The 71864-nt window shown below is 45.7% G+C and overlaps 3 protein-coding genes across 3 annotated transcripts in view; 2 read left to right on the forward strand and 1 right to left on the reverse strand.

Annotated features, from left to right (window-relative positions):
- The first annotated feature begins 19663 nt into the window (after positions 1–19663).
- LOC148144666 (uncharacterized) lies at positions 19664–59202 on the forward strand. The gene is made up of 2 exons (XM_087975009.1): positions 19664–20393; positions 58301–59202. The coding sequence occupies exons 1-2, from the start codon at positions 19683–19685 to the stop codon at positions 58925–58927; spliced, it is 1338 nt and encodes a 445-aa protein (XP_087831135.1). The 5' UTR covers positions 19664–19682; the 3' UTR covers positions 58928–59202.
- LOC148144667 (uncharacterized) lies at positions 32239–49709 on the reverse strand. The gene is made up of 4 exons (XM_087975008.1): positions 49386–49709; positions 47263–48420; position 47028; positions 32239–33118 (listed from the first exon to the last, which is right to left on the reverse strand). The coding sequence occupies exons 2-4, from the start codon at positions 48060–48062 to the stop codon at positions 32558–32560; spliced, it is 1362 nt and encodes a 453-aa protein (XP_087831134.1). The 5' UTR covers positions 48063–48420; positions 49386–49709; the 3' UTR covers positions 32239–32557.
- A 9500-nt stretch (positions 59203–68702) lies between the features above and the next one.
- LOC148144668 (uncharacterized) overlaps positions 68703–71864 on the forward strand; it is a 6402-nt gene continuing 3240 nt past the window's right edge. The window contains exon 1 of the mRNA XM_087975031.1: positions 68703–68869. The gene's annotated coding sequence lies outside the window, so the exon portion shown is untranslated. The remainder of the gene's footprint in view (positions 68870–71864) is intronic.

Below are 71864 nucleotides of genomic sequence, written 5' to 3' on the forward strand. Positions count from 1 at the left end.
CAACATTTAAGAGACATTTGGATGGATATATGAATAGGAAGGGGTTGGAGGGATATGCTGGCAGGTGGGACGAGATTGGTTTGGGATATCTGGTCAGCATGGACGGGTTGGACCGAAGGGTCTGTTTCCATGCTGTACACCTCTATGTACTTATCCAAATGTCTTTTAAACACTGTAACTGTACCTGCATCCATCACCTCCTCTGGACATTAATACCACATGAGAACTATTCTCTGTCTTAAAATAAAAAGGTGCCCCTCATGTCTTTTTAAAATATTTCTCCTCTCATCTTCAAAGTTTGCTCCCTAACCTTGAAACACCCATCCCAGGGAAAGAATACCTGCTGTTCCCATCTTTGATACCCCTGAAGATTTTATAATCCTCTCTAAGGTCATCTCTCAACCTCCGATGCTGCAGTGAAAAAAATCCCACCCTGTCCACCTAGATGCCGGTATATTTATATCCAGTTATGAACTGTTCAATGCTGGTGCCGACTGAAAGACCAAATGACCTATTCCTGATCCAAATTCTCTCACCCTGTGTCCAGGACAGCAAGAGACCATATGACAAAGGTGCAGAAATTAGGCCATTCAGCCCATCAGATCGACTCCACCATTCAATGACAACTGATACGTTTCTCAACCCCATTTTGAAATTTTGATTTTGGAAAGGCAGATCAGGGCACGATCTGCAAAGTTAATGGGGAGTGTTGTTGACCAAAGATACCTTGGAGTGCCGGTTCATAGTTTCTTGAAAGTGGAGTCACAGGTAGACAGGATTGGGAAGGAGGTGTTTGGTATGCTTGCCTTTATAGGACAGTGTCTTTCAATACAGATTTTGGGAGGTCATGTTGCCCCTGTACTGGACATTGATTCAGCCACTTTTGGAATACTGCGTTCAGTTCTGGTTACCCTGCTACAGGAAAAGTGTTGTGAACCTTTGACAGGGTTTGGCAAAGATTTACAAGGTTGGAGGTTTGAGCTATAGGGAGAGGCTGAATAGGCCGGGGCTGTTTTCCCTGGAGCATTGAAGGCTGAGGGGTGACTTTATAGAAGTTCATATGGAACATGGATAGGGTGAATAGCCAAAAACATTTCCACATAGTAGGGAAGTCCAAAACTAGAGGGCATAGATTTGAGGTGAGAGGGGAAAGATTTAAATGGAACCATATGGACAACTTTCTCACACAGAGAGTGATGCAAGCATGGAATGAGATGCCAGAGGACGTGGTGGAGGCTGGTATAATTACAGCATTTTAAATGGCATCTGGTAACAGGGTGAATTGAGAGGGATATAGGCTAAGTGCTGACAAATGTGACTATGTTAATTTGGGATATCTGGTCAGCACAGACAATTTGGACTGAAGGAAAGCAGAAGTATTGTTGTGAAGACTGGACTTTCAGAGCAGCTTCCAAAGATATTTTGTCCTTACTGGGAGTAGAGCTACAATGAAATCTTTCATTTGAGAGACGGCAACTGAGTAAGTGAGGATATCCAGGATTTTGACGGAATGTGGGAATTTGTTGCAATGTGGGGTTGAAGTGTTTGAAGTAAAGTGTCCTGAGTGGGAAGCCTAGTGAAGGGTTTCGGTGGGTTTTTGTTTTAAACTGCTCATTTCTTTCAGCCCCCAACAATGTACTTCCAATGTTGTGCAGCAGAAGGAGCGGTGAATCAGTAACTGGTATCATCAGAAGCCTTACGGTTTTCAGTACTGCAGGTATTGCATTGTTGCATCAGCATTGTAAAGGTTACTGGCAGCAGTGGGAGGTGTGGGCTGTATTCACTGGAAGCGATGAAGCAGTTTGATAACACACATATGAGAGGGCAGGGTGGGACTTGTCTTTCAATTTGCAGAAGTTGGGAGGTTCTGGGCAAACACAACTGCAGTAAATCATAGAAGCCCTACAGTGTGGAAGGAGGCCATTCAACCCATCAAGTCCACACTGACCCATCGAACAGCTTCCCACCCAGAGTCACCCTATCTCGTCGTTTCTGCTGGTGGGTTAGACTAGATAACAAGATTAGGGGTAGGTTTCAGGCAGAGGAGGAGGGACTACGTTTCCTGGAGAGTGGTGAATCTATGGAATTCTTTGCCCAAGGAAGCAATAGAAACAAGCATATTCAAGACACAGTTCGATGGGATTTTGGATGGTAGGTGAATTTAGGGTAGTCAGGATAATGCAGGTAAGAGGAGCTGAGATGATGGATAGATCAGCCATGATCTTAAAGAATGCCGGAGTAGGCTCGATGGGCAAAATGGCCTCTTTCTGCACTGCAGGGATTTTATGATTGCTTCATATGGTGTATATCTGATATTCACTGTTGTACAAGCTGCATGGCTATGATTTTTCACCTTCTAATATACTAATGGAATTACATCCTGTATTTCTTGTATTCATTTTTATTTAACAGGTCAGCAGGAAATCTTTCAGCAACTTTACTGGCTTTCTTTCCTAAAGCAGCCTTGACATTTCATTTTCATATCCTTGATTCAGCTCCATTTCCAGCACCTTTGTGGGAAGGTTGTTCCAGGTCATTGTCACCTAAATGAAGTTTTCCTCTTTATATACTTAATGCTATCTGGCTGAATGAGGGTTTTCAGGTTTCTGTGTCATGGATAATATATGATCAGCAGGTATCTGGCAATCTAAGGAATTGTCACCGATGTTATGTTCATTTGACTGTACTGACCGTGACTTATTTCGTGATTTTATTTGCAGGGAGACATGGGGAAAGAAATCTGAAACCAAAAGATACATCACCTTCTGACAGAGCCACTTCATTCATTGGGACTTGAATATCAGCAGCCATTCCAGTCGAGAAGAAATGTTTGCTTCTGTCTGCTTGGACACTGGTGTGGCAGGAAGAATACTGATACACCCGAATGAGGGAGATTCAGTGCGGTGACCGTGAAAAGTACAGGACTTCACACCATTTACTCAGCTTGGAGGATCAAAGAGACCGTTCACTTGCTCTCTGTGTGGGAAGGGCTTCACCCACTCCTCCCACCTGCAGAGACATCAGTGAGTTCACCTCCCATCGCAGGGGGATTGAAGGAGCTTCGGCCGAGTGCCATTATCGACTGCATTAATAACCCAGTTCTGGGGACTCCCGGGTTTGAATCTCACCATAGCAGATGGCGGATTTGGAGTTCAGTCAGAAACCTGGAGTTCAGAATCTCATTATGAAACCATTTTCGGGGAACAAACACCCCAATCTGATTCACTCATGCTTTAGGGGAGGAACCTGCCATTGTGGGAAAGGATTCGCTCAGTCGTCCCAGCTGCATCCTTTCCCTGGTCTGGCCTATATGTGACTCTAGACCACAGCAGTGTGGTTGATTCTTGACAGTCCATCTGCAAATGCGCGGGGGGAATCTTACTTGCATACAGGCTATGGGTTACAATTGCTGAGTGAAGCAATACTTCCTCCAGGCTAAGACTGCACCAAGGTTCGAATTACAAAGAGACAACTCAGCTGACCAATAGAGAAGAAAGTGGGATGCAGGAGAGAGTGTGTGTGTGTGTGTGTGTGTTTCAATAAAAAGCTACTTTTTGTGCACCTTTTTGCTGGGACGATCTGAAACTGCAACAAAGTTGGGTCCCAACAAAAGTTACCTGAACTTACCGTCGGACTCAGACGTTGAAGGCTATGAGATCCAACAGGTTTTTCTTTTAAAACTGCTAATTTCTTTCAATCTCCGGCGCGAGGTTTCCAATGTCTTATATCAGAAGGAGCAGACAATGTGTAGCTCGTATTATTAGAATTGTACATTTTTCAGGACTGATGGTTCATTGTTTCCTCAACATTGTAAAGTTTACTGGCAGCAATGGGAGGGGTGGGCTGTTTTCACTGGAAACAAAGTTAAAATCCAGTTACAGTCCAACAGGTTTATTTAGCTTTCGGAGTGTTGCTCCTTCGTCAGGTAACTGTACAGCAGAATCATAAGACACAGAATTTGTAGCAAAATGATATATTGAACAAACTTCGACTGTTTTTAAGTGTTTCATCTTTAGAATGGGTTGCAGGTTTCAGTACATTAGTTTGTAAATCCCAAAACTTCTTTTAAGTCACAGTCTCGAGATAAATTAAGGTTTTACAAAGAGGTGCCATCTCAGCTCAGACAATGCATGAAAGATGTGAGGTTCGAGTCTGTCTTGAGTCAGACTGATTCTGTTTCCAAAGTAGGACTTTATAAAATATTACATGGATTGACTGTCTGCAGATTGTGCACTTTTTGAGCAAAATAGAAGGTATCTACAAACATAATTCTGCAAATGCAAATTCAGCCCGTGGTCTTATCTATGTGTGCATGCATGAGAGTGAGTGAGTGTGTGCATATGCGTGAGTCTGGCTGAGAGAGTGTGTGTTTTCGTGTGTGCATGCTTGGTAAAGTGAGAGTGTGCAGGAGTATAAGTCTGTGAGAGGATGTGTGTGTGGGTGAGTACATGTGTGTGCATTGGAGAGAGCGCGTATATCTGAGAGAGTGTCTGCCTTAGTATGTGAGAATGTATGGCTGTGTGTGAGAGTCAGAGAGGCAGAATGTGTACAGTGTAGTGGGGTCACCTGTAATGTAACATGAACCGAAGGTCCTGGTGGAGGCCATCCTCATGGGTTCCAAACTTGGCTATCAGTCTCTGCTCGGCCACGAGAAATGATTGAGCAGTTACACAATAGACACGGGAGAGGGCAGGGTGAGACTTGTCTTTCGATTTGCAAAAGGTGGAAGGTTCTGGATGATGTGAGGAGGACCTTCGGCTCAGAGGTGGAGCTGGAGGCCGGGCTGCAGACACACTGGGAAGGCAAGGCGGAAAGTTAATCAGATGTTTTTTTATTCCGGGAGATGGTCTTTCCCTCCGTAGAGAGACTTCCGATGGATTCATTGGACAGGGTCAGGAGGGTGTGAGCCCGGGTCAGGCAGGTAAAGGGGATCTGAGAGAGGGCTGCAGGGGGAGAAGCTAACTGTGGGGTGGTGGGAGTAAGAACAACGTTACGGAGTAGGAGGTAAGGGACAGAATAGTGATGGGGATTGCCTTCGTTCTCTGCAGTTGGCAGCAGGAGCACAGATGGCATCAGAATCTGGTGCCAGGATTCAGGAACCGATGCGTTCAGGGCTGGAGAAGTGGGAAAGGGAGGTGCAATGGGTGTGGCCCAACGATGTCAGCAGGAGACAGCCTCTGCTGAGGGCGCATGAGAAGTTAAAAGCTGCAAAGACAAAGCAGAACCTCAAAGCACTGGGTGGGATGGTGGCTTAGTGGTTTGCAATGCTGCTTAATAACGCCAGGAGTCTGGGTTTGATTCCACCCTTGGGTGACTGTCTGTGTGAAGTTTGGCATGTTCTCCCCCTTGTGTCTGTGTTGGTTATCTCTGGGTGTTCTGGCTTCCTCCCACAGTCCAAAGATCTGCACTTTAGGGTGGATCAGCTGTGCTAAAGTGTGCAGGTGAGCTTGCATCTTTTAGGATGACCATGCTAGTTTCGCGTCCTTCATTTGTAAATCCCAGAACTTTTTAAAATTTACATTCTCAAGATAGCTTTTAACAGTAGGTGTCATCTCAGCTCAGATAATGCATTGAAGGTGAGACATTAAAGTCTGCCTGTGTCCCAATGTTAGGTCAGACTGATTCTACTTCTAAAGTGGGAGCTACAGAATCTTACATGGATTTATGCAGTTTTTGAGTAATTCAGAATAGAATGGACTTCTGCAAGGAAGTGCACAAACAACTGACCAGGAACACGACAGGCAACTACCAGCTGATCTGACCAAAGAGCACAAACGTGAACTGACAGCATTCATCCAGACTTCTGATCCAATCCTTCCAGAAGCTCAGCACCCACAGACTAGTTGAATCCGTGGACATGTCAGTACTCTACACCAGCATTCCTCATGATGATGGCATCACGGTAACAGCCTCAGTACTCAATACCAACAACTGCCAATCTCTGAGCACTGTCCTACAACTCATCCACTTCATCCTTGACCACAACATTTTCACCTTTGGCAACCAGTTCTTCATCCAGACACATGGAACAGCCATGGGGACCAAATGTGCACCCCAGTATGCCAACATTTTCACGCAGAGGTTCGAACAAGGCTTCTTTTCTGCACAGGACCTCCAACCAACACTATACATCAGATATATTGATGACATTTCTTCCTGTGGACCCATGGTGAGGAGTCACTGAAACAACGATACTGTGATATTAACAAGTTTCATCCCACTATCACATTCACCACACTCTTTAGTATCTGTCTCATTTTTGAACACATGCAGCTCCATCAAGGATGGATTTCTCAGCACTTCTCTGTACCGCAAACCCATGGATAACCTGACAGTGCTATACTTCTCTCGTGTAACATATTAAAACATCCACCCCCTCTGGACAAGCCCTTCGCATACATCGGATCTGTTCAGGTGAGGAGGAACATGACAGACACATGGAAGTATACAAGCATGCTCTCATAAGAACGGGGTACAATGTTCAACTCATCAACTGCCAGTTCCAATGTGTCACAGCAAGAAACTGTAATGACTTCCTTTGGGAGACAGACACGAGCTGCAACCAAAACTGTATCCTTTGTTGTCCAGTACTTCTCAGGAGCCGAAACACTACGCCATGTTCTTCACAGCCTGCAACACATTATTGATGAGGATGAGCACCTCACCAAGACCTTCCCCACGCCTCCACTTCCCGCCTTCAAACAACCGCCAAACTTTAAACAGATAATTGTTCTCAGAAAACTGCCTGGCCTTCAGGACAACACGATACAACTCTGTCACGGCAGATGATGAAAGACGTATCAGAATGTTGACACGATTACCACTATTACACGTGGGGACACCACCCACCATGAGTGCAGCAGGTACTCATGTGACTCAGCCAACATTGTTTATCTCATACGCTGCAGGCAATGATGCCCTGAGTCTTGGTATATTGGTGAGACTGAGCAGAGGCTACAGCAACAGATGAATGGACACTGTACAACAATCAGCAGCCAGGAGTGTTCCCTCCCAGTCGGGGAACAGTACAGCGGTCTGGGACATTCAGCCTTGGACCTTCGGGTGACTATCCTTCAAGGTAGACTTCAGGATAGGCAACAACGGAAAGTGGCTGGGCAGAGGCTGATAGCCAAGTTCAATACCCTTTGAGACGGCCTCAACCGGGACCTTGGGTTCATGTCACGCTACACTATACATTCTCTCTCTCTCTCATACACACACGCGCGCGCGCGCACGCATTCACACACACCCTCTCGCAGACTTATACTCCATTATACACTCTCTCACACACACATGATCACTTGGTTTCTCCTGCACACACACACACACACACACACATATAAAAGTTTGTGGGTTGAATTTGTACTTGCAGAATCGCATTTTATTTTGCTCACAAACTCATACACATAAGATTCTGTAATACAACGATAGAAATAGAATCCGTCTGACCTAACATTGGGACACAGACAAACTTTAACTTAACACCTTCAATGCATTATCTGATTGAGATGACACGTATTGTTAAAAGCTAGCTTGACAACGTAACTTTTGAAAAGTTCTGGGATTTCCACGTGAAGGAATCAAAACTAACATGGTCATTTTAAAAAATGGTAGAGGTAAGCTAAAGTTGTTTAATATTCCATCCTATGACACTGCAATCCTGTTGCTATAAAGTCTGTGTGTTATGATTCTGCTCCACAACCAACCGAAGAAGGAGCAGCGCTTCGAAAACTAGTGATTCCAAATAAACCTGTCGGGCTATAACCTGGCATTGTGTGATTTTTAACTTTGAAAATCTGTCAGTAACGCCAACATCTCCATACTACGCATGCTACTCGGTGTCAGCAATGCATTGCGCATGTTCCAAGGTGTCAGCAAAATATTACGCATGCTCACGCATCAAGCGGAAACAGTCCGTGACCTTGTTTTGATGGACCAATGAGAAGCAAGGAAGGACCGGATGTAGATTGGTCCTCCTGCCAATCACAGCAAACCCATCGTCTGGATGCGGAAGTAGGACCATGTGCTTCTGAAGTTGCTGCTGCTGCTCCTCTCTCTCTGAATGAAGATTGAGCTTCACCCCAACTGCAACTTCCTTCCTCTCTCCAACATCTGTGAGTACAGCACACTTTTTTCTCACCCCCTTTTCCGTTCCGGGGTTGAACTGTTGACTTGCAGGAACTGAAGGGAAACGGAGTGAATCCAGGGAGGGGACAGACTCTGGGAAAGTTAGTCCAGGTCTTTTTTTTAATGGCAAATACAGGAGAATTGACATTTCAGGCTCGAGCCTTTAATCAGCAATGATGTGTGGATGAACAAAGGGGCCTCTGCGTCCTTCTAATCCAGTCAATGCAAGTTGTCAGACAGGTGCAGCAAGTAATGAGCAAGGCAAGTGGTATATTAGCAAGAGGAATTGAGTTCAGAAGTGGGGACGCCTTCCTGCAGTTTGGGCGTAATTGAATATATCCAAGGCTGAGGTCATCTGATTTTTGAACAACAAAGAAGTGATGGTTATAGGGGAGGCAAGACCAGTACAGGTCAGTTACAGAAACAGACCCTTCAGTCCAACTAGTCCATGCTGACTATGTTCTCAAACTAAACTGGACCCACCTGCCTGTGTTTAACCTATATCCCTCTGAACCTTTTATATTGGAGTCATAGAGATGTACAGCACAGAAACAGACCATTCGGTCCAATTTTTCCATGCCTATCAGTTATCCTAATCTAGTCTGTTTGCCAGCCCTGGGCCCATATCCCTTGAACCCCTTCTATTATAGACCAATCCAAATGCCTTTTAAATTCTGTAATTATACCAGTCTCCACCACTTCCTCTGGCTGGTCACTTCATATACCCACTACTGGTCTCACCAATGTCCTGTAGAGCTGCACATCACCTACCTCCCAACTCCTTTACTCAGTGCTGTAACCGATAAAGGAAAGCATACCAAATGCTGCCTTCACTATCATATCTACCTGGGACTTGACCTTCAAGGAACTATGAACCTGCACTCCAAGGTCTCTTTATTCAGCAACACTCCCCAGGACCTTATACACTTTTTATGCTAAGTCCTGCTTTGATTTGCTTTTCCAAAATCCAGGGCGGCACGGTGGCACAGTGGTTAGCACTGCTGCCTCACAGCGCCAGAGACCCGGGTTCAGTTCCCGCCTCAGGCGACTGACTGTGTGGAGTTTGTACGTTCTCCCCGTGTCTGTGTGTGTTTCCTCCGGGTGCTCCGGTTTCCTCCCACAGTCCAAAGATGTGCAGGTCAGGTGAATTGGCCATGCTAAATTGCCCGTAGTATTAGGTAAGGGGTACATGTAGGGGTATGGGTGGGTTGCGCTTCGGCGGGGCAGTGTGGACTTGTTGGGCCGAAGGGCCTGTTTCTACACTGTAAGTAATCTAATCTAATCTAATCTACTCTGTGAAAAGGCTCCCCTTCGGGCTCTTTTATGTCTTTCCCCGTTCGCCCAAAACCTTTAGTTCTGCACTCCCCCACCCCAGGGAGAAGACTTTGTCTATTTACCCTATCCATGCCTCTCATGACTTTATAAACCTCTAAGGTCATCCCTCAGCCTCCGACGCTCCAGGGAAAACAGCCGCAGCCTATTCAGCCTTTCCCGAGAGCTATGTTTTTCAAATTTGGCAACATGCTGGTAAATCTTTTCTGAACCCTTTCAAGTTTCACACCATCCTTCTGATGGGCAGGAGACCAGAGTTGCACCCAAATTCCAAATGTGGTCTCACCAATGTTCTGTAGAGCTGCACATCACCTACCTCCCAACGCCTTTACTCAGTGCTGTAACCGATAAAGGAAAGCATACCAAATGCTGCCTTCACTATCATATCTACCTGGGACTTGACCTTCAAGGAACTATGAACCTGCACTCCAAGGTCTCTTTATTCAGCAACACTCCCCAGGACCTTATACACTTTTTATGCTAAGTCCTGCTTTGATTTGCTTTTCCAAAATCCAGCGCTTCAAATTTATTTAAGTTAAACTTCATCATTCATATACTAATCCAAATGTCTTTTAAATGTTCTAAATGTATCTGCATCCACCCCTTTGTCTGGAAATTCATTCCACACACAAACCACTCTCTGGGGGGAAGAAAATGGCAACCCTCATATCCTTTTAAAATCTTTCTCCTCTCTCTCTTTCAAAATTTGCTCCGTAATCTTGAACCCCCAGCTTAGAGAGAGGATTTTGGCCGTTCACCTCATCTAAACCCCTCACGATGTTATAATCCTCCTCTGCTCCAGTGAAAAAATTTCCAGCTTATTAACCTGAATGTAGGTATATTCATGGCAGATCAGGCAGCATCCGAGGAGTTACCTGACCTGCTGTGCTTTTCCAGCACCACTCTAGTCTAGACTCTGGTTTCCAGCATCTGCAGTCCTTGTTTTTACCTTTTACGTTGGTATACTCAGATCTACTTATGATCTGTTCAATGCTGGTGCAAGTTCGACAGGCTAAATGGCCTATTCCTGCTCCCAATTTGCACACTCCTAGTCCAGAACAGCAAGAGACCATAAAACACAGGAGCAGAAATTAGGCCTCTCAACCCATCAGGGCTGCTGTACTCTTAAGTTCTGGCTGATAAGTTTCTCAATCCCATTCTCCCACTTTCTCCCTGTAACCCTCGATCCCCTTGATACTCAAGAACCTATCTATCTCCATCTTAAATCTACTCAGTGATCTGGCCTCCACAGCCTTCTGTAGCAATGAATTCCACATATTCACCACTCACCGGCTGAAAATGTTTCGCCTTATCTTTGTTCTAAAAGATATTCCTTTTACTCTGATGCTGTGCTCTCGGGTCCTAGACTCTCCTACCATTAGGAACATCTTCCCCATGTGCACTTTGTCCAGGCCATTCAGAATTCTGTCTGTTTCAATTAGATCTCCACCTCCCCCGAGTGTGGGCCTGTTAATCAGCATGAACCACACCCTTCAGGATGAGTTACAGCAGGAATTAGGTTCAGCAAAGTCAGAACGGGGGGAGTGTGTGTGGGATGGAGATTCTCAGCTTTTAGGGGATGAGAGAGGAAATAAAGTTCAATACAAATTAGAATTGATCAGATGGGCTGATGGGCGGAGGAATGGCAACATGAGTTTAATTTAGATAAATGTGAGGTGTTACATTTTGTAAGGCAAATCAGAGCATGACTTACATAGTTAATGGGGAGTGTTGCTAAACAGTGTCCTTGCAGGTTCATAATTCCTTGAAAGTGGAATTGCAGGGAGACAGGATAGTGAAGAAGGCATTTGGTACGCTTTCCTTTATTGGTCAGAGCATTGAGTACAGGGGTTGGGAGGTCATGTAAGGCCACTTTTGGAAAACTGTGTGCAATTCCCGTTGCCCTCATCTGGAAGAACGTTGTGAAACTTAAAAGGGTTCAGAAAAGATTTACAAAGATGTAGACAGAGTTGGAGGGTTTGAGCGATAGGAAGATGCTGAATACTCCAGGGATAATTTCCCTGTAGCATTAGAGGCTGATGGGTGACCTTACAGAAGTTTATAAGGGGTATAGATAGGTTGGATAGACAAAATCCTTTCCCCATGGTAGGCAACTTCAAACCTAGAGGGCATAGGATTCGCGTGTTGGACATAAAGAGTAAAGTTGTTAATTCTTACTTTAAATATTTACCTCAAACTTTTACATATTACTGCATGGGGTGAATCATTTCTGTGATTCTGGTTTAATTTATCAGAGGGGGTTACTCTGTGTCGTAATAGCACTGCAACGTAACAAAAGTGAATGAATTGACTGCACACATTGAAGAGAATAATTATGATCTGAGACTCCTTACAGAGACATAGCTTCAGGATGACAAGGATTGGATCCTAAATATTGAGGGGAGATGAGGCATTCAAGTCGAATGGGAAGCTAGGTAAAGGTAGCGGGTTGACGCTGCTAATCAAAGCACTGATCACAGGGTAGTCTGGTGTCAGCTCGGATTTCAGGTCCTGGTTTCTTTGTCCTCTATTGATCTCCCTGTTCCCACACAGTTGTTGTCCGTTCACAGCTCTGCTTCATTTCTGCTGAAGCTTTAACCTCCTTTGACACCTTCCGGAACAATAAAAGTCAATCAAAGTCCAACCCACAATCTCCCAGCCTGTCAACCATCCAGACACAGAGTATCATACCAGAAAATATAACAAAACAGGCGAAAAGTTAGAATTAAATAGGTGCTTGTGTCTGTTCATTGGCAAGTAAACTAGAAATAGGGGTCTGCCAGGATTCTTATAGTGCCCTAATTGAAGAATTGTCTCTCCCTTACATCTAAGTATTAGTACCCAGCTATGTTTTATAACAATGTTTACATCAACAGAAATAAAGCATCTGTTATGCAATAGACATAGAGATATACAGTATGGAACTAGACTTTTACTCTCTCTCTCGTGTGTGCGCACGTGCACACACACACACCGAGGTCTATGGGGTGAATTTGTATTTGCAGATACCATCTATTTTGCTCAAAAAATGCAGTCTGCAGGCAGACAATACATGGAATATTTTGTAAATTCCACTTTGGAAATAGAACCAGTCTTACTCAAAAACTGGGATACAGACAGACTCTGGCCTCACACCTTTAATGCATTGTCTGAGCTGAGTTGTCATCTTTTCTTATAAAACCTTAAGTTATCTCGAGTAGGTGTCTTATAAGAAGTTCTGGGGTTTACATATTAATGACACCAGCAACTCATTCTAAAGATGAAAGACTTTACAATCCAGGTTTCTTCAATGTATCATTTCAGTGGCATGACTCTGTAATGTTTTGCTGTAAACTCCGTGTCTTATGATCTTATACTCCACAACCACCTGATGAAGGAGCAGTGCTCTGAAAGCTACTGCTTCCAAATAAACCTGTTGGACTGGCGTCATGTGATTTTTATCTTTGCCCAGGTTAGGGTGGATTGGCCCTGCTAAATTACCCATGGTGCTCAGGGTTTTACAGGTGTGGGAGAATTGTTAGAAGCGATTTGATTCCACCTTCTCATGACTGTCTGTGTGAACTTTGGGATGTTCTCCCCCTTCTGTCTGCGCGGGTTACCTCTGGGTGCTCTGGTTTCCTTCCATAGTCCAAGGATCTGCAGTTTCGGATGGATCGGCTATGCTAAAGTGTCCAGGAATGTGCAGGTTAGAGTGGGTTAGCCATGGGGAACTGCAGAGCTGTAGGGTAAGTGGATGAGTCAGTGTGAATTTGATAGGTGAAATGGCCTGCAGGGATTATATAATTCTTCTCCTTTAGCCATATGTGGATTGAGAAATGACTGCTGTGGGAGGAGTAGGTTCCAGTTCATGGGACACTGCCCCAGTCCTGGGGAAGGTGGGAATTGTGCTGTCTCTCTCCCCACCCACCGCCCCCATCCATTCTCTCTCACCCTGCAAGTCTCTGCCCCCCATTTTCTCTCTCTCCCCCTCATTCTCTTCCTCCACCCTTTGACCCCCGAGTCTTTCCTTTCAGCCCCCACCACCCTCTGTTCCCCCCAGTCTCTCAATGGCCCCCACACTCTGTCACCCTGTCCATTCTGTCTCTCTTCCAACTCCCACTGAACGTTCTCATGCCTCAAGCTCTCTTTGATCGCTGTATCAAGCTCTTAGAAGAGAGAGAGAGAGAATGGTTGGTGATGAAACTGCCTGGGAGATCGGGGTGCACAAGAAATGGCTGATCTTTCAAACTGAGAATAGCTAAAATAATATATTCTGAAACAGCATTAAAGTTTGAACGCATGTTCAATTTTATATTAAGACAAAGCTGCAGCCATCTTTCTAAAACTTGCTTTGAACTATGTGCAGTTGAGGACAGGCTGTTCGGGGTGAATGAGGCTTTTGCTCGAAATGTCAGTTTTCCCGAAATGTCAATTTTCCTGCTCCTCGGATGTTGCCTGATCTGCTGTGCTTTTCCAGCACCACATTCTTGACTCTAATCTCCAGCATCTGCAGTACTCACTTTCGCCTGTTAGGGGTGAATGGCCGAACCCTAGTCTTGAAAAATTGGTTCTGTTAGAAGGTGTAGAGGTGTATTCTACCTTCAAGAGAGTTGAAAAGCGAGCAGAACCACCTGACATAGCACCAAACGTTCTGAACAAGGTAACAATTTAACATTTGGTCGAACAGCTCAGTAGCTGGGTTGCCTGGAGACAAAAACATACTCAATTTTGGCCAATCGATTTAAATCTTGCCCCAAAATACTGAATTCCAATCAAGTTTGAATTTAGTATTTTGAGAATATTGGTTAGCACTGCTGCCTCACACCACCAGGGTCGATTCCAGCCTTGGGTGACTGACTGTGTGGAGTTTGCACATTCTCCCCGTGTCTGCATGGGTTTAGTCTGGGTGCTCCAGTTTCCTCCCACAGTCCAAAGATGTGCAGGTCAGGTGAAGTGACTATGCTATATTGCCCATAGTGTTCGGTGCATTCGTCAGAGGGAAATGGGTCTGGGTGGGTTACTCTTCGGAGGGTCGGTGTGGACTGGTTGGGCCGAAGGGCCTGGTTCAGCACTGTAGGGAATTTAATCCAATCTAATATTAACACCAATGAAACGATTTGATGCTTTGGAGTACAAAATCAAAACAAAAAGTTCAACAGTTACAGGAGAACTGCCAAAAGACCAACAAATGTAGGCTGCGAGTGAGAACTCTGAGAGTACCTGTCCAGAGAAGGAGTCTGCACAGAGAAAAAACATCGACACTGACCTGGAGAGCAAATCTACAGAGGAAGGTCCAAAGAGAAGATTTAACAGCAGGCTGGGTTTGAAGTTTGAATCTTTCGGTAAATCTTAATCAGGGGTTTTTATTGGACTGGTATCATATAGGGGAAGGTAGAAGATAGGTTAGAGACAGGAGTTGTAAATAGTTGTTAATTAATTATTCTCCGTTAGACTTTAATAAATAAAGTTGTTAATTTTTACTTTAAATACTGACCTTTGGGAATAGTTTCTTGGTTCTTGAATTTTCAGATTACTGCATGGGTTAAACCTTCTCTATGTTGCTGGTTTAAATTAGGTAGGGGAGGTTGCACACAATGTTTTAAAATTTGAGGGCTTTCGTCCGAGATTTGAACTGGTTGAGACAGATTTGAATAGATTTGGCGGTACGAAAAATCCCAGCAGATTTAAACACTTGCAAGTTAGTGTCCTAGATCATTAAATAAAACTTTAAATAGTGACTTTTAGAAACAGTTCCTTACCTCTTGAATTTTCACATTACCACATGGGGTAAATCTTTTTTGGGTTTAAATTAGTTGGGGGGGCGGGTGGTGCAGTCCGTGTCATAACAGTTCTGACTATGTAGAAACAGTAGTGGAGCGTGGAAACAAACTGTTTGTTCCGTGCCAATCATATATCCTAAATTAATCTCGGCCCATTTGCCAGCTCTTGGCCCATATCCCTCCAAACCTTCCTGTTCATATACCCATCCAGATGCCTTTTGAATATTGTAATTATACCAGCCTCCACCACTTCCTCTGGGAGCTCATTCAATCCACGCACCACCCGCTGCGTAAAATAGTTGCCCTTTAGGTCCCTTTTAGTCCTTTCCCCTCTCACTCTCATATAAATCAATTGCTGCTTTTTCTGAACAGGCTCAGTGGCTGGCATTGCTGCCTTATAGCGCTAGGCACCCGGGTTTGATCCCAGTCTCGGGCAACTGTCTGAGTGGAGTTTGCACCTTCTCCCCATGTCTGCGTGGGATTCCTTTGGGTGCTCCTGTTTCTCCCCACAATCCAAAGATGTGCAGGTTTGGAGAGGGCACTTGTGGGGAATTAACTTTCACACTTTTTTTCTACTCCTTCGGTCCCTTTTAAATCTTTCCCCTCTCACCTTCAACCTATGCCCTCTAGTTTGGGAGTCCCCTACCCTGAGGAAAAGATGAGTAGTTAAATAAAATGCAAAAGGAATAAAATGTGGAGCCGCAGGATAAATATAAAATGTCGCTCCAGCCTTTCTTGTCTCCGAGTGTCATTTGGGCACAAAACCTGTCGGTAACACCAGCAACGTCACAGAGCATCTTGCGCATGCTCCTCGGTGACAACACACTACGCATGTTCGCCGGTGTCAGCAAAACCTGTGCGTGCTCCTGGCTGTCCGCGGAAACTGCGCGTGATCTTCTTTTGTTGGGCCAATAGGAAGCCGTGGAGGACTGGAAGGAGCGTGGTCCTCCTACTAATCAGAGACGCCCCTATTGTGTGTCTCTCTCAATCTCAATTTATGGAGGGGAGAGATTCTGGAAAAGTTGGGCCAGGTCTGTGTCTCAGTTGGCAAACTCATGGAAAATGCAGTACCACGATGTGAAGTGATAGCATTCCCTGTGGGGGGTGGGGAGGGAAAGCAGAAAGGAGATGCATTGTTTAAATGGTGATATATTGGGATGTGGAGAAAGTGAGGACTACAAATGTTGGAGATCAGAGTCAAAAAGTATGTTGCTCGAAAAGCACAGCAGATGAGGCAGCATCCGATGAGCAGGAGAGTCAGCGTTACAGGCACGAGCCCATCATCAGGAATGTGTATAAAGGGGCCTCAGCGTCCTTCCATACCAGTCAATGCCAGTTGTCAGGTAGGTGCAGCAAGCAATGAGCAAAGCAGGTGTTATCTTAGCAAGAGGAATTGAGATCAGAAGTGGGGATGTCTTCCTGCAGTTATGGGATCATTGAATATATTCAAGGCTGAGTTCATCTGATTTTGGAACAACAAAGAAGTGGACGTTTATGGGGGAAGGCAAGAAAATGGTTTTCAGACCATTGCAGAACAATTACCGAGTCAAACAGCACAGAAACAGTCCCTTCAGTCCAACTACTCCATGCTATGTTCTGAAACTAATCTAATCTCATCTGCCAGTGTTTGGCCTATATCCCTCAGTCACAAAGCTGGTCCTTTTTACTAAAAGCTGGTCCTTTTACTAAAAGCTGGTCCTTCTTCTCAAGGATGCTGTGTCCTTGGTTTTTCTTTCAGAGGGGTGGTAAAAAAACCCGGGCTCCGAAGTGACTGGTTTAGTACAGAGATGAAAAACAGTATTGGGAGGCATTTTTGGTTATATGTGAACAGATGAGACTTGAGGCCAAAGCTTTTGTTTTAGAAGTGACCTGTACAATGAAAGGGGAGTGGTCAGTCCTGAAAGCTGAAGTCTTGTTTGGGTGAGTTAAGCAGTGGACTATGTGGAGAAAGGCTGCTAATACTGTCTCCTTCTGCCCTTCTAACTTCAACTGTAAGCCTCTGTTTCAGTTTTACTTTGTTTAAGGGGTTTGTTTTTTTTTGGTACTGTTGTGTACCAGCATTGCGAAGAGTGTTAAGAGTGTCTCCACAGCTTGTACTGTACTTAGTAAAGTTTGGTTGTTCACAGAAGTTGGCGTATTGCAGTGTAAGAAGCTCAAGCAAAAGAACTCAACAAAGGAACCTAAGGGATAAGTCTTTCATGCAGAAAGTGGCATGTTTAAGGAAAGAGCTGTCAGAGGAAGTGGTGGGTGCTGGTACAATTATGACATTAAAAGGCATCTGGATGGGTATACGATTAGGAAGGGTTTAGTCGATATGGGCCAAATGCTGGCAAATTGGCTGAGATTAGGTTAGGTTATCTCGTTGGCACGCATGAATTAGACCGAAGGGTCTGTTTCTGTGCTACATATCTCTATCACTCTGGCTTGCCACTAACATTTGCCACATCTATATGTACAGTTTCTCTCTGGTGTCAGTGTCAATGCCTTGATATCTCATTCTTAACTGGACTGGCAGTGCTTGGAATATAATGCGGCAAAATGAGGGCAATTCACATAAAACATCCCCCTATGCACCGATAGTGGGAGCATGGGGATTCCAACCGGGGTTTACAGATGCCACTTTTAAACTCTGGAGATCCAGGGGTATCTCATGTTTAGGGGATCTATTTAAAGATGAGGTCCTGATGTCTTTTGAACAGCTGCGTCAGAAATTCGGATTACCTAATGGAGACCTCTTTCGATACTTCCAAATTCGAGATTATATACAGAAGAAGACCACGTTATCAGATAGTCTTTATAAATCAGATAGAGAATGTAGTGTCCTACGACCAGTGGGGGATATTCCATCAGTACTATTTATCATTTACTACATGATAAAGTATCGGGAGATATGTATAATCTGCTTAAAACCTGAGATCAGGATTTGGGACTAGAAATCTCTATAGAAACGTGGAATGATATTTGGGAAAATGCTAGAAGAATTACTATCTGTAACAGAACCCAGGCTATCCAGCTGAAGATACTTCATAGGGCCCATATAGCACCGGTTCGATTGGCAAAATTTAAGGCAGGAGCATCTCCAATGTGTCCTAAATGCAAAATAGAAGTGGACACTCATGTACATTGCCTATGGACCTGTCATAAGATCCGTAGATATTGGACTAAAGCAGCAAGTACCCTGACAGAAACTTTAGGAACGGAAATTAAAGTGGACCCTGTATCTCTCCTCTTGGGCTTTTCGAACCTTCCCTCCCTGGACACGCACGGGAAGACACTATTTTCTATTCTTTCTTTCGTGCAAGGAAAAATATTTTGGTGAACTGGGCGGCTGAGGGCCACCCTGGACTTTCAAATTGGCACAGATTAATTATGGAATGTATTCCCCTTGACTTTTCCTTACAAATATGGTGCACCGAAAGACCGAATTATTTTATAAAATATGGCAGCCCTTCTTGAATGACATAAATACAGATATTTCGGCTATCCTAACAAGGGCTTTTATTTCATTGAGATTACAAACCTGGCTGGTCCGGGGCCCCTCGGGGGAGGAATCCCGCACGAATACGGGTTTTATTATATCTGATGTTAACACATTCCGAGCATGTGACTTAAATATACACTCTGGTTAGTTGTAGGTTAGATTAGTAGATAGTTGAGTTTTGTTTGTTTTTTTTCTTTTTCGGTTTTTTTCTGTTTTTTGTTAAATTTTGGCTATTGTATATTTGAGTTAATTGTATATCAATGTTTATATCTGAGAGTTTTGTTTATTTTTGTAAACTTGTTAAAATGTTAAATTTCTAATAAAAAATCTATTAAAAAAAACTGGATTGGCAGTGATGACTTTTGTAATCTTTTCTTACAGACTATCTGAAGACAGAAGTTTCAAGTTAACAGATAAAGGGCTTATGTCCAAAATGTTGATTCTCCTGCTTCTCTGATGCTGCTTGCTGTGCTGCGCTTTTCCAGCGATGCAGTTTTTGACTCTGACTCTCCAGCGTCTCCAGTCCTCACTTTCACATCAATATCTGACAGTTACTCAATCCATCAGGACCGCAACAATTTTCAACTATGATTCTGTGAGAAAGAGCAAAGCGTTCTTTTTGGTCCCTGTTTGAGTACGGGGGACTGGTTGAAAGACACTACTGTTGCAGCGCACTGAGTGTGGAACCTGAAACAACTCTACTGCCTGGAAAGAAGAATTCATGGCAGGGTTGTACACGTGTGTGTGCAGCTGAAGCTTCGGCCATGGAGAAACCTGAGGAAACACGCCCTGTTGAGAAACCATGGAATTGTGGCGACTGCGGGAAGGGCTTCCATGTCCTACCTGTCCTGGCGGCTCATCAGTGCAATCACACTGGGAAGAGGCCGTTCTCCTGCCCCGAGCGGGCAAAGGGCTTTACTTGCGCTTGTGTCCTGCTGCCCCACCAGCATATACACACTGGTGAGAGGAAGTTTTACTGCTCCATGTGCGGGAAAGGATTCACTTGGGTGGACAACCTCCAGACCCACCAGCGAATCCATGCAGGGGAGAGGCTCTTCAGTTGCCACGAGTGCGGGAAAGCCTTCAGCAATTCCTCCAACCTGCTGACGCACCGGCGAGTCCACACGGGGGAGAAGCCATACAGCTGCCCCGAATGCGGGAAGGCCTTCAGCGATTCCTCCAACCTGCTGAGGCACCGGCGGGTCCACACGGGGGTGAGGCCCTTCAGCTGCCCAGAGTGCGGGAAGGCCTTCAGTAATTCCTCCTCCCTGCTGGTCCATCAGCGGGTCCACACGGGGGAGAGGCCCTTCAGCTGCCCAGAATGCGGGAAGGCCTTCAGTCAATCCTCCAACCTGCTGGCCCATCAGCGGGTCCACAGGGGGGAGAGGCCCTTCAGCTGCCCAGAGTGTGGGAAGGCCTTCAGTAAGTCCTCCAACCTGCTGGCCCATCAGCAGGTCCACACAGGGGAGAGGCCCTTCAGCTGCCCAGAGTGTGGGAAGGGCTTCAGTAAATCCTCGGACTTGCTGAGACACCGGCAAATCCACACGGAGGAGAGGCCCTTCGCCTGCTCTGAGTGTGGTAAGGCCTTCAGCAATTCCTCTGACCTGTTGTCCCACCAGCGGGTCCACACCAGGGAAAAGCCATTCAGCTGCCCTGAGTGTGGGAAGGGGTTCACCCGCTCCTCCAAACTGCTGGCCCATCAATGGGTCCACACCGGGGGGAGGCCGTTTGCCTGCCCCGACTGCGGGCGGAGGTTCACATTGTCCTGCAACTTGCGGAGGCACCAGTGCATCCAACAATCAGATTCCACCAGTGACACTGCAGTGGGTCACCCCCAGGGCTGAACCTCCCGCCCATTCTGACAGTGGGTGCAGTGAGCTTTTGTGTTTTGTGCTGGACTCACCCCCACCAAGCCCACCTACGTGGCTCAGGGGTGGCATGGTGACTCTGTGGTTAGTACCACTGCCTCACGATGCTGACCTGGGTTCAATTCCACCCTTGGGGAGACAGTCTGTGTGTAGCTTTCACATTGCACGCCCCACATCTGTATGGGTTACCTCTGAGTGCTCTGGTTTCCTTCCCCTGGTCTAAAGGTGTGCAGGTTAGGATGAATTGGCCCATCTAAATTGTCCCATAGTGTTCAGGGATGTGTAGGTGTGGTGCATTAGTTGGGGTAAATGTAGAGGAATAGGGATAGGGGAATGGCTGGGTTACTCTGCGGAGGGTCAGTGTGGACTTGTTGGGCGAAAGGACCTGTTTCCATACTGTAGGGAATCTAATCTTTAAAAAAAAAATTCCTCCAAGCAATCTTGATAAAATATGCCGAGTTGGACAAAGTATCCCATCAAGTTTGAGACAAACCCAGAGTTGAAGAAGTCAGAAGTGACATGACACCATGTTACAGTGCAACAAGTTTATTTGAAATCACAAGCTTTAGGAGCATTGCTCTTTCATGAGTGCTGCTCCTTCATCACTTCATCTGGTGCCGTGTGACTTCTGACCTTGTCACCCCAATTCAACACCAGCACCTCCGCATCAGAGTTGACGAATGAGATTGGATTTTATTCGGCCTGATTGTGAGATGTTCCATTTGGAAACTCAAAACTGTCTGACCAACAAAGAGATGCAAATCATAGAGTCCGACAGCAGGAGACAGGCCCTTCGGCCCAACATGGTCCACACCGACCAAACTGTCCATCAACACTAAGCCCATTTCCCTGCAGTTGGCCCATTTCCTACCATACCTTTCCTATCCACGTATTTGCCCAAATGCCTTTTAAATGTTGTTAATGTACCCACCTCAACCACTTCCGCTGGCATCTCATTCCATATGTGTACCACCATCCCTTTTATTCCCTTTTATTCTTTTTCCTCTAACCTTAAACTGACGCCCTCTAGCCCTCACTTCCCCAACCCCGTGCATTCATCCTCTCACGATCTCTTCACTTCTCTAAGGGCCTCTCTCAGACTCTTAATGCTCCAAATAAAAATATCTTAGCTTGTCCAACCTCTCCCTTTTACACAGACCCTTGAATCCTGGTAACATCCTTGTATATGTCTTCAGCACGCTTCCAAGTTGAATAACATATTTGTTATAGACACTGCCCTGTCTACCTATTTTGTTGGAAATATCGGACCTAATCCAAACTGGATAATCTGGTTGATGGGGCAGGAAACCACTTCCTTTCTTGAGAGACAAGTCTCCTGGAGAGAACTGGCTGGCTGACTGATCTACTGACCCTCAGTGTCCCACTGCCCTCAGTTATCTGGAGGGGTGTCCACACATTTGCCTAAGGTGGTGCTTGAAACCTTTATCATCTTTGGGATGGATCCCCATTCATTCCGTGCTATGGAGTCATGCAGCCTGGAAACAGACCCTTCAGACCAACCAGTCCATGATCCCCAACTAAACTAGTGCCACCCATCTGCTCCTGGCCTGTATCCAGTATGTTAATACTTTTGTTCATTTGTTCACCGTGAGAGTTGGATAAATAAATTGCTGATTGTTGATTTTAGTGTTGGGGGATTTATTCTTATCACTAGAGCAGGTTACACCACTTTTCATGCTAATTTTACAGATTATTGGGTGACACGTTCCTCTGGGTGTTTCTGTTTGAGATAGGTGTGGCTGTCAGCCTTTGCTTTATAAAAGTATTGACGTAATGTAGTGCTGAATGCAATGGAGTCAACATGAATCCCAGCCTCTCACTGTGGTTGTGGGTGAATCGTCTTAATTTGGCTCTTAACTCAGAAACTGCACACAATTAACTGCTGAAACAATGATTAACACTTTATTGTATGTAGCAACCATAAATAAAACTCCTCAAGTTTTCATTGGAGAAAAGAAGGTTTAGGGTGACTTGATAGAGGTGTACAAGATGATTAGAGGTTTAGATAGGGTTGACCATGAGAACCTTTTTCCACGTATGGAGTCAGCTATTACAAGGGGGCATAGCTTTAAATTAAGGGGTGGTCGGTATAGGACAGATGTTAGGGGTAGATTCTTTGCTCAGTGAGTAGTGAGTTCATGGAATGCGCTGTCAGTAGCAGTGGTGGACTCTCCCTCTTTATGGGCATTTAAGCGGGCATTGGATAGGCATATGGAGGATAGTGGGTTAATGTAGGTTAGGTGGGCTTGGATCGGCACAACATCGAGGGCCAAAGGGCCTGTACTGCGCTGTATTCTTCTATGTAACCAAGTTCAACCTCACTCACAACTTGGCTATCACCCAATTGATGGCAGAATTTAACTGAGTTTCCCCCAACAGTATCTGTCTCTGGAAGTGTCCAGGGATTCAGTGCAGCATTCTTCTTCCAAGTACTGCTGCTACATCATTCTGGTTGAATTCTGGTGGAGATTCCTCGCTTTCAAATCTGTGGTGTGATGCTTCTTTAGATTCTAACACCACCTCCCCATACTTCTGGAGATCTCCGGTCTGTAACTTACCTTCTTATCCTCGAGGTTTAGTGGTTTGTTTGATACAGCCTTTCCTGCAAAAAACCCCTTTCCGTCAGAGCCTTCCTTCCACAGACAAACTTAATTGTCCTTTTATCATGAGCTTATTAAACACTTCGCTCATCTGTCCCAGGAAACAGCTTGTTGTTTTGCGTCCTTCTTCCCAGGGATGGTTAACTACCAGAAATTAGGTCATTCAGCCTATTGAGTCTGCTCCACTATTCAATCGTGGCTGATAACGTTTCTCAACCCAATTCTCCCTGTAACCCTTGATATTTAAGAATGATTGAGTCTGCTCCACCATTCAATGGGCTGAATGGCCTAATTTCTGCCTCCTGATGTAGCAGTTTCTCAGTGGCCCTTTTGTTTCTTGGTCCAGAAAGAGTTCCTGCTGATTCAGGGAGTTGGAAAGTTCTGCAGTTTACAGGACAACACCACATTCCCCTCTGCCTCCTCCTGAGATACTGGCAATTCCCAAGATCCCTTGGTATCCCTGAAAACAATCGAGGTGTCTGGAAATCTCTGCTGCTACTCTGGAACAAAAGGATTATGGGGAGAAAATTCAGAAATCTGATGTGCAAAGGGACCATGGAGTTCTACTCCAGGATTCTCTCAAGGTAAACTTACAGGTTGAGTCAGTAGTTGGGGAGGCAAATGCAATGATGGCATTTATTTTGATCAGACTTGAATATAAAAGCAGGGATATACTTCTGAGGCTCTGTAAATCTCCGGCCAGCCCACAATTAGAGTACTGTATGTAGATTTGGGCCCCATATCTCAGGAAGGATGTACTGGCCCTAGAACATGTTCAGAGGAGGTTCACAAAAATGGTCCAGGATTGAAAAATTTAACATATGAAGAACATTAGAGGACTCTAGGTTGATACTTCATGGAGTTCAGAAGGATGAGAGGGGATCTAATTGAAACCTACAGAATAATGAACGGTGTGGATGTTGGGAAGGTGTTTCCATTGGTAGGACAGACTAGAACCTGACGGCTCAGCCTTCGCGTCAAGGGAAGACCCTTTAGAACAGAGGGAAGAGAGGCTCCTTCAGCCAGAGTGTGGTGAGTCTATGGAATTCACTGCCACAAGGCTGTGGAGGCCAGGTTACTGAATATATTTAAGACGGAATAGATAGGTTCGTGAGAATCAAGGGGATCAAGGGTTAAGGGAGAGAATGGGGTTAAGAAACTTATCAGCCATAATTGAATGGCGAAGCAGACTCAATGGGCTGAATGGCCTAATTTTTGCTGCTATGGTCTTATGATATGCTGATGTGTGGAGGGATGAGAGGGGGGAAAAGAGATAAAGAGAGAAAGACAGTTAAGGTGAAGCTCGATAGAGATGAAGGAAATATAAGAATTGTATGATAAATGGCAGAACACATAGGAACACTGGCATACAGAGAGATCTGGGCATATAGATCCGTGGAAGTGGTAATGCAGGTGGGCACGGTGGTCAAGAAAGCACACAGCACGCTTCCTTGAGTGTAAGAGTTACGTTACAGCTGTTTATTCTGGCCACATTCTGAATATTGTGTGCAGTTCTGGTCACTGTGCTACTGGAAGGATTAGATTAGATTAGATTACTTACAGTGTGGAAACAGGCCCTTCGGCCCAACAAGTCCACACCGCCCCGCCGAAGCACAACCCACCCATACCCCTACATCTACCCCTTACCTAACACTACGGGCAATTTAGCATGGCCAATTCACCTGACCTGCACATCTTTGGACTGTGGGAGGAAACCGGAGTACCCGGAGGAAACCCACGCAGACACGGGGAGAATGTGCAAACTCCACACAATCAGTCGCCTGAGGTGGGAATTGAACCCGGGTCTCTGGCGCTGTGAGGCAGCAGTGCTAACCACTGTGCCACCGTGCCGCCGTGCCCATGTGGGCGCTCTGGTAGAGGGTACAGGCAAGGTTCACCAGGACATTGCCTAGTCTGGAGGGCTCTCGTTAGGAGCAGAGGAGGCATAAACCTGGATTGTTTTCTTTGGAAAAACAGAGGCTGAGAGGAGACCTCGACAAAATGCTGAAATACACAGATTGGCTGGACAGGGGTGGCAGGGTAGCTCAGTGGTTTGCACTGACGCCTCACAGTGCCAGGGACCTGCGTTCGATTTTAGTCTCAGGCAACTATCTGTGTGGAGTTGGCACATTGTCCCTGCACCCCACCTCCAATATCTGTGTGGGTTTGCTTCAGGTGTTCCGGCTTCTTCCTACAATACAAACGTGTATCGGTTAGGGTGGATTACTGAAGCTAAATTACCCATAGTGTCCAAGGAGAGGCAGGTTAAGTTGGATTGTCTGTATGTAAACTGCCCCAATGTTCAGGGATGTGTAAGTTCGGTGCATTAGTCAAGAGTAAATGTAGATCACAGGGGTAAGGGAACGGGTCTCTATATGTTAATCTTTGGAGGGCTGGTGTTGACTTGTTGGGCTGAATTGTCTGTTTCCACGCTGGAGGGATTCTATGATAGTCAGAGGCGTTTTTTCCCTCCAAAGTGGAAAGGTCAACTAAAAGAGGGCACAGGTTCAAGGTGAGAGGGGGACTGTTTGGGGGACAAGTGGTGGGGGTGGGGAATTTCTACAGAGGGGTGGTGGGTTTCTGGAACGCACTGCCAGTGGAGGTAGTGGAAGCAGGCACCTTAACAATGTTTAAGGTGTATCTTGATAGACACATGAAGGGGAGGTGAACAGAGGAACAGAAACCACACATGGGCAATAAATTGCAGGTCTAAGTAAGGATTAAGAATTAGTACAGGCTTGAGGGGGTGTGTGTACCTAAACCAAGTGAGAAGGGCCTGTGACTGTGCTGTATTGTATTGATACAGCTTTCCCCCACTATTTGAAAGTAGAGTGTTCCTTTCATAAGCTAAAATGGCCTAAAGCGAAGAAGCAATTACCATGAATTAATTTATATTATGCCTTTCTTTGTAAAAGCGACAATCCTCTTCGGATTTCTTTCGGTTTGTGAGAACAGGTATTAATGTAGGTCTTTTGTGAAAGTGAAGTAGTGTAAAGTGAACTTTCGAAATGTGGGGGATACCCTTATGCTGATGGAGGGGAGATGGGGGAGCAATGAAGAGGGGTGGATGGAGGCTCAGATGGAGAATAAACACTGAGACACCAATTGAGCAGCCCAGCCTGGCCCTGTGCTGGAGACTCAATGGGACAGAGACAAATGTATCTATTTCAGGTATACCTGCAGTATGCTCCATCCAGGATCAAAAAAAAGTCCTTCATCTGCTTCAGCATACAGGACAGATGAGCAGTTTCTCCCCAATGTGGACCAGGAGGTGATGCGACTGAATGAAGCCTTTCCTGTGCTGAATGTAGGTGAATGGCCGCTGCCCTGTGTATAAATGCTGATGAATATCGGGCAGGTGGGGAAGGAAAACCGCTCCTACACTCCCTGCATTTTCATGATTTCTCCATGGTGCAGGTGTCCTCTTATTTCTCCAGGTTCAACAATCAGTTGAAACTCGCTCACACTTACAGCATAAGTGTGGTGTTACTGGTGAACTGGTAATTGGAGGACTCTCATTCAGTCTGTAAAGCATGTTCCAGTCACTACTCTGGTGTGTGGGTATGTGAGACTCTGAGTTTCCAGTCACACTGACGTTTAAAACCTAACAAAGCAGACAGACCTTCTCCCCTTTGTTTTCAAGGCTATCAATATCAAAGTCCTGGTGAATCAAGCGACTGTCAGACTTCGATGTGATGTTTGGTCTGAGATTTCTGCCTCCAAATTCTTCTCTTGTAATATTCCTGTGGAAAGAGATTGCAAAGGTCATCGCTGTTAGTCCACAATAGAAAATCAAAACACACAATTCTAGTTTCTGTGGATCATTCTTTCCTCTCTTAATACCCAAGATCTTTGTGCTGATCTATATGTAAATGTATACAGCAGGGTAATGTGGTGGATTGCATACTCCATGAAGAGTCCACTCAAGTTGCTGAATGGACATCTATCATGCGGTATTGACGTTCTTACTGAAGATATACAATATGCTGCAGTGCGATATTATGAGCCCAGAAACACTGAAAATCAGGCTTTTAGAGCCATAAACATTCCATCAAATATGTACCATATACCCCAGACTTATCTGTCTTATATTAACGCACGGTTGTCTTAGATTCCCAGAAGACTCGGATTTACGTGTGAGTTTCTGTAAAAGAAGCCGTCGTTTTGGACTCCTTCCATGCCATACTGACTATTACTGGAAATACAGCCATACTACACCAGGATTCATTGATCAATGACGTGAGGTTTATCTTTACCCTCTTATAATTTTCTGTTACATAAATGTTTCGACGAATGTCAATGCTTTTCACCAGTCATACAGTCAGAGACATAAAGCACAGAAACAGATCCTTCAATCTAACTTGTCCATGCCGACCGGATATCCAAAATTAGTCTAGTTCCATTTGCCATCACTTGGTCCATATCCATCTAAACCCTTCCTTTTTATACCCATCCAGATGCCTCCACCACTTCCTCTGGCAGCTCATTCCATACACGCATCGCCCTCTGCAAAAAATGGTTGACTGCAAGGTCCTTTCAAATTTTTCCCCCCTCGCCCTAAACCTATGCCCTCTAGTTCTGCACTCCCCATATCCCAGGGAAAAGACCTTGTCTATTCACCCCATCCACACTCCTCAATTTTCATAAGCCTCTTTAAAAAACACACACTCAGCCTGCGATGCTCTAGGGAAAACAGCCCCAGCTTATTCAGCCTCTCCTTGTGGTTCAAACCCTCCGACCTAAACAACAGCCTTGTGACTCTTCCCTGAATCCTTTCAAGTTTCACAACATCCTGCCTATAAGAGGGAGACCAGAATTGCACACGATATTCCAGAAGAAGCCGACTGAAACTGACTTTTGCAGAGTCTGATCCCTGCTTGGATTCATACTCTCTGCCTCCCGTTGCTGCAAGTGAACAGTGCTTCCCCCCTTCTCTTTTCTCCCAGCATAAGGAATGGAAAGGGGGAGACATTGCTTCACTCCCAGATTTTACCCAGAAGAGCCCCCCCTATTGTCTGAATGCGCAAGTTGGACCATGAGCTTCTGAAGCTACTGCTGCTCCTCTCTTTCTGAATGAAGGTTGAGCTTCACTCCAGACTGCAACTCCCTTTCTCTGTCCAAACATCTGTGAGCACAGCACATTTTTGTTGAAATAAGGCATCTTTCCTGAATGTTACAATTGAAGGGGTGTCTTCCCCCTGATATTCAAAGGGATGGTAAGTCAGAGAAGGACCACGCCTTGTGTTGTGTGGCATGTGTGACAGTTGCAACAGGATGTCCCAACTCCTATGCTCAATTCAAAGTTTGTGAGAAGATTTGTAGCTCGGGTGCTCGTTGTTCTGGTTCTGTTCGCCAAGCTGGGAATTTTTGTTGCAGACGTTTCATTCCCTGTCTAGGTGACATCCTCAGTGCTAGGGATCCTCTTGTGAAGCGCTTCTGTGATGTTTCCTCCAGCATTTATAGTGGTTTGTCTCTGCCACTTCTGGTTGTCAGTTCCAACTGTCTGCTGCAGTGGCCGGTATATTGGGTCCAGGTCAATATGTTTGTTGATATAATCTATGGATGAGTGCCATGCAAGAGAACAGCCAGGGAATTCCTAGAGGCATGGCCTCTAGGCATTTTTCCAGCGCCACATTTTTCAACTCTGGATCTGGAACAAGGTGTGTGGTATGGGGGGGGGGGGGTGGAATAAAGAAACTGGTGAAATTTACATTGATCCCATGTAGTTAGTGGGTCCCAAGGCAGAAGACGAGGTGTTCTTCCTACAAGTGTCAGGTAGCTCGAGCTTGAAGGGGGAGGCAGCAGAGTACTTGCGTGTCCTTGACAGATTGGAGGGGAAGTTAAAGCGTTCAGCCACAAGGCAGTGGGGTCGTTTAGTTTAGGTGTCCCAGAGCTGTTCCCTGAAATGTTCTGCAAGTTGGTGTCCAGTCTCCCAATATGGCAGAGACCACATCGAGAGCAAGGGACGTATAAATAAATCTTATAAACAAATTGTACAAATCTTAGCCTGCCAGGGTTATTTTCTTCAATTAAGTCAAAGAAAATTTTAATTAAATTGGGTGACTACATGAAATGGTTTGTTGGTCAGACTCAAATGAGACAATGCCATGAATATCAGTGAAGTGCTTTTTTTGTCAGAACCACAAGTTCTTGATTTATTTTCACAACTTACTGATATTCACATCTGCACATTCAATGTCAAACTCTGACATCAGAAATGACATGACACCATTAATTTTTTCTTACAATAATCCAACAAACAAATTAATAACACACAGTGAATACCAAGTCTCATTAATATGAAATTAAATTTGACCAAATAAAATGTAAAATCAAATGGGAGATAACAAATGGGGGAAGGTCAGAAGGCAAGAAATGCAGCATCATAGAAGGTGCTCCTCCAGGGAGTGTATTTTACCAACTACAACTGCTCAATATAAACAAACACTCTGACATGATCCTCCGGTTTTAATGTAAACCATAGCCCCATACAGTAGGTACCATTTAAATAAGTTAATAGATACAAGCCTTGAGCAAATCCAGCCTCCAGCCGGACCCCCCGCTTCTTGGAGCTCGGACCTTCCTCCAGCTCCGGGGGGTTGTTGAGCTCCTGGGCTCCGGCCGCCGCCAAAGAAGCCGCGGGCGCCGGCTCTCTCTCCTCCACCGCCGACATTTTTAATTTGTTTTCTCGTTCACCCGGTAACCGTCACCTCCCCCTTCCCGGGCCCCGGGAATTATACACAAATAAACAATAAACCCCACCGGGGACTGTCTCCTTTTCTTCACAACTTTTGTTTGAAAAGGTCCGACTTTAATTTGAAATGTATTTTAAAGGTATTTTCTGAGGTAAACGATGCCTGTCTGCCCCCTTCCTCCGTCAGAAACCGCCCGCTGAGTCGATGAGAAAACCGCAGCCTCGCGCCGCCATCTTTGTTTTTCTTCATTATTCCGTCTCCTCCTTCAGTGACGCGCGTCATCCGCGTCCCCTCCAATCAGAGCGCACCTTACTCCACCTGACCAATGGCAGCTGGCATTCCGTGTCGTGTTGGTCCAACCTTCTGTAATCTCTCTCTCCGATTAGTCGGTACCGACCACAAGCTTTGGGATTGGTTGGGAATTTCACAATCATGTCAGTGTATCCGCCCTTTTCATTCCCGTTCATTCGTTCAACAGCAGATGACCCAATTTACTGCAACGGGCTCTGGGGCTATAGTGGTAATGTCACATATTCAGGGAGAAGATGTGATTTTTAACGTTATCAACCAATTCAACTCTGGCACCTCCACATCCATTCATTCAACCGAGAGGGCTCAATTTAGTGTAATGGGCTCTGAGGGTATAATATTTGTATCCCATGTTGGGAAGAAACCTCTCCCCATTCATTCAGTGGAAGAGGGCCTATTTGCTGCAGAGGTTTTTTAAGGCGCAGTGGTAGTGTCCCTACCTTCGAGCCCTGAAATCCCACTGCTATGAGGATGCGTAATAACAATTTTTTTAGTCATAAGTCACATGACACCAGGTTATATTCCAGCAGGTTTGTTTGGAGGGGATCTTACAGAAATATATTAAATTATGAAAGAAATAAAAGTAGGATGTTGCATTGGTAGGTGAGACTAGGATAAGAGCACATGGCCTCAAGATTAGAGGAAGCAGGTATAAAACTGAACTGAGAAGAAACTTCTTCACCCAGCGGGTTGTTCATCTATGGAATTCCTTGCCCAGGGAAGTATTTGACATTACTTCAGCAATCACTAGAATCAGGAGATACGTTTTTGAAAAATAAAAGAATTAAGGGATATGGTGAAAACGCAGGTGAATGCAGCATAGTCCACGAAAAGATTAGTCATAATCTTATTGAGTGGTGGAGCAGACTCGAAAGGCCAGAAGGCCGACTCTTGCTCCTAGTTCTTATGTTGAAATCACAAGCTTTTGGAGTGTAGTCACTTCAGCAGATGAAGTCATGAAAAAACAAGTGCAGGAAAGAGAATTTAGATAAATGAAAGACAGAGCATCTCAACGCTCAATTACTTACTCCCATTCCTATTTCTGATGATCTTACTACACAGCAAGTTGTGTTTTCCAAACATTAATTTTATTTCCATTGTTTAAAATCAAATATTTAAGATGAACAGTTTGTTTTTCGTCACTTGGACACACTGTGAATATCATAAACCCTCTCATGAGATATCACAGGAACAATTCATAAACTAGATTTGTCACTGAGTCACTCAAGTAGATATTAGAAAGAAGAAAAAATCCCAACATGTGCAGGATGCTAACGAAAAGTTAGCAACCTGAAATGGTAACAGGAGCAAGTGAACAGCCCCAATCAGGAAACTCATATTAGATTAGATTAGATTGCTTACAGTGTGGAAACAGGCCCAACAAGTCCACACCGCCCCGCCGAAGCGCAGCCCACCCATACCCCTACATTTACCCCTTACCCAACACTACGGGCAATTTAGTATGGCCAATTCACCTGACCTGCACATCTTTGGACTGTGGGAGGAAACCGGAGCACCCAGAGGAAACCCATGCAGACATGGGAAGAACGTGCAAACTCCACACAAGTTGCCTGAGGCAGGAATTGAACCCGGATCTCTGGCGGTGTGATGCAGCAGTGCTAACCACTGTGCCACCGTGCCGCCCACTACAGTACCTTGTATTATTCTTCACTGAACACTGCAATTGCTTTCCTTTTCAGTTTAATGATCCATAATTGAAGCTGACTCCAACACACTCTCTGGCAGACAGTTCCAGAGGTCAAAGTAATTTCAATCATTAACGAAGTTAGTTTTGGATCCATCCCAAAGACAATTCCGATGGACTTTTGCTTCCAAACATTTACAGTAAGTTCTTGGTATGGACACATTTCCAACTTAATAGGTTTATTCCAGTTTTATAACATATTGGGGTGGCACACTGCTTAGCATTGCTACCTCACAGCATAAGGGACCCAGGTTCAATTCCAGCCTCAGGTAACTGTGTGGAGTTTGCATGTTTTCCCTGTCTGCACAGGTTTCCTTCCGCTGTCCAAAGAGGGGCTTTGGTACATCTGTGTGGACCTCCTCCAGTTAACTGAGGGCAATGGGGCACTTGAGGATCAACAGATCAGACAGTCAGTCAGCAACTTCTCTCCGGGAGACTTGTCTCAAGAAAGGCAGCGGTTTCTTATCTCATCCATTCTCCTACCCTCCACAAACTCCACACAGACAGTCGCCCCAAGGGTGGAATTGATCCTTGGTTCCTGGTGCCATGAGGCAGTGCTAATCACTGAGCCACCATGCCACCCCTGAGCCGTGAGGTTGCAGTCCAATGGAAAACAAATACAGTGCACCAACTCTCCCACTGCACCCACTGTCAGGAGAATCAGTCCTGGGGGGGACTCATGGCAATGTCAGCGTTGGAATCTGATTGTTGTGAGCGCTGGTGCTTCCGCAAGTTGCGGGAAAATGTAAACCTCTTCCCGCACTCAGGGCAGCTGAAGGGCCTCTCCCCAGTGTGGACTCGCTGGTGCTTCAGCAGGGCAGAGGAATCACTGAAGACCTTCCTGCACTCGGGACAGCTGAATGGCCTCTCCCCCGTGTGGACCCGCCGGTGGGTCAGCAGTGTGGAGGAGCGGGTAAAGCCCTTCCCGCACTCGGGGCAGTAGAACGGCTTCTCTCCGGTGTGGATGCGCTGGTGCCTAAGCAGGGCAGAGGAATTGCTGAAGGCCTTCCCGCACTCGGGACAACTGAATGGCCTCTCCCCTGTGTGGACCCGCCGGTGGGCCACGAGGTTAGAGGAAACAGCAAAACCCTTCCCGCACTCGGGGCAGGAGAACGGTCTCTCGCAGGTGTGGATCCGCTGGTGGGTCAGCAGGTTGGAGGGCTGGGTAAAGCACTTTCCGCACTGGAGGCAGGAGAAGGGCCTCTCCCCAGTGTGGACCCGCTGAATTGATTCATTGTCACGTGTGCCGCGATACAGTGAAAAGCTTTGTCTTGTGAGCATTACAGGCAGATCACAGAGTTAAGTAGCAAAGATATGTAAATAATAAATAAACAGCTGCAAAAACAAAAACACAGGTCCAGGTGAATGTTAAGAGTTTGAGAGTGCGTTCAGTATTCTAACGACAGTGTGGTAGGAACTGTTTCAAAATCGGCTGGTTCAGGTTTCTGTACTATCCACCCCGATGGTAGAGGTTGAAGAAAAACATTGCCCGGCTGTGATGGGTCTTTGAGAATGCTGGCAGCCTTTCCTTGACAGTGGGCCTGATAGATGGATTATGTAGATGGGAGGTTGACCTTTGTGATTGTCTGGGCTAAGTTCACCACTCTGTGTAATTGTCTCTGATTTTGAATGGTACAGTTGAAAGCTTTGACCTCCAAGAGGTTTTTGTGTTAAAGCTGGTCATTTCTTTCAGCCTCCTGCACTAAATTTCCAATGTCATGTATCAGAGCAGTGAATGACTAGCTAATATCATTTGAAATTGAAAATTTTTCAGGAGTGCGGTTACTGCATCATTTCATCAGCATCGTAATGTTTACAGACAGCACCGGGAGGTATGGGCTGTCTCCACTAGAAATGATGTGGAGGAGCCAGTGTTAGACTGGGGTAGACAAAGTTAAAAACACAACACCAGTTATAGTCCACTAGGTTTATTTGGAAGCACTAGCTTTCAGAGCGATGCTCCTTCATCGGGTAGCTGTAGAGCAGGATCATAAGACACAATTTATAGCAAAAGATCACAGTGTCATGCAACTGATGGGATATACTGAACAAACCTAGAATGATAGTAAGTCTTTCATCTTTTAGAATGGGTTGCAGGTTTCAGTTCATTCATATGTAAACCCCAGAACGACTTTTAAGTACCCATTCTCAAATGTTTTATAAAGGTTTTATAAAAATAGATGACATCTCAGCTCAGACAATGCATGAAAGGTGTGAGGTTCAAGTCTGTTTGTATCGCACTCTTGCTTGAATCAGACTGGTTCTATTTCCAAAGTAGGAATTTATAAAATATTACATGGATTAACTGCCTGCAGATTGTGCACTTTTTGAGCAAAATTGAAAGTATCTGCAAATGCAAATTCACCCCATAGACTATTATCTGTGCGTGAGTGTGTGTGTGTATTTGCATGTGTGCATGCTTGGTAAAGTGTGAGTGTGATTGGAGTATAAGTCTGTAAGAGGGTGAGTATTTTGGTTGGGGTGGGTGGTGCGTATGTGTGTGTGTCTGAGAGACAGCATGTTTATGACAGAGTTGTGGATAAAAGCGAGGGGTTGCATTTTGCTAAAACAAGGGCAGGACTTGTACAGGTAATGGTAGGGCACTGGGTCATGTTGTAGAACGGAGAGACATGGTGGCTTTCAGGTACATTGTTATTGAAAGGTGCATTGCTGGGACACAGGATGGTTAAGGCGGCATTTAGCAGCATTGCCTTCATTGTTCACACCGTTGAGATAGGAGTTGGGACATCATGTTGAGGATGTCCAGGACGTTGGTGAAGCCACTTTGAGTACTGAGTACAGTTCTGGTCACTCTGTAATAGGAAGAATACTATTGGAGGGGGTTTGGAAAACATTTTCCAGGATGTTGCCAGGACTGGAGGGATTGAGTTATAAGGAGAGACTGGGACTTTTTTCAGTGGAGTGCAGGAGGTTGAGGGGTGACCTTATTGAGACTTAGAAAATCATGAGTGGTGTCGGTAAGACAAATAGCAAAAATAGCGACAAGCATGTACGGTTACATCAAGCTACAGGAGAACACAATTGTGGCTCTACTCTTTTTTTTCCCCTATTAGCATTTGACCAATTAAAATCTGTCAGTAACAGCAGCATCTCCAGAGCATACTGCACATGCTCCTCGGTGTCAGCAAGGTCTGTGCGGGTTAGCCGGTGTCAGCAAAAACTGCATGCTCGTCGCTGTCCCCGGAAACGGTTCGCGACCTTCATTGACCAATGGAGAGGATTGGCGGACTGGAAGGAAACTTATCCTTCTGCCAATCAGAGCCCTCCTACTGTCTGAATGTGGAAGGTGGACCATGTCCTTCTGAAGCTGCTGCTGTTCCTCTCTCTCTAAATGAAGATTGAGCTTCACCCCAGACTAACTTCCTTCCTTTGTCCAACATCTGAGAGTATGGCACTCTTTTGAGTTGAAACTTTATTGCTGGAACAGCACAGCAGGTCAGGCAGCATCCAGGGAACAGGAGATTCGACGTTTCGGGCACAGACCCTTCTTCAGGAATGGCATTCTTTTCTCATCCTCTTTTTCCATTTATTTTTCATTCGGGGCTTCAGTTTTTGACTTGCACCAACTGAAATGGAAGAGAGTGAATCGGGGGGGGGGGGGCAGACTCTGGAAATGTTGGAGAAATGACTACTGCAGATGCTGAAGATCAGAGTCGAGAGTGTGGTGTTGGAAAAGCCCAACAGGTCAGGCAGCATCAAGGGAGGGTATGAAGGAATGGAGACTTTCATCTTCTGCAGAATGAGAGAAAAAGAGTTCACTATAAATTAGAATTGATCAGATAGGCCAATGGGAGATGGAGTTTAATTTAGAGAAATTCATTTTGGTCAAGCAATCCAGGCAGGACTGACTGGGGAGTGTTGCAGAATAAAGAGACCTTGGAGAGCAGGTTCATACTTCATTGAAAATGGAGTCTCGGGTTGACAGAATAGTGAAGGCAGTGTTTGGTATGCTTTCCGTTATTGGTCACAGCATTGAGTATGGGAGGTCACGTTGTGGCTGTGCTGGACATTGATTAAGCCGCATTTGGAATGCTACATCCATTTCTTGTCTCCTTTCTATCGGAAAGATGTTGTGAAACTTTGAAAAGGATCAGAAAAGATTTACAAGGCTGTTGCCAGAGTTGGAGGGTTTCAGCTACAAGGAGAGGCTGAGTAAGCCAGGGATATTTTCTCTGGAGGGTCAGAGGCTGAGGATAAATAGACAAGGTCGTTTCCCTGGAGTCAGTGGCGGGGGGGGGGGGACGGGGGGGACTGGAGACATAGGTTTTCAGTGAGAGGGGAAAGATATGAGTTCTGAGGGGCATTTTTTCCATGCAGAATGTGGTGCATTTAAGGAATAAGCTGCCAGAGGAAGTGGTGGACACTCGTACAATTGCAACATTTAAAAGGCATCTGGATGGATTTATGAATAGGAAGGGTTTGGAGGGATATGGGTCAGGTGCTGGCAAGTGGGACTAGATTGGGTTAGGATATCTGCTCCGCATGGACAGGTTCGAGTGAAGAGTCTGATTCTATGCTGTACATCTATGACTCTGTCTATTTGATTACAGATGCTGCTCCTCTCTCTGAATGAAGATTGAGCTTCACCCCAGACTGCAACTTTCTTCCTCTGTCCAACATCTGTGAGCACAATACTCTCTTTTCTCACCCACTCTTTCAATTTATTTTTTCATTCTGGGGTTCAATTGTTGACTTGCAGCAACTGAATGGAAAGGGAGTGAATCCAGGGAGGGAACAGACTCTGGAACAGTTGGTCCAGGTCTGTGTCTCGATTGACAATATAGACATTCAGGAGGCTGGAAGAACATAGCAAGCCAGGCAGCATCAGGAGGTGGAGAAGTTGACGTTTCAGGTGTAATCCTTCTTCCGGATGGGGGATGGGTGTAGAACAAGATGCAGATAAAGGGGTGCTGGGGTCAAGGTGTTGAAGTGGGGATTGGTGAAGACAGAGGGTACAACCTGATGGTCGATGGGAGAAAGGAATCTGGTTGGTGGCAGGGAAGAATGAATGGGAGGGGCAGAGGCCGTGAAGGGAGTTGGGGATGGGAGGGGAGAAATTAGACAACTCCAGGTGGAAGATGAGGTGTTGTTCCTCCAATTTGTGGATTGGATCATTGTGGCAATGAAGGAGGCCAAAGCCGGTCATGTCAGAAAGGGAGGGGGAACAGGAATGAAAATAGGTGGTGACTGGGACATCTGGTCAGCCTCTGCAGATCCTCTTGCCCTTCCTTGTTTTAGCAAAATGCAACCCCTGGCTTTTATCCACACCTCTCTTATGCACATACTCTCTGACACATGCACATATTCTCTGACACATCCCCAATACTCACCCTCGCATAGGCTGATACTCCATAACACTCACTTCACCAAGCAAGCACGCATGCAAAAACACACTCACGCACAAACTCACATGGAGACACCTGTGCTGCCCTGCATAGTTTGCAGAAATCTCTTCTCTCCAGAGAATCCCAACAGTGTGGAAGCAGGTTACTCGACCCAACAAGTCCACCTGACCCTCCAGAAAGTAACCCCCCTACCTCCATTTCTCTACATTCACCCCTGACTAATGCACCTAACCTGGACATCCCTGGGCACTATGGGTAATTTGAGTATGGCCAATCCATCCTAACCTGGACAAAGTTAAAAATCACATAATATATTGGGTGTGGGCGTTTGCACTCCCTTTTTGATTTTCTTAAAAACCTCCTCCTCTGCTTTTGGTTGCACTTCAGTCCCACGCTCCGGATCTTCGGGCACCCGGTACGGAGGAGGGAGGGCAGGTCTGAAGACCTCCTCGTGGGTCTGCTCCTGGGCCTGGCCAAACTGGCCATCAACAGGTCCAGGCAGCGGGCCGTGGTGGGGGTCGTTAGGGCCGACTGCCTGCCCCTCTTCCGCGGTTACGTTAGAGCTCGGTTGTTCTTGGAAAAGGAGCACGCGGTGTCCACCAACACCCTGGAGTTGTTCAGGGAGAGGTGGGCGCATTGTTTCCCCCTCTAACTCTATTTTGATTTGGTCCCTACCCTCCCCTTCACTGTTTTGATCACACAGCGCTGCCCTTTGATGTGAAGGGCAGTGCTTGTCACTGGCCACTCGGGTGTTTTCCTATCTTTCTGGTGGTGGAAATTGAATAAAGATTCATTCACTTTGTGTCTCTCACTGTGTCTCACACCTGCACACACACACCATGGGTGCTAGGGAAAAAAATAAGCACTACCGCGGTTAGGCGGTAGTGTGGGGGTTTAAAAAAAACGGAGTAAGAAAAAATAAACAGGAGTAAAAAAAAAATTACGTAACACCAAGCTATTTGGAAGCACTGGCTTTTGGCACGAAACTCTTTCATCAGGTGGTTGTGGAGAATAAGATCATAAGGGACAGAATTTATGGAAAAACATTGCAGTGTCCTGCCACTGAAATTATATATTGAATAAACCTGGATTGTTAAGTCTTCCATCTTTTCAAATGGGTTGCAGGCATCATTAATATGTGAATCTCCAACTTCCTGTAAGGCACTTCTCAACATAACGTCAGGTTTAGTAACAAAGATGACATCTCAGCTCAGACAAAGCATTAAATGTGTGAGGTCAGAGTCCAAACCTTGTTCTATTTCCAAAGTCAAATTTACAAAATATTATATGTATTGACTGTCTGCAGATTGTGCATCTTTAAGCAAAATAGAATGTATCTGCAAATAAAAATTCACCCCCATGGACTTGTGTGTACGCGCGCGTGAGAGAGAGAAAGTCTACTTCCGTGCTGTACGTGTCTATCTCTATTTGATAAGATGCTTCATTTCTGGTGTAAATATTGTAAATCATAGCTGGGTACTAACAGTTCGATGTAAGGGTGAGAGGATCCTCAAGTTGGGCACAATCAGAATCCTGGGAGAGTCCTATTTCTGGTTTGCTTCCTAATGAACAGACATTAAGCACTAGCACCTATTTGTTTCTCATGTTGTTTCATTTTTCTTGTTTGATTCACTGCTATGACTACACTTTTGTGTCTAGTTGGTTGGGAGACTGGGAGATTGTGCATTGTGCTTTGATTGACTGACTGAATATTTTATTGTTCCAGAAGGTGTAAAAAGAGGGGGTGGGCGTCAAAGCTTCAGCAGAAATCCAGTAGAGCTAAGAACAGACTGACATCTTATTCTCTGGGAACAGGGAGATCAGAGGACAGAGAAATGAGGACCTGAAATCAGAGCGGATACCAGACTACCCTGTGGTCAGTGCTTTGATTCGCAGTGGCAACCCTCTACCTTTACCTAGCTTCCCATTTGACTACCACCTCGATATTCAGGATCCAATCCTTGTCATCCTGAAGCCATGTTTCTGTAAGGAGTCACAGATCATAATTATTCTCTTCAATGTGTGCAGACAATTCATTTACTTTTGTTACAGTGCAGCACACATGCAGAAACACCACTTTTTGTTTCCATTTGTGATCTTCAGAATCCAGTTTTGATTGCTGGTATATTTACTCTCCTTGTCCCTTTCTATCATTCTCTGATGCTCATTTCCCACATCACGACATTGCTCACCAGCCTTGATTTGGATTGACCAGGCAAAATTGCTCATCATGTCCAGGGATGTGCAGGTTAGGTGGGTTAGCCATGGGAAATGCAGGGTTATTGTTTCATAGTAATAGAAGCAGGAGTAGGCCATTTGGTACATCCAGCCTGCTCCGCCAATCATTAAAATAATGGTAAAACTGTCTATCGTCTCAGCTCCTCCTCCCTGCATTATCCAAACTATCCTTAATTAATCTACCTGCAAAAACCTAACCAACTGTGTCTTCAATATACTTAATGAGGCTGTCTCTACTGCTTCCTTGGGCAGAGAATTCCATAGATTGACTACTATCCAGGAAAAATAGTTCCTCCTCATCTCTGTCCGAAATCCAGTCCTCCAAATTATGTGGCTTAGTCTCATCCACCAGCAGAAATATCTGGATAGGGTAGGGTTTCATCCCTACAGTGCAGTGAATTCCCACTTTCCACCAAAGTCCCATACATAACTGGATATTAATCTACCTACATCGAGGTGGATAGGCTGGGACTTTTCTCACTGGAGCACAGGAGGTTGAGAAGTAACCTTAGAGATTTATAAAATCATGAGGGGGGGCGGGGGGGGGGGGGAGATGAGGTGACTGGTGGATGTCATTCCCCACGGGCGGGGATTTTAAGATTAGAGAGCAAACTTTGAAGGTGAGAGGAGAAAGATTTTAAAAAGACTTCAGGGGCAGCATTTTTTTTTAAAAAAGAGTGGTTTGTGTGTGGAATGAACATCCCAACACAGTGGTGGATGCAGGTACAGTAACAACATTTAAAAGACATTTGGATAAGTACATGAATAGGAAAGGTTCAGAGGGATATGGGCCAAACACAGGCAGGTGTGACTAGTTCAGTTTGAGAACATAGTCAGCATGGATTAGTCGGACTGAAGGGTCTGTTTCTATGCTGTATGACTCTGTAACAGTTCTGTACTGGACTTAAAAGCCATTTTCTCATCTTCCCCCATAAACATCCTCCTCTTGTTCAAAAATCAACTGAACTCAGCCTTGAATATATTCAATGATGCCCTAACTGCAGGCAGGCATCCCCATTTCTGAACTCATTTCCACTTGCTAATATACCACTTGCATTGCTCGCTGCACCTGACGACTGGCATTGACTGTTGTAGAAGGACGCTGAAGCCCCTTTGTACATCCACACGTCATTCCTGATGAAGGGCCCGTGCCTGAAGTGTCAACTCTCCTGCTCATCGAATGTTGACTGAGCATTTCCAGCACCACACTTTGACTCTGATCTCCAGCATCTGCTGTCCTCACTTTCTCCATATCCCAATGTCATCATTTAAACAATGCATCTCTTTTCTGCATTTTTTTTAAACACAGCAAAGGCTCTAACTTCACATTGGGGTACTGTATTTGCCATGTGTTTGCCAATTGTGGTCTTCGGGAGACAGAGGGTAAACTTAGGGAACGGTTCGCCGAGCGTCACAGCTGGGTCTGCATAGGCCGACCGGACCTCCCAATCACCACCCATTTTAATTCCCCTTCCCACTCCCTTTCTGACATGACCATCTTAGGCCACCTCCATTGCCGCAACAAATCAAACTACAAATTGGAGGAACACCACAACATCTTCCATCTGGGCAGCCTACAGCCTGGAGGACTCAACACTGAGTTCTCCAATTTCAAATAACCTCCTTCCCCACTCATCGAATCCCTTCCCAGGCTCTTCCCCATCCCTCCCTGCCCCCAACCAGATTCCTTCCTTCCAGTGACCAATCGGTTTGTACCCTCTACTTGTCTCCACCTATCCCCAATTCACCACCCTGCTTCCAGCACACCCTTGTTCTGCAGCTTTCCCAACACCCACCCCCAGTCCTGAACAAGGGTAACACCCAAAGCAAGGAACATGCGCAATGCTTGTTGACACAGAGGAACGTATGCAATATGCTCAGTGGTGATGCTGGTATTATTGACAGATTTTGAAGTGTCCAAATGCCAATAGGAGAAGAAAAAGGTGGTAGAACAACTTTTTTCCCCATCTGGCTCGATATTTTGTGGCTTTTCCGTCTTGTCTGGCTGCTCAACTTTCTTATGTCTTTTCCCTAGTGTAGGGGGTGAAGGTCTGCACTAGAGGGCCTAGGTTCATGGTGAGAGCAGAAAGATATAAAAGGTACCTAAGGGGCAACGTTTCCATGCAGAGGGTGGTGCGTGAATGGAATGAGCTGCCAGAGGAAGTGGTGGAGGCTGCTACAATTAAAGCACTTAAAAGGTCTCTGGATGGGTATACGTATAGGAAGGGCTTAGAGGCAGATGAGCCAAGTGCTGGCAAGTGGGACGGGATTAATTTAGGATATCTGGTTGGCATAGACTGGTTGGACCGAACGGTCCGTTTCCGTGCTGTACATCTCAACCATTCTTAATAATAAAAATGTATACTTTGACAAATTACAAACTATATCCATGTTAATAAGGCTCAGTACACCACACACTTCACTAACCATTCTCAACAGGTCCTGCCCCTTCAATGACTGAGGAACATCCGCCTCCAGAATGCTCACCGGCTCCTGCCTGCTGTACAGCCGGCCGGTGTGGCCGTGACACAGCAGCTGCGCCAGGAAGGCGGCGGTGCCCAGTGACGGGTGTCTGCCCCGGGCCGCACGGCGCCATTTTCCTAACGGCCGCCCTCCCGCCGCTTCCCCGCTCGAGCGACTTCTCCTCCCAACCGCCTTCGCCCCCGCGTGACGTCTGCACGGGGGATGGGCGGGGCCGGGGGAGCCTCACCGTCACCAAGCAACAGCCACCTCGCGCTACAACTGCTGCTACCTGAAGCGGGAAATCTGCATTTTAAAAGGGACATGGACATTTAATGGGCTATTTCTGCAAATAGATTGAAATGGACAAAATTACATTCAAAGGGATGTGGGCACATTCAAAGGGATGTGGGCACATTCAAAGGGATATTTTAATATGCAAAATGACGCAGTCATATCAAAATGAATCTACATTTCAAAGAGACGTTGCCCTATTTATCAGTAGAAATGACACTTTAAGAGACAGTCATATCTAAAGGGGTAAGTATACATTAACGAGGGGCAAGATTGCGCTTAGAGGAACACAACACATTTAAAGGGCATAACTACATTTGAAGGGGCATTTTTATATTTAAAAAGACACATTGAAATCTCATAATTAAAAGTACATGGTAATATTTAGAAAGCGTGACCATATTCGAAATAGTGCAGCCACTTTATAAGAAAAGAGATTTGGGCTGGGGGGCGGGGGGTAAGATTTACTTTTTAAGAAAATAAGCAAGTTATTGCGATTTGGAATGATCTTGAAGGGGTGATGGCACCAGTAAGTGGCAAAAGCTAATACAAAATTCTTGAACAGAAAATGATTCCAGATATATGTGGATGCAGGGAAATAATTCAACAAAAGAGCCATTACAAATTTATGGAGCAAACAATAACCTTTTGAGAGCTATAAATTGGAGCATCAATATTTAAGTAGGATTGTTCACAACTGAATGACATTACCAGACTGAAAATTCACAGCCTAAAAAATGTTTTGGCATTTGATGAAGTTATTTGGGCAATAGCAAATGAAATATCAAAGAAATACAAAGTTATAAGGAGGGATACATATCTTGTTTAACGAAATACAATGGCAGTGCAGAGAATTTCAGAAATGCGCAATAAATATTCACAGTGTACCCCTTAATCAACTCATTCAAGAATTTCAAATTGTGTTTGAGGCAATTCAATGGTAAATGGCAACATTTGTTTGTTAATACACTCACCATAAATTGTGAATATGATTTTGATAAAAATAATCTGGTTAATCCCAAATGGAGCAATTAAGTGCAAAGTTACTTTCAACCATTTAATAAAACACTGTATTTTCATATGAAATAAAATTTGCAATGTTATAAAATCTTTAGAAAGGCGGCACGGTGGCACAGTGGTTAGCACTGCTGCCTCACAGCGCCAGAGTACCGGGTTCAATTCCCGCCTCAGGCGACTGACTATGTGGCGTTTGCACGTTCTCCCCGTGTCTGCGTGGGTTTCCTCCCAAAGTCCAAAGATGTGCAGGTCAGGTGAATTGGCCAGGCTAAATTGCCTGTAGTGTTAGGTTAGGGGTATGGGTGGGTTGCGCTTCGGCGGGTCGGTGTGGACTTGTTGGGCCGAAGGGCTGTTTCCACACTGTAAAGGAATCTAATCTAATATTAAACAAAATAGCTTTCCTGGGTGTCAATATTTACAACAGTTATGCAGCTATTATTTGGCAATTAACCAACTAATTGAAATAATTTCAGAATAAATTAGCTGTTTCATTATTATACATTGAGATATTTTAATTAAAATGTCACAAAGGAAATCTTTAACACAAAGCAAAGTTAGATAAAATACAAAAGTATCTTGCAGAATTCACTTCAAATCATATCTGTTGAATCACAAAAAGATGATGCTCAATGTACCAAATGATGGACAATCACTTGTAATGATGGAAAAAATATTGTAAAGAATGTATATCTCTCAATTATATCTTAAATGAATATGTACTCTGCCTTGGACAACAACAACTGAAAGTTTTTTTTTTGACAAATTGAAAACTACAATAGCAAAGCTTTAGAAAATCCACCACGGAGCCAAATCTTGAATAAAAGTTTTTTTCAGGCTTCTCCAGCTTCAATTAGCTGAAGAAGAAAAAAAATGCTTCTGGTTGGAGACGTGAATAAAAACGAATCAGAGGACTATGGACCAAATGCTAGCAAATGGGTCACTAGATTAATTTAGGATATTTGGTTCTCTGGATTGAGGGGTTTGTTTCTGTGCTCTACAACTCTATGACTCTATTTCTACATAGTCAGAATCAATTTCACAAAACTAGGATTAGGCCATTCATCCTTTACAGCCTGTCTTGGGCTGTGGCCTAACTACGCACGTTTCAATGCAAGTTTCAGAAAGATTTCAGCAGCTCTTTTCAAAAAGTGAACATACTTACAATGAGAATAGTTACATTGATATATTCAGAAACAATGTTAAAGATCAGCCATTTCAGAATGTCATTTAAACATAGAGCTTTTCTAACAATAGGTGTGAATTCTGTGTGTCCCAGTATCGAGTCAGACTGACATTGTTGTTCGAAAAGCTCTGCATTTAAATGACATTCTTGAAGGTAATTTAAAACAAGTTCTGGGATTAACGTACCAAAGAACAGAAGCCCATTCTAAAATATGAAAGATTTAATCTAAAATTGTTTAGTGAAGGACATCTCCATGACCGTGGACTCCTTTGGCTATAAATTGTGATCATGACCTTACTGTCCACGACCAGCTGATGAAAGAGCAGCACTCTGAAATGGAGTGATCAGTAAAAATGTCTCATTTGGATCACCCAAGGTTGGAAATGGAAGCATATCTCTTCAAGGTTACAGTTTGATTTGCCCTTTCAACGTTCTTGAAATTTAAGGGGTTCCATTGTCGGGTTCAATTCTGATCCATTAAAATCAGTATCCAGTCTCATCGGAGTGCAGAACCAACTCAACTGACGGAACAAACACAACAACTTTTCGATTTGCTTTTTAGATGTGACATCTTCTCTCCGTCCCTCTCTGGTGACCCAACAGGACTACCAGAGCTGGAAGTACCATTCTCGAAATACGATTGCTAACCTACAGTTTTCTTTTAAAGGATTTCAAAGCTGCTAGCCTGATCTCGCACAAAGCACAAAAACAGACTGTTCACCCGTGCCTGCGCAGAGGAGAAATTTCAGGAGAAACAGATCACAAAATAACAACTGTTACCAGTCCCACAACACGTGTTTCCTTGGACAAAGTTAAAAATCTCATAACACCAGGTTATAAACCAACAGATTTATTTGGAAACACTAACGTTTGGAGCACCGCTCTTATCAGGTTGGTTGTGGAGAATGAGATCATGATCATGGCATTTATAGCCAAAGGAGTCCAGTGCCATGGAGATGTGATATATTAAACAATTTTAGATTAAATCTTTCATCTTTTAGAATGGGTTTCTGCTCTTTGGCATGTTAATTCCAGAACTTGTTTTTAATTACCTTCGCAAGAAAGTCATTCAAATGCACAGCTTTTCTAACAATAGGTGTGAATTCTGTCTGGGTCCCAGTGTTAAGTCAGATGGACATTTTTCTTAGAAATGTTGTGCATTTAAATCACATTCTTGAGAAGGTAGTTTTTAAGATTAGGCTGGATTGGCCATGCTAAATTACCCTTATTGTTCAGGATATGCAAGGTAGGGTGGATTAGCTATGAGAAATATGAAGTAAGGGGGTGGGTCTGGGTGGCAATGGTGCTAAATGCCTTCGTAACCATTCAGTCTACCAGTTCTTTGCAGGTTGCATAACTATGTATCTGAACCCTCCCAGGTCTCTGTTTTAACTATACAAGTCCTGTCCTTCCTCGTTTTAGTAAAATGCAATCCCTTGCTTTTATTCATACCTCTCTCATATACGCACACCCTAACATGCTCACACACTCACAGACTTATACTCCATCATACTCTCACTTTACCAAGCATGCACACACTCTTACATGCACTCACACACAAACTCACATGCACACACACACACACAACTCTATGGAGTGAATTTGTATTGGCAGAATTATATTTGTAGATCCTTTCAATTTTGGTCACAAAATGCACAATCTACAGGCAGTCAATCCATGTAATATTTTATATATTTCTACTTTAAAAACAAACTAGTCTGATTCAAGTTTGGGATACTGACAGACTCGAACCTCACAACTTTAATGTATTGTGTGAGATGAAAGGTCACTTTTTAAAAAAAATATAAAACCATAAGTCATCTCAAGAACATGACTTAGATGTTGTTCTTGGATTTACATATTAATGAACTGAAACCTGCAACCCATTCTAAAAGGCATCAGTTGCATGACACTATGAATTTTCCGATAAGATTTGTGTCTTATGATCCTGCTCCACAGCTACCTGTGGAAGGACCGGCGCTCCGAAAGCTCGTGCTTCCGAATAAATCTGTTGGACTAGAACCTGGTCTTGTGTGATTTTTAACTTTATCCACCCCAGTCCAATACTGGCACTGCCACATCGTTTCTAGTGAACACAGTCCATACCTCCCAGTGCTGCCAGTAAACTTTACAATGTCAATGAAACACAGTACCTGCACTCCTGAAAAATTTACAATTTCTAATGATACTAGCTACCCATTCACTGCTCCACCCGATGCACAACATTGAAAACTTAGTGCAGGAGGCTGAAAGAAATGAACAGCTTTAAAACAAAAAACCTCTTGGAGCTCAAAGCTTTCAATGAGAGTCTGAGCCTGCGGTAAGTTCAGGTAATCTTTATTGTGACCCAACTTTGTTAAAGCTTCAGATCCCCCCAGCAAAAAGGTGTAGAAAAAGTAGCTGCTTTTTAATCAGCTCAAGGTCAAAGCACGCATACTTCTCAACCCCCCCCCCCCCCATCCCACCTCACTTTCTTTACTGTTGGTCATCACCAAGTTGTCCTTTGTAATTGGATCCTTGGTACAGCCGTAACCTGGAGGAAGTATTGCCTCACTCAGCAATTTCACCCCACCCTAAAAACGGTTTCATCATCAGATTCTGAAATCCAGATTTCTGACCGAATTCCAATTCCGTGATCTGCTGCGGCTGGATTCAAACTCAGGAGTCCCAGGAACTGGGTTGATAGTCCAGTCCCTAATGGCACTCGGTTGTTGCTCCTTCAATCATCCTGCGATAGCACATGAACTCGTTGGTGCCTCCACAGGTGGGAGGAGCGGGTGAAGGCCTTCTCCCCCGTGTGGATCCACTGGTGGGTCTGGAGATTGGAGGAATCGCTGAACCCCTTCCTGCACTCAGGGCAGCTGAAGGGCCACTCCCCTGTGTGAGCCCTCTGGTGTCTCAGCAGGATGGAGGAATTGCTGAAGGCCTTCCCGCACTCTGTGCAGGGGAATGGCCTCTCCCCCATATGGATCCGCCGGTGGGTCAGCAGAGTGGTGGAACTGCTGAAGGCCTTCCTGCACTCGGGGCAGCTGAAGGGCTTCTCCCCAGTGTGGAGATGCTGGTGCTTCCACAAGTTGCTCACCTGACTAAATCTCTTCCCCCACTTCGGGCAGGTGAACGGCCTCTCCTCCGTGTGGACCCGCTGGTGAGTCAGCAGATGGGAGGAATTCCTGAAGGCCTTCCCACACTCGGGGCAGCTGTAGGGCCTCTCCCCAGTGTGGACCCGCCAGTGGGTCAGCAGGTCAGAGGAATGTCTGAATGCCTTCTTGCACTCGGAGGAAGAAAACGGCCTCTCACCAGTGTGGAATCGCCTGTGTGGCTGAAGGTTGAAGGAATTGCTGAAGGCTTTCGCGCACTCGGGACACGGGAACGGCCTCTCCCCTGTGTGGACCCGCTGGTGAGTCCGCATGGCAGAGGCCTGGGTAAAGCCCTTCCCACACTCAGGGCAGCTGAAGGGCCTCTCTCTGGTGTGACTGCGCAGATGAGTTTCCAGGGCAGATGGGACATAGAAGCCTTTCCCGCAGTCACCACACTTCCATGGTTTCTCCACAGGGCGGGATTCCTCAGGTTTTTCCATGGCCGAAGCTTCAGCCGCACACAAACGCATGTAGAGCCCCTTCGCACCGTGATTTCATCTTAACAGGCGGTATAGCTGTTACACGCTCCACACTCAGTGCACTGCAACAGTAGGTCTCTCATCCAGTCCCACTGATACTGGAAATGTACTCGAACAGGAACCAAAAAGCTTTGCTCCTTCTCACAGAATCGCAGTCAAAAATCGTTGTGGTCCTGATAGATTGAGTGACTGTCAGACATTGACACCAAAGTGAGGACTGCTGACTCTGGAGAGTCACTGTCAAAAAGCACGGCACTTGAAAATTCACAGCACATCAAGTAGCATCCGAGGAGCAGGAGAGTTGACGTTACAGTTGATTTTGAAACTTCTGTCTTCAGATCTTCAAACGCTGTAAAAAGAGAATATAAAAGTCATCACTGTCAGTCCAGGGTAGAAATTCAGAACAAGCAATTCTGCTTTCTGGAGAACACTCTTTTCTTTTATTATTCCACAAAATTGAAAGTGCCATCCCATTCTCTCTCTCCCCTTCTGTTCTCACTCCACTTTAACTAATTCTCCTGAAGGTGCTGATTCAGGATCTTACAGGAGCAGAAAAGCAAAAACATCAAGACTTATCTCTCTGAAACTCCACCTGAAAGTTAATATCTTTCACGTCATTGGCATAATGCTGAGAGTGAGCAGGTCTGATGTGGAAAGCAAAATAAAGTGTGCCAATTCAGGATGAACCTGCAATGCAGCTTCTTGAAGAACATCCTCAAGAAATGGTTAATGTCCCCCGGAAGGGGAGCATAATGAGACACCAAGGTATTAACACCGACACCAGAGAGAGAAACTGAACACACAGACGTGGCAAACGTTAGTGGAAAGTCAGAGTCATATACACACAGAAACAGGCACAGGCACTTCAGTCAAACTCTTCTGTGCTGACCAGATAGCCTAAATTAATCTAGTCACATTTGCCAGCACGTGTTCCCTGGCCCTCTGAACCGTCCGTATTTATACACCCGTCCAAATGCCTTTTAAATGCTGTGATTGTACCAGCCTCCGCTACTTTCTCTGGCAGGTCATTCCGTACACACATTCACACCCGCCCAAACCTCGTGAAATAGTTGCCTCCTTAGGTCTCTTTCAAATCTCCACGCCCCCTCCCCCGCCGCCCTCGCCCTAAACCAATCACCCTGTCGTTCTGGACTCCCCCACCCCAAGGAAAAGACCATGTCTATTTACCCTATCCATGCTCCTTATGATTTTATAAACGTCTATAAGGTTACCCCTAAGATTCTGGCGCGGGCTGGGGAAACAGCCCCACCCTATCCTTCTGTCCCTCCTCACCCGGGCAATTAAGACACATACCTGAGTTTGCAGAGTCTGCGCCCTCCCTGGATTCACTCCAGTTGCTACCAGTGAACAGATTTTCTCCCTCTTAGATTGAAGAGTTGCCCAGCGAAAGGGTTTTACTCTGAACCGAGCAGAGTCACTTCCGCGTTGTGACGTCATCGATGGGTCGAGGCGGCGGAGGGAGAGACAGGAAGGGGAGGGGCGAGCAGCGGGGACAAGAGGAGAGTGAGAGGGCGGAGCGAGGCCGGGACAGTGGGAGGAGCAAGTGTCGAGCGACGGACCACGAGATGGGGCGTGACGAGACGAAGGGGCGGGGCGAACGGCGGCTCCGCAGTGCGCCTGCTCCGGACTAACGGCCCGCACTGCTCTGCACAGTTTGCAAAAATCCTTTCACTTCAGAGAATCCGCACAATGTAGAAGCAGGTCACCCGGCCCAATGGGACCACACCGACCCTCCGAAGGGTAACCCACCCACATCCATTCCCCTTCCCCTCCTGCCCGATATTTACCCCCCGAATAGACATCACCTGCCCATACCTGGGCACTATGGGTAATTTAACATGGCGAATCCACCCTAATCTGCACATCCCTGGACCATGTGGGGCAATGTAGCATGGCCAATCCACCCTCACCCTTCACAGATGAACTACTCTCCGGGAAAAACTGCTCCTCCTCATCTCTACCTTAAATCTACTCCCCCTAATTTTATGGCCGAGTCTCATCCCCCAGCAGGAACTACTAGACAGGGCAGGGAGCTGGTGGGCGTGGGTCGGGATGGCATGCTCTTCAGAGGGGTTGAATGGCCTACTTCCACACTGTAGAGATTGAATGATTTACTGCAGTCGTGTTTGCCCCGGATCACAGCGCGCAGAACCTCCCACCTTCCACCAAATCAAAAGACAAGTCCCACCCTGCCCTCTCGTATGTGTGTTATTTGTCTGCTTAATCGTTTCCAGTGAGCACGGCCTAAACCCCGCTGCTGTCAGTAAACTTTAAAATGCTCAGGAAACAATGAGGTATTGAAAACCGTAAGGTTTCTAATGATAACAGTGACTGATTCACTCCTTCTGATGTACAGCAGTGGAAATACAATGCTGGAGGCTGAAAGAAATGAGCAGTTTAAAACAAGAATCCACCTAACCCTTCACTCAGCTCCCCACTCAGCACACTGTACTTACTGCCGGTAAACCTTAAAGCACTTCATCCCCACAGTGCAATGAATTCCCACTTTTCATTAAAATTCTGGATGTACTCATTCACTCAGTTGCTGTCCCACAAATTAAAGATTTCACTGTAACTTGTTCTGTGCAATGAACCAGAATTGATCAGGGACCTCGAAGTGAAGGAGCCATTGGGAAGTAGTGACCATAATACAATAAGCTTCAATCTGCAATTTGAGAAGGAGAGGGTACAATCGGAAGAGACAATATTTCTGTTGAATAAAGGGAACTATGGAGCTATGAGGGAGGAGCTGGCCAAAGTTCAATGGTGCAATACCTTAGCAGGGATGACAGTGGAGGAACAATGGCAGATATTTCTGTGTATAATGCAGAAGATGCAGGATCAGTTCATTCCAAAAAGGAAGACAGAGCCTAGGAGGAGGCATGGGTGGCCATGGCTGATGAGGGAAGTTAAGAAACATATAATGTTAAAAGAGAAAAAGTATAACATAGCAAAGATAAGTGGGAAAATGGAGGACTGGGAAGCTTTTAAAGAACAACAGAGGATAACTAAGAAGGAAATACACAGAGAAAAAATGAGGTATGAAGGTAAACTGGCCAAAAACATAAAGGAGGATAGTAAAAGCTTTTTTAGATATGTGAAAGGCAAAAAAATGGTTCAGACTAAAATTGGGCCCTTGAAGACAGAAACAGGGGAATATATTACGGGGAACAAAAAAATGGCAGAAGAATTGAATTGGTACTTCAGATCTGTGTTCACTGGGGAAGACACAAACTGTCTCCCTGAGGTAACAGTGGCTGAAGGACCTGAACTTAAGGGAATTTATATTTGCCATAATTTGGTGTTGGAGAGACTGTTAGGTCTGAAGGTCGATAAGTTCCCGGGGCCTGATGGTCTACATCCCAGGGTACTGAAGGAGGTGGCTCGAGAAATCGTGGATGCGTTGGTGATTATTTTCCAGAGTTCGATAGACTCGGGATCAGTTCCTGCGGATTGGAGGGTGGCTAATTTGTACCACTTTTTAAGAAAGGTGGGAGAGAGAAAGCAGTAAATTATAGACCAGTTAGTCTGACCTCAGTGGTGGAAAAGATGCTGGAGTCTATTATAAAGGATGAAATTACGACACATCTGGATAGTAGTAACAGGATAGGTCAGAGTCAGCATGGATTTATGAAGGGGAAATCATGCTTGACTAATAATCTGGAAATTTTTTGAGGATGTACCTCTGAAGATGGACGAGGGACATCCAGTAGATGAAGTGTACCTGGACTTTCAAAAAGCTTTCGATAAAGTCCTACATCGGAGGTTAGTGAGCAAAATTAGGGGGCATGGTATTGGGGGCAAAGTACTAACTTGGATTGAAAGTTAGTTGGCTGATAGGAAACAAAGAGTAGTGATAAACAGCTCCATTTTGGAATGGCAGGCAGTGACCAGTGGGGTACCGCAGGGATCAGTGCTAGGACCGCAGCTTTTTACAATATATATTAATGATATAGAAGATGGTATTAGTAATAACATTTGCAAAGTTTCTGATGATACTAAGCTGGGTGGCAGGGTGAAATGTGAGGAGGATGTTAGGAGATTACAGGTGACCTGAACAGGTGAGGTGAGTGGTCAGATGCATGGCAGATGCAGTTTAATGAGGATAAATGTATGGTTATCCACTTTGGTGGCAAGAACAGGAAGGCATATTACTACTTAAATGGAATCAATTTAGGTAAAGGGGCAGTACAAAGAGATCTGGGTGTTCTTGTACACCAGTCAATGAAGGTAAGCATGCAGGTACAGCAGGTAGTGAAGAAGGCTAATAGCATGCTGGCCTTCATAACAAGAGGGATTGAGTATAGAAACAAAGAGGTTCTTCTGCAGCTGTACAGGGCCCTGGTGAGACCATACCTGGAGTATTGTGTGCAGTTCTGGTCTCCAAATTTGAGGAAAGACATTCTGGCTATTGAGGAAGTGCTGCGTATGTTCACGAGGTCAATTCCTGGAATGGCGGGACTACCTTACGCTGAAAGACTGGAGCGACTGGGCTTGTATACCCTTGGGTTTAGAAGACTGAGAGGGGATCTGATTGAGACATATAAGATTATTAAAGGATTGGACACTCTGGAGGCAGGAAACATGTTTCCGCTGATGGGTGAGTGCTGAACCAGAGGACACAGCTTAAAAATACGGGGTAGACCATTTAGGACAGAGATGAGGAGAAAGTTCTTCACCCAGAGAGTGGTGGCTGTGTGGAATGCTCTGCCCCAGAGGGCAGTGGAGGCCCAGTCTCTGGATTCATTTAAGAAAGAGTTGGATAGAGCTCTCAAGGATAGTGGAATCAAGGGTTATGGAGATAAGGCAGGAACAGGATACTGATTCAGGATGATCAGCCATGATCATATTGAATGGTGGTGCAGGCTTGAAGGGTAGAATGGCCTACTCCTGCACCTATTGTCTATTGCTCCCAGAAAGGGCAAAACATCTTTGAAAGCTGCTCTGAAAGTGCTCTGACTCTTCTGCTTTCAGCAAAGCTGATTAGAGTTATAAAGCATGGAAACAGACCCTTCGGCCCAGCTTGTCATGCCAACCAAATATCCTAAATTAACCTAGTCGCATTTGGCCCATATCCCTCTAAATCCTTCCTAATCATGTACCTATCCAGATGCCTTTTAAATGTTGTCATTATCTGGTAGTTTGTTACACACATGCACCATCCTCTGCATGAAAACCTTGCCGGTCACATCCCTTTTAAATCATTCCCCTCTCACCTCAAACATATGCCCTCTAGTTTTGGACTCCCCTACCCTGGGAAAAAGTGCTTGGGTATTTACCCTATCCATGCCCCTCATAAACATCTATAAGATCACCCCCATAGCCTCCAATTCTCCAGGGAAAATATCCCTGGCCTCTTCAGCCTCTCACTGTAGGTCACAAGCATGGCAACAGCCTTGTAAATCTTCTCCAACCACTTCCAAAGTTTCACAACCTCTTTGCAATAGCAGGGAGACCAGAACTGAACACAGTATTCCAAAAGTGGCCGAAACAATGTCTTATACAGCTGCAAAATGCAACACCTCTCATTTCTCTAAATAAAACTCTGCTTGAAATGCTTCAAGATCTTAACCATATCCAATGGGCTGATGAGTGGCAAGTAACATGAATGCCATGCAAATGTCACAGAATGACTCATCCCCAAAAGAGATAATCTGACCACTGACCTGTGATATCAACAATGTTACTGTCACTAAATACCCCACGATCAACATCCTTGGGGTTAACCATTGAACAGAAACTCAACTAGATGAACCATACATACACAGTGGCTACAAGAGCAGGTCAGAGGCCAGAAATACTGTAGTGAGTAACTCACCTCCTGACTCTCCAAAACCTATTCCAACTTCTACAAGCCACAAGTCAGCAGTGTAATGGAATACTCCCCACTAGCTTGGATGGGGTTGCAGCTGCAACTGTATTTGAAACGCTTCATACCATCCAGGTCAATGTTGCCTGCTTGATTGGTACCATATCCACTGTTCAGAAGCAGTAGTGTGTAGTATCTACAAGATGCACTGCAAAAATTTACCAAAGCACCTTACAAATTGCCTTTCAAACTAACAGCCACTTCCATCTAGAAGGACCAGGAAACAGATACATGGGAACAAAACCTCTTGCAAGTACCCCTCCAAGCCACTCACCATCTTCGCTTGGAGATGTTCCTTCAGTGTCACTGGTCCAAATCCTGGAATTTCTTCCCTCAAGACGTTGTGGGTCATCGTACAGGATGTGTACTGCAACAGTTCAAGAAGGCAGCTCACCACCACATTCTCAAGGAGAACCAAATGCTGGCCAGCCAGTGACACCCATGTACCAGAAGTAGATTTTAATAAATTATTTAAACAGGGTGTTGGAATCTGCAAACTAAAGAAAATCAACGTTAAGAAGGGTCAGATGGAGTGCATTGATTCGGTGCTTATTTTAGAGCAGATAAAAAGCGATTATACTGACACTGAATTGGAACTAGAGTTTATAGTTAAACACCTGTAGTGTTCCACTCAATGTATAAATCTAAAATCGATGAATGATTTACCCCTGACGTGTACTTCATTAAGGAGGAGAAAGTGAGGACTGCAGATGCTGGAGATCAGAGCTGAAAATGTGTTGCTGGAAAAGCGCAGCAGGTCAGGCAGCATCGAAGGACCAGGAGAATCGACGTTTCGGGCATAACTTCATTAACACGTGAATAGGACAGTTAAGAAGGCATATGGGATACTGGATTTCATGACATTAATGGCGCCTTCAATTCCCACGATCCCATGCGATCGAGAAACCTCTCTATGGGCCCCTGGCAGTGCGCATGCGTGCGGCGAGGCAAAGTTACTGAGTGCGGGAGAGTAATGGCGCCGGCGGCTGAAGGAACAAGAACAGGAGCCGCTGGAAAAGCTGAGCAGGTCCGGCAGCTCGTGTCGGGAGGAATGTGAGGAGGTGTTTCGGGTCCGGGGATCCTCCTTCAGAACAGGACCAGGTTTCAGGAACATCCCGGGGAGGTCGCTAGGCCCGAGCGCCAAGACCTGGCTCCTGCCCCCGGGGAGAGGAGACAGTGAGACAGGGTAGGATTGGGAACCGCGGGAGGAGGGAGACTGGGGAGTTTATAAACTCCTAGGGGGAGGCCTGAGGCCGTGAAGAAAACCTCCCCAGGCCGACTTCACCACCGAAGGAGCTCTCGTGTTGCCGGGGTAACAGGGCGCCATCATTGTAAGGTTAAGGTGCATGTTGACTTGGGGCGGGGAGTGCGGGCGGCCATCTTGGTGAGGGCACCATCAGCTGTCATTTCCGGGAGAGAAGTCACAGTTGGTGTCATTCAACTAGAATTTCCTCATTTCACTCTGAGAGACCTGGCCCTGAGCTTGGTTTGTGTGGCCCTAAAACAGGAAAAGGGAGTGGGAGAGAGAGAGAGAGAGATCTAGAATGACACGAAGGCGGACTGTGAATTTGAGGTGAATGAATCTGATCATTTGTGGAGCTGGAACCGAAACTGGGTACTTCCAAGATCGCAGTGACCAGGAGAGCATTAATGTGTTGATGTTATTTTCAGTTTGTAGACAGGAGAAAAGAGAACGCCAAGAGTGGAGGAAAGACATGATGAAGATGGATTTGAAATTCAATGCAGGAGGAGGGAGAACTTGAGCCAGCACCCAGCCCATATCCCTCCGAACCCTTCCTATTCATATACCCATCCAGATGCCTTTTAAATGTTGCAATTGCACTAGCCTCCTCCACTTCCTCCAGCAGTTCATTCCATACACTTACCACTCTCTGCATGAAAATGTTGCCGCTTACAACTCATTTAAATCTTTCCCCTCTCACCCTAAACCTATGTTCTAGAGTTATCAACCACCCCACCCCAGGGAGAAGACTTTGTCTATTTATTCTATCCGTGCACCTCATCATTTTATAAACCTTTATAAGGTCATCCCTCAGCGTCCGACTCTCCACGGAAAACCGCCAGCATGTTTAACTTCTCCCGATAGCTCAAATCCCTCAACCCGAGCATGGGATGTTACCTGTGTTTTATGATAGAAGCAACATATGTGGTTAATTGGTCTGCCATCTCTTTGTTCCACATGAGAACTTTGCCTGTTCTAGTTGTTATTGTTTTCTCTAATTTTTTTCCTCTTCACATTCCCCATTTTCCCCTTTTGACCAATCCTTTTGTTGAAACCTGAACTGCTCCCAGTCTTCAGATCTGCTACTTTATTTTGAGCCAATTTGTACGCCACTCCTTTGGATCTAGCCCTATCCATCATGTCCCTTGTTAGCCGTGGCTGTGCCACCTTCTGTGTTTTATTTTTTCAGACAGGAATGGACAACTGTTGCAGTTCCTCCAGGTGCTCTTTAAATGTTTGTCATTTCTTTCAATAATGTTCCTTCATTTGTTGTGGCCTGTTTGTGCCTGTAATTTCCTTGCTTTAGATTTAAGTCCCCAGTCTCAGAATCACCTCTGTTCCTCTCCATTTTAATGGAAAGTTCTCTCACTCAGTTCTTCACTCTTCCGCAAGAGGCCTCTTACAGCTACATTGCCAATTATTCCCTTCTCATGAAGAAATTAATATTTTGGAATTAAATTGCCATTGTTCAGCAGAACCATAGCCACTTTTGTAATGTTGTGTGCAGTTCTGGTCTCCCTCCTATCAGAAGGATGTTGTGAAACTTGAAAGGGTTCAGAAAAGATTTACAAGGATGTTGCCAGGGTTGGGGGGTTTGAGTGATAGGGAGAGGTGAAGCAGCATGACGCTGTTTCCCCTTGCGTGCTGGAGGCTGAAGTTGATAAAATCATGAGAGGCATGGATGGGGTAAATAGTCAAGGTCTTTTCCTTGAGATGGGATACTCCAGAATGTAAGGGTAATAGGTTCAGGGTGGGCAGGTGGGGTGGGGAAGGGAAGGTTTAAAAGGGACGTAAGGGGCAACTTTTTCATTCAGAGGGCGGTGTGTGTAAGGAATGAGCTGCCAGAGGAAGTGGTGGAGGCTGGTGCAATCACAACATTTAAATTGCCCGTAGTGTTAGGTAAGGGGTAAATGTAGGGGTATGGGTGGGTTTCGCTTCGGCGGGTCGGTGTGGACTTGTTGGGCCGAAGGGCCTGTTTCTACACTGTAATCTAATCTAATGTAATCTAATGTAATCTAATCTAATCTAATCTAATCTAATCTAAAAAGGTATCTGGATGGGTATATGAATAGGAAGGTGTTAAAGGAAAATGGGCCAAGTGCTGGCAAACGGGCCTAGATTATTTCTGGATACCTGATCGGCATGTTAACTTTCTCTCTGGTGTAGGTGTCAATACCTTGATGTCTCCTTTTCTCCCCCTTCCTGGGGATGTTAACCATTTCGTGCCTCATTGTTCGTAAAGAAGCTGCATTGCAGGTTCACCCTGAATTGACACAGTATTTGTTTCCCAAAATCAGACCTGTTCAGTCTCAGCAGTATTCCAGTGTTGGGAAAGATATTAACTTTCAGGTGGAGTTATCCAAAATTCAGAGAGATGTCAGTCTTGACATTTTTGCTTTTCTGCCCCTGTAAGATCCTGAATCAGCATCTTCAGGAGAATTAGCACGGAGTGAGAACAGAGGGGGAGAGAAGAGAGAGAGTGGGATGATGCTTTCAGTTTTGTGGAGTAACAAAAGAAAAGAACGTTCTGCGGAAAGTAGAGTTGCTTGTTCTGAATTTCTACCCTGCACTGACAGTGATGATTTTTGTAATCTCTTTTTACAGATTATTTGAAGATCTGAATTTGGAAGTTTCAAAATCAACAGATGAAGGGCTTATGCCTGAAACATCGACTCTCCTGCTCCTTGGATGCTGCCTGACCTGCTGCGCTTTTCCAGCGCCGCACTTTTCAACACTGAGTGTCCAGTGTCTGCAATCCTCACTTTGATGTCAATGTCGGACAGTCACTCAATCCATTGGGAATGCAACAATTTTCAACTGTGATTCTGTGAGAAGGAGCAAAGCTTTTTGGTTCCTGTTTCTGTATGTTTTCAGAATCATTGGGACTGGATGAGAGACCGTACTGTTGCAGCGCACTGAGTGTGGAGCCAGAAATAGTTATACAGGCTGGAAAGAGGGATTCACGGCAGGGAGGGGCTCTACACATTTTTGTGCGTAGTTTTGGCCATGGAAAAACCTGAGCGATCCCGCTCCGCAGAGAAACCATGTAAGTGTGGTGACTGTGGGAAAAGTTTCCATTTCCCGTCTGCCCTGGAGACTCATCGGCGCACTCACACCGGGGAGAGGCCGTTCCCCTGCACAGAGTGCGGTAAGGCCTTCAGCAATTCCTCTGACCTGCTGAAGCACCAACGAGTCCACACGGGGGAGAGACCCTTCAGCTGTCCCGAATGCAGGAAGGGCTTTACCCAGGCCTCCAGTCTGCTGACCCACCGGCATGTCCACACCGGGGAGAGGCCGTTCCTTTGCACCAAGTGCAGGAAGGCCTTCAGCAATTCCTCAGCCCTGCTGAGGCATCAGCGGGGACACACGGGGGAGAGGCCCTTCAGCTGCCCTGAGTGTGGGAAGATATTTAGCAATTCCTCCGCCCTGCTGAGGCACCATCGGATCCACACGGGGGAGAGGCCCTTCAGCTGCCCCGAGTGCGGGAAAGCCTTCAGCAATTCATCCGACAGACTGAAGCACCAGTGGGTCCATACTGGGGATAGACCCTTCAGCTGCCCTGAGTGTGGGAAGGGCTTTACACAGGCCTCCACCCTGCTGGTCCACCAGCGGGTCCACACTGGGGAGTGGCCATTCACCTGCTCTCAGTGTGGGAAGGGATTCACCCGCTCTTCCCACCTGCAGAGGCACCAGCGAGTTCACATGCCATGGCAGGGGGATTGAATGAGCAATGGCAGAGTCCCATTATCGACTGGACCCCTGGGTTTGAATCCCGTCGTGGCAGATGGCGGAATTGGAATTCGGTCAGAAGTCTGGAGTTCGGAATCTAACGATGAAACCATTTTTGGGGGAGGGGGCGTGAGATCCCCCATCTGAATCACTCATGCCCTTTTTAGGTGAGGTCACCCTGTTAGGAGTCTTTTACAGGCCTCCTAATAGTCCTAGAATCATTGAAGAAAGGATAGGGAAGGTGATTCAGGAGATGAGTGACAGTAATAGGGTGGTTGTTATGGGGGACTTTAACTTTCCTGATATTGATTGGGAAAGCTATAGCTCAAGTTCGTTAGATGGGTCAGTGTTTGTTCAATGTGTGCAGGAGAGTTTCCTGACACAATATGTAGACAGGCCAACAAGAGGTGAGGCCATACTGGATTTGGTTCTGGGTAACGAACCAGGCCAGGTGTTAGAATTAGAGGTAGGTGAGCACTTTGGGGATAGTGACCATAATTCGGTGATTTTAACACTCGTGATGGAGAGGGATAAGTGTGTACTACAGGGCAAGAGTTATAGCTGGGGTCAGGGAAATTATGATGCGGTGAGGCATGACTTAGGATGTGTGGCTTGGAAAAGTAGACTCCAAGGCAAGAGTGTAAATGATATGTGGAGCTTGTTCAAGGAGCAACTATTGAGTGTCCTTGATAATTATGTACCTGTCAGGCAGGGAGGAAAGGGTCGTGCGAGGGAGCCGTGGTTTAATAAGGAATTGGAATCCCTTGTTAAATGGAAGAGGGTGGCCTATCTCAAGATGAGACGTGAAGGTTCAATTGTGGCGATTGAGAGGGTAGCCAGGAAGGACCTGAAGAGAGAGCTAAGAGCAGCAAGGAGGGGACATGAAAGGTCCTTAGTCGGTAGGATTAGGGAAAACCCTAAGGCTTTCTATAGGTATGTTAGGAATAAAAGAATGACTAGGGTAGGAATAGGTCCAGTCAAGGATAGTAGTGGGAAGTTGCGTGTGGAGGCGGAAGAGATTGGGGAGACACTGAATGAATACTTTTCTTCAGTATTTACTCAGGAACAGGGCATTGTCGTCGATGTGAATACTGAGTCACAAATAAGTAGAATGGATGGCTTTGAGGTATGTAGAGAAGAGGTGTTGGAAATCCTGGAAAAGGTGAAAATAGATAGGTCCCCTGGGCCTGATGGCATTTATCCTAGGATTCTCTGGGAAGCAAGGGAGGAGATTGCAGAGCCATTGGCCTTGATTTTTATGTCCTCTTTGTCTACAGGAGTAGTGCCAGAAGACTGGAGGATAGCAAATGTGGTTCCCTTGTTCAAAAAGGGGAGTAGGGATAACCCTAGTAACTATAGGCCGGTGAGTCTCACTTCTGTTGTGGGCAAAGTCTTAGAGAGAATTGTAATGGATAGGATCTATGCACATCTGGATAGGAATAATGTGATCAAGGATAGTCAGCATGGTTTTGTGAAGGGCAGGTCGTGCCTCACAAACCTTATTGAATTCTTTGAAAAGGTGACGAAGGAGGTTGATGAGGGGAAAGCGGTAGATGTGGTATATATGGATTTTAGTAAGGCGTTTGATAAGGTTCCCCATGGTAGGCTACTGCAGAAAATACGGAGATATGGCATTGAGGGTGAGTTGGAGGTTTGGATTAGGAATTGGCTGGATGGAAGAAGACAGAGGGTAGTAGTTGATGGCAAAGTTTCTTCATGGAGTGCCGTCACTAGCAGTGTTCCGCAAGGATCTGTTTTGGGACCATTGCTGTTTGTCATTTTTATAAATGACCTGGAAGAGGGGTTAGAAGGTTGGGTGAGCAAGTTTGCGGATGATACGAAAGTCGGAGGAGTTGTTGACAGTGAGGAAGGATGCGGCAGGTTACAGCAGGATATAGAGAAGCTGCAGAGCTGGGCAGAAAGGTGGCAAATGGAATTCAATGTAGCTAAGTGTGAGGTGATTCACTTTGGGAAGAATAACAAAAAGATGGGGTACTGGGCTAATGGTCGGATACTTGGTAGTGTGGATGAGCAGAGGGATCTTGGTGTCCATGTACACAGATCTCTGAAAGTTGCCACCCAGGTAAATAGTGCGGTGAGGAAGGCATATGGCGTACTGGCTTTTATTGGTAGAGGAATTTGAGTTCCGGAGTCCTGAGGTCATGATGCAGTTGTATAAGACTCTGGTGCGGCCGCATCTGGAATATTGTGTGCAGTTTTGGTCGCCATACTATAGGAAGGATGTGGAGGCACTGGAACGGGTGCAGAGGAGGTTTACCAGGATGTTGCCTGGTATGGAAGGAAGATCGTATGAGGAAAGACTGAGACACTTGGGGCTGTTTTCATTAGAGAAAAGAAGGTTTAGGGGTGACTTGATTGAGGTGTACAAGATGATTAGGGGGTTAGATAGGGTTGACAGTGTGAACCTTTTCCCGCGTATGGAGTCGGGTATTACAAGGGGGCACAGCTTTAAATTAAGGGGGGGGGGTAGACATAGGACTGAAGTTAGGGGTAGGTTCTTCACTCAGCGAGTCGTAAGTTCATGGAATGCCCTGTCAGTAGCAGTGGTGGACTCTCCCTCTTTATGGGCATTTAAGCGGGCATTGGATAGGTATATGGAGGATAGTGGGTTAGTATAGGTTAGGTGGGCTTGGATCGGCGCAACATCGAGGGCCAAAGGGCCTGTACTGCGCTGTATTCTTCTATGACTTAAGGTTTTATATAAATAGGTTTCATCTCAGTTCAGACAATAATGAAATGTGTGAGGTTTGAGTCTGTCTGTATCCCAATCTTGAATCAGACTGGTTCTATTTCCAAAGTAGGAATTTACAAATATTACATGTATCAACTGCCTGCAGGTTGTGTGCTTTTTGATCAAAATTGAATATATCTGCAAATGCAAATTCACCCCATAGACCTGTGCATGCATGAGAGCGCGTGTGTCTGTTTGCGTGTGTGCATGCTTGAAGCGTGAGTGTGATGGAGGAGAAGCCTGTGAGAAGGTGTGAGTGTCTCAGAGAGAGTATGTGTATGAGAGAGGTATGGATAAAAGCGAGGGGTTGCATTTTGCTAAAACAAGGAAGGGCAGGATTTGTATAGTTAATGATAGGGCCCTGGGTTGCGTTGTAGAACAGAGACATGGTGGGTTTCAGGTACATTGTTCTATGAAAGTTGCATCATTGGTAGACAGGGTGGTTAAGAGGCGTTCAGTACACTTGCCTTCATTGTTCACAGCGTTGTGTATAGGAGTTGGGACATCATGTTGGTAAGACCACTGTCAGAGTATTGAGTACAGTTCTGGTCGCCCTGTTATCGCATGTCGGAGAAATTTGCCCAATAAGTTAGAGATCACAAAGCGTGGTTCAAAGTGAAATTGACAAACACTTTATTACAAGCAATGTCACTGGAAGAGAAACTGACTAGACTGACACAGAACTGACAGTCTGTACAGGTAGATCAGAATTTCTCTTCTAAGAGCTGAGGATGAGACCAGTTTTTATAATAATGCTGTACAATAAGGCTGATTAAGAAATGGGGAATATACAATGTATCTGGAAATGGAGTAATCTAGTTACAAGGATGCTAATTGGAAAACAGTTATCAGATGAATGTCCTGTTCCTTCACAGTGTAACATGCTGACTATCGATGGTTCCATTCCTCTTCACAGGTAGGTGTTAACTTCTCCTCTGAAGTGGTGAGGTGCTTCCATTTCTTGTTCCAGAAGCAAGTCCTTGCTGGTGGCTCTCTGTCTGACCTGCTCTTTGTGTGGCTTTGGTATTGTTGGGTTGTGAAACTGCCCTTGGGGCTTTGAGATACCTGTGGTGCTCTGTCATTGTTAGTGAGGTTGAAGTGTATTCCTTTGTCCGTGTGTGCTGTCTGGTTTGGCTTGCGAGCCTGCATGGGCATTCTGGGTGTTTTAGGTACAGTTTGGCCAATTTTGCTTTTGTGGGCCTATTGTGGGTTGGCAGAGTGGCAGATCTTTTTCCACAACTTCCCCCCCCCCCCCCCCTTTTCTTTTTGTTTTGCTTAGGGGAGGGACAAAAGGGGCAATGTAGCCGGAGCCAGGGGGATTGTCGGGTGGGGGTCTCGGTATCAGACAGGTAGCTCTCAGTGTCCGAGTCTGGTCCAGGAGAGGCTATTTTAGGAGCAGGGATGTTCTCCCAGTGGATCTGTGCTAGCTGAGCGGTAAGGGGGACAGAGGGTAACAGAATTGTACATAGGCGTGAACAGCACAGTCGGATAGCCATGGCTAGCACTCTAAGCCTGGCAATGATAGTGATGAGGGCTATCAGTCCCTGCAGTCAGGCTCTGCGCGTGCCCTCTTTCACACCGAGTAGGTAGTCCAGGGCCATCCTGTTCTGCAGAGTCACAGTACAGATGGCAAAAGCCTCCACATTCAGCTGGGCGAATGCATCTCCTGTGGAGTTTGCCACCTCCTGTACTGTGACAGCGAGTTCGTGGGCTTCTACCTGTAACTAAGGTTGCGGAGTGGGGTGACATCAGGTAGAGAGCTGCTTCAATGACAGCGAGGGCTTGTCTGCTGCGTGGCATGGGCTTGGGGAAGGGAGGGGACTGGGAGTGATAAATGAATGGTACCGCATACCCAACATTGTAGCTCCCAGTCCAGGAGAACGGCAGCCAGGGGTAGGCTTTGTGGCCACAGATAAAATAGGTGTCGTCGGTCTGGAGATGGGGTGTCTGGGTCTCTGTCCAGCTGGTGAGGAAGGTGGTATTCTGGGTGATCCTGTTGAGGACCTGTCGGTTTAAAATGCTGCCTTCTGCAGCGGATCGGCGTGCTGCGGGAGTTAGGAGCAGGGAGTCAGTGCACCAGCTCCAGTCAGCCTCCCATCCAGATGGCTGTGTGTGTTTCAAACAGATGGATCCTGCAGGTGGCCCGTGTGTGTTAGTGTCAGCAATGGTCTGGGCTGGGGGCTCATGGGAGAGGTTGTAGGCCGGGTAAAACCACCCTTTATATTTTTCCAGGTGGTAACCCGCAGACCTCCAGCGGGCAGGGCTGTTGCCCCCATATTTGGTCATTGCTGGTGGTATTTTGAGTGTGGTAACTTCAGGGGACCAGTCTGGTTCCAGGCACCATTCTGCCATGTCAGAGATATTTAAGGGGATTGAGGCTAAGGAAATGCCCCCCGTGAGAGTGGACAGGGACCTAGTGCAGATCCAGCAGCGGGTCTGATTAAATCGCTGGGCATACCCATGGGCCATTTTGAGGAAGGTGTTGGCCTGCAAATCACAGTGGGTTATGAAATGTTCTGCCCCTTGGCCCTGTTTACCGGCAAGCCACAGTGTGATGGTCAGACAGATCAGATGGTGATGGCTGCCGCGAGCAGCTGGATTCATCCTCTGTGTTCGGAGTGGTGCCTTCCTCTGTGTGGTCCCTGTTCAGAGGTTGTGGAGCCCTCTTGCAGCGGGTGGTATGTGTCCATTCGGGCCATCCTTCCGGTTTCACAGCAGTCCGGGTTGTCATCAGGATCAGGTACAGACCTTTCCACCGAGGGGAGAGAGAATCTTTTTCTAGTGATTTTATCATGACATATCCCCAGGTCAGAACAGATGAATGGGCAATGATTGGGGTGTGGGAATGCAGTCCTGACCTGGTTGTGTGAGCACTAATGCTCCTGCTAAGGGCCTGGACATACTGTAGTGGGGCCTCTTGTGTCAGAAGCAGGGCTGTGTCTGTGGTGAGTGTCAGGGGTCTGGTGGCAGTGGGCATAGGCTGCCCCATAAGTACTTGAAAAGGGGTGAGCACAGCTGTTCAGTTTGGATGCGCATGTGTAGCATAGAGGGCAAGTGGCAAGGTGTCTGACCAGGTCAGTCCTGTTTTCTGGGTGGTTTTAGTCAGTGTGGTCTTCAGGATGCCATTCATCTGCTCGACCATGCCTGACGACGGGTTGGTTGGGGATGGGGTGTCGCCATGGTATCTCTAGTGCCTCGCTAATGCTGGTCACAAGCTAAGCCGTGAGTGAGTCCCCCTCTCCGTCTCTATGCTACTCGGAACTCCAGGTCTGGGGTGACATCCTTTAGAAGACATTTTACGACCATACATGCATCATCCTTTCTTAAGGGAAATGCTTCCACCCATTTGGAGAACATATCTCTGATGACCAGGATGTACTTGTAACCCTGTTTTTGGGGCATGTGTGTGAAGTCAATCTGTAAGAGGCTGAAAGGCCCCTCAGGAACTGGCAGGTACTTGGCAACTGGCTTCACTGCATTGTTCTGCAGGCAGATGAGGCACTGTGACAGCAGGACTTGGGCAGCGGCAGTGAATCCTGGTGCATACCAGGACTGCGTTACAGTGTGTATCATGCCCCTCTTGCCCATGTGGCCAATGCTGTGGGCTGCTAGGGCCAGTGTGTGTACGTGGGCACTTGGGCAATTGATGCGGCCATCAGGGTGTATTAGCAGGTTGAGGGGAGGAGATTGTGTGGCCCCAATGCAGGCCCAACTGTCCTTTTCCTGCTGTGGAGCAGTTTCTTGGGTAGCTTGCACAGCATCTATGGGGTCAGGGAATACTGGGGCCTTTGCTATTCTGGGAGCCTGCAGGATGTAGATGGTGGGGTGCAGTGCGACTTCCGGGCTGCTGTGTCAGCTGAGGCATTCCCGAGGGTGACCGGGTCAGTGGCAGAGGTATGGGCGCGGCATTTGATAATTGCTAAGGCTGAGGGTAACAGGGCTGCTTCCAGGAGATTAGAAATCAGCGTAGCGTGTTGTAGTGGCCTCCCTGCTGACGTGATGAAGCCTCTCTGTTTCCAGAATGTGCCAAAATCGTGGATGACTCCGAAGGCATATCTGGAGTCAGGATAAATGTTTGCTGTGTGTCCTTTAGCAATGACACCAGCCCTAGTGAGTGCAAACAGCTCTGCAGCTTATGCAGATGTGCCATTTGGCAGTGCAGCTGACTCTAGAACTGTGAAAGGAGTGCAGAGGGCACATCCTGCCAGTGTGCAGTGGTCTGAGGGCCTGAAGGATGAGCCATATGTATAGAATATGAGGTCAGAGTTGTCTAGAGGTGTTTCAGAGAGGTCAGGGCATGGGGCAACGACCTGCTGGACAAGGTCTAAACAGTTGTGTTCATCCGTAAGAGTGGTCAGAGTGAGTGGGAGCAGGGTGGTGGGGTTCAGGGCAGGGGCACGTTGTAGGGACAGGATAGCTTTGGATAGTAAAGCAACCTCATATCCAATTCTCTGGGTGGCAGTGAAATGTTGCTGCTGGAAATGGAGTAATCTAGTTACAATGATGCTAATCGGAAAACAGTTATCAGAGGAATGTCCTAATTCTCTACACAAAGCAACATTCTGACAGTATCGATGGATCAGGAGCTTCCATTCCTCTTCGCAGGTAGGTGCTAATGTTTCCTCTGAAGCGGTGAGGTGCTTCCATTGTCCTGTCCTGGGAGCAATGCTCTTGCTGGTGCCTCTCTGTCTGACCTGTCCTTTGTGTGGTTTTGGTATTGCTGGGTTGTGAAACTGCCCTCAGGGCTTTGGGATAGCTGTGGTACTCTGTCATTGTTAGTGGGTGCTTTAGGTGTACAGGTATTCCCTTGCTTGCAAGTGCTGTCTAGTTTCACTTGTTAGCCTGCTTGGTCCCTGCTAAGACATTCTGGGTGTTTTGGTACAGTTTGGCCAATTTTGCTTTTGTGGGCCTATTGTGGGTTGCCAGGGTGGCAGATCTTTTCCCACATACAATTACCAGGAATACTTGGAATCCTGAGAAGGATTCAAGTGAATCCTAGAGAGATGTTGCATCCCTTGGACTATTCCCAGAAAGTGAATGAACTATCAAGACTCCAATTAATTGGTAATTTTTATTTGTTTAAAAATGTGAAAACTTAATGGAGAGTTCTCCCAGTTAATCATTGGGTATTCAAATTTCTCTTCAGAATTAAAGATCATAACAAAACTGGGTGTCATTGTGGGATGTTGAATCTGTAGTATGTGCTTGGTAAAATTTGGATGAACAATATTTCAAAGTGAATTTTATCGTGTTAAGTACTAAGACTTTCTGGAGAGGAAAGATTTGCCCTTGTGTGTTTTGCAACACTTAATCAAGGTCAGTTCAATAGAATACGCAGACAAGTTGATGCTCGAGTTGAGAGCTGTGGCAAAATATCAGAAATAATGCAGGCAGTAGCACGGCAATTAGGGTTAGAAAGTTAGCTAAAAGAATTATAAAAACAGGTTGGAAAGTTTTGTCAGCTTTTCTTAAAAAAAGTTAACAAAATGAGTCTGGGGATTCAGTAATGGAGGATAAAGAGATGGCACATGAATTGAAAAGAGTTTGAATCTGACTTCACTAGAGAGGATACAAATAACACCCTGGAACTAGCTGTAAATCAGGAATTGAAAGGGAGGGAGGAACTGAAGAAAATTACAATCACCAAGGAATTAGATTAGATTAGATTAGATTAGATTACAGTGTGGAAACAGGCCCTTCGGCCCAACAAGTCCACACCGACCCGCCGAAGCGAAACCCACCCATACCCCTACATTTACCCCTTACCTAACACTACGAGCAATTTAGTATGGCCAATTCACCTGACCCTGCACATCTTTGGACTGTGGGAGGAAACCGGAGCACCCGGAGGAAACCCACGCAGACACGGGGAGAACGTGCAAACTCCACACAGTCAGTCGCCTGAGGCGGGAATTGAACCCGGGTCTCTGGCGCTGTGAGGCAGCAGTGCTAACCACTGTGCCACCGTGCCGCCCACTATGCCAGCGTGCCGCCCACTAGTACTGAGTAAACTGTTGGAACTACGAGCTGATAAGGCCCGGGTATTTGAAGGAATTCATCCTCGACTCTGAAAGAGAAATTAGCGAGTGAAATAAGACCATAAGACATAGGAGTGGAAGGAAGGCCATTTGGCGCATCGAGTCCACTCCGCCATTCAATCATGGCTGATGGGCATTTCAACTCTACTTACCCGCATTCTCCCCGTAATAGTTAATGTATTGGTTTTAATTTTCCAAACCTCATTAGTTTCAGGGATGGTTTCTTTAGATTGGAAAAATCATTTCTTCAAAAAGGGAGACAGAGAACAGGAAACTGCAGACCATTTAACTTAACATATGTAATGGGGAAAATGTTCAAAGCTATTATCAAAGATATTATGACAGGGCACTTGTATAAGTTCAAGGTAATCAGGCAGCGTGAATGTGTTTTTGTCAATGGGAAATAATGTTGTAATAATTTTTTGAAGAACGGCCTCTCCGCACTGCGACTGAGCTGATGAATCTCCAGTGCCCACAGGGAATGGAATCCCTTCCCTCAGTCCCCACATTTCCACAACTTCTCCGCAGTTCTGGTGACTTTTTGGCTCTGTGTTTCCAATAAACAATTGAAAGTGTGATCACACTCAGGAAACGTGTACAGTCACTCCCTCCTGCGAATAGTGTCATGTTCCTTCAGTCTGTGTAACTGGTTAATGCGCTGCCCATAGTCAGCTCAGAGACTCTCTCAACAAGGGGAAAAGACGTACAAAGGTTGAGCAGCGAGACAAAATGCAAAAGCAATAAAATGTCGAACCACGGGGAAAACATATTGTGGCTCGACCCCTTTTTCCCCCATTGGCATTTGGACACTTAAAATCTGCCAGTAACACCAGCATCCCGATAGAGCATACAGCGCATGTTTGCCGGTGTCAGCAACGCCATGCGCATGCTCGCCGGGTGTCAGCAAAACACTGGGCATGTTCATCGCAGTCCGCACAAAAAGACGCGCGATCTTCTTTTGATTGACCAATAGGGAGTACAGGAGGACCAGAAGGAGTCTAGTCCTCCTGCCAATCAGAGCCACCCCATTGTCTGAATGCGGAAGTTGGACCCTGAGTTTCGGAAGCTGCTGCTACTGCTCCTGTTTCTCTGAATGAAGATTGAGCTTCACCCCAGACTGCAATCTCCTTCCTCTGTCCAACATCTGTAAGTACGGCACTCTCTTTTCTCACCACCATGTCTTTATTTTCATCCAGGGCTTCAGTTGTTGACTTGCAGCAACTGAAAGGAAAGGGAGTGAATCGGGGTGGACAGACTCTGGAAACGTTGCTCCACGTCTGTGTCGCAATTGGCAAAATAGACAGGCAGGAGACTGGAAGAACAAGCCAGGTAGCATCAGGAGGTGGAGAAGTCGACGTTTCAGGGGTAACCCTTCTTCAGGATTGGGGATGGGTGCAGATAAAGAGTGTCCTTGGGGCAGGGTGGTGAATTGGGGATAGGTGAAAGGTCTGACCTGGTTGGTGAATGGGAGGAATAAATCTGGTTCGTGACAGTGATGAGTGGAAATGAAGGGGAGGAGCTGAGAAGGGAGTCGGTGGGTGGGGGGAATGGGAAGTGAGGTTATTTGAGACTAGAGAACTCAATGTTGAGTCCTCAAGGCTATAATCTTTGAGGAGAAAGTGAGGTCTGCAGATGCTGGAGATCAGAGCTGGAAATGTGTTGCTGGAAAAGCGCAGCAGGTCAGGCAGCATCCAGGGAACAGGAGAATCGACGTTTCGGGCATAAGCCCTTCTTCGGGCATAAGCCCTTCCTGAAGAAGGGCTTATGCCCGAAACGTCGATTCTCCTGTTCCCTGGATGCTGCCTGACCTGCTGCGCTTTTCCAGCAACACATTTCCAGCTCCTCAAGGCTATAGGCTGCCCAGGCGGAAGATGAGGTGTTGTTCCTCCAATTTACTATTTGGTTCATTGTGGCAATGGAGAAAGCCTAAGATAGTCTTTTCAGAAAGGGAGTGGGAAGGGGAAATGGGCAGTGACTGTGGACCCGCCTGCGACGTTCAGCAAACCGTTCCCAAGTTTATGCTCAGTCTCCACAATGTAGAGAAGACCACAATTGGAAAACATGAGAAAAAGAGTACAACAATATGAAGTTGTGAAAAAGAGCAGAAAGGAAGTGTATTATTTAAATGGTGATATGCTGAGATGTGGAGAAAGTGAGATCTGCAGATACTGGTGATTAGAGTCAGTAAGTGTGGCGCTGGAAAAGCACAGCAGGTCAGACAGCATCTGAGGGGCAGGACAGTCGATGTTTCAGGCACAAGGGAATAGGGAATGATATGTGGATATAGAAAGGGAGTTCAGTGTCTTTCTACACCAGTCACTGCCAGTTGTTAGACAGGTGCAGCAAGCAATCAGCAAAACAAGTGGTATATTAACAAGAGGAATTGTGTTCTGAATTGTGGATGCCTTCCTGCAGTTAGGGGTCATTGAATATATTCAAGGCTGAGTTTATCTGAGTTTTGAGCAACAATAAAGTGGATGTTTATGGGAGAAAGCAAGAAAATGTTTTTAAGACAAGTACAGAACAGTTACAGAGTCATACAGCAAAGAAACAGACCATTCAGTCCAACTAGTCCACGCTGAATATATTCACAAACTCATCTAGTCCCACCTGCCAGTGTTCGGCCCATATCCCACCGAACCTTTCCTATTCATGTAATTAACCAAATGTCTTTTGAAAGTAACATCACTTCCTCTGGACATTCATTCCACACATGAACCACTGTATTTAAAAAAAAACTACCTCAAGTCTTTTCAAAACCTTTCTCCTCTCTCCTTTTCAAAATTTGCTGCCTAATGCTGAAACCCCCACCTGAGGGAAATGACACCTGCCATTCACCTCATGTATACTTCTCATGATTTTATAAACCTCTATAAGGTCACTTCTCAACCTCCTGTGCTCCAGTGAAGAAAGTCCCAGCCTATCCACCAAGATGTAGGAAGATTCATATCCAGTTATGGTCTGTTCAATGCTGGGGCAGGCTCGAAAGACCAAATGGCCAACTCCTGCTCCCAATTCTCACGCTCTGTGTCCAAAGTTAAAAATCAAAAACACAGGATTATGGTCCAACAGGTTTATTTGGAAGCACTAGCTTTCAGACTGCTGCTCCTTCATCGGGTGGTTGTGAAGAATAAGATTGTAAGACACTGAATTTATAGCAAAAGTTTACAGTGGGATGTAACTGAAATTATATATTGAAAAAGACCTGGGTTATTGTTAAGTCTCTCCTCTTTTAGAATAACCATGTTGGTTTTAGTTCTTTCATATGTAAATAGCAAAACCTTTTTTAAAAGTTACATTCCCAATTGGTATCATGTTGTCTCAGATAACGTATTGGAAGTGTGAGTTTCCCTGTTTGAGGCTGCCTGTACCACAACGGTTAGACTGATTCTAATCTTAAAAAATGGATTAACAGAATCTTACTTGGATTCATGCAGTTTGTGTCCAGGACAGCAAGAGACCATCAGATATAGGAACAGCAATTAGGCCATTCTGCCCATTGGGTTTGCTCATACCATTCAATCGTGGCTGTTACGTTTCTTATCCGCGTTCTCCTGCTTTTTCCCCGTAACCCTTGATCCCCTTGATACTCAAGAACCTATCTATCTCAGTCCTAAATATCCTCAGTGACCTGGCCTCCACAGCCTTCTGTGGCAGTTAATTCCTTAGAGTCATTACTCTCTGGCTGAAGATGTTTCTCCTTATCACCAATGTAAAGGTCTTCCCTTTACTCTAAGACTGTGCCTCGAGCCCTAGTCTCTCCTCCCAATGGAAAGATCTTCCCCACATCAACTCTGTCCAGGCCGTCCAGTATTCTGAATGTTTCAATTAGATCTCCCCTGAGTGTGGGCCTGTTAAACAGCATGAACCAGACCCTTCAGGATGAAATACAGCAGGGATTAGGTTCTACAAAGTGAGAAGAGAGGGAGAGTGTGTGGGATGGAGATTTTCAGCTTTGGGAGAATAAGAGAGGAAGCAGAATTCACTCTCAATTAGAATTGATCGGATGGTCCAATGGTCCAAGGAGTGTCAGATGGAGTTTAATTTAGAGAAATGTGAGGTTTTTCATTTTGGTCAAGCAATCCAGGCAGGACTGGCACAGTGAAGGGGAGTGTTGCAGAACAAAGAGACCTTGGAGTGC

The sequence above is a fragment of the Chiloscyllium plagiosum genome, unplaced genomic scaffold (genome assembly GCF_037043375.1).
Source record: "Chiloscyllium plagiosum isolate Xiang-an unplaced genomic scaffold, Cpla_swu_hap1 HiC_scaffold_27, whole genome shotgun sequence".
NCBI lineage: Eukaryota > Metazoa > Chordata > Chondrichthyes > Orectolobiformes > Hemiscylliidae > Chiloscyllium > Chiloscyllium plagiosum.

Coding starts and splice junctions, on each gene's coding strand:
- LOC148144666 (XM_087975009.1), top strand. CDS start 19,683: ATGTGCGGGAAAGGATTCACTTGGGTGGACAACCTCCAGACCCACCAG. Junction 20,394..58,300: donor CCCGCTCCTCCAAACTGCTG/GCCCATCAATGG, acceptor TCTGCCCTGGAG/ACTCATCGGCGCACTCACAC.
- LOC148144667 (XM_087975008.1), bottom strand. CDS start 48,062: ATGCGTTTGTGTGCGGCTGAAGCTTCGGCCATGGAAAAACCTGAGGAA.